Source organism: Gymnoscopelus braueri (assembly GCF_963280865.1).
Source record: "Gymnoscopelus braueri genome assembly, chromosome: 2".
Classification (NCBI taxonomy): Eukaryota; Metazoa; Chordata; class Actinopteri; order Myctophiformes; family Myctophidae; genus Gymnoscopelus; species Gymnoscopelus braueri.
The window spans coordinates 34,480,667-34,551,505 of record NC_137604.1 but is presented as its reverse complement, the minus strand read 5'-3'; the positions used below and the strand labels follow the sequence as shown (position 1 = coordinate 34,551,505).

At 40.7% G+C, this 70,839-nt stretch overlaps 7 protein-coding genes across 10 annotated transcripts in view; 2 read left to right on the top strand and 5 right to left on the bottom strand.

Moving 5' to 3' along the window:
• The window catches only part of LOC308095271 (pannexin-1-like), a gene marked incomplete at both ends in the record, with an annotated part of 4,763 nt that extends 1,949 nt beyond the window's left edge, over positions 1 to 2,814 (bottom strand). Inside the window, 2 exons of the mRNA XM_080442262.1 lie at positions 638 to 759; positions 2,634 to 2,814. Coding sequence (XP_080298388.1) covers positions 638 to 759; positions 2,634 to 2,814 — 303 coding nt within the window. The remainder of the gene's footprint in view (positions 1 to 637; positions 760 to 2,633) is intronic.
• A 3,011-nt stretch (positions 2,815 to 5,825) lies between these two features.
• LOC308095264 (pannexin-1-like) lies at positions 5,826 to 10,122 on the bottom strand (the record flags this gene model as incomplete). Its single annotated transcript, XM_080442248.1, has 5 exons — positions 5,826 to 5,978; positions 6,134 to 6,638; positions 7,498 to 7,703; positions 8,632 to 8,753; positions 9,942 to 10,122. 5 exons carry the CDS (start codon positions 10,120 to 10,122, stop codon positions 5,826 to 5,828), a joined length of 1,167 nt encoding a protein of 388 aa, XP_080298374.1.
• Positions 10,123 to 11,620: 1,498 nt separating this feature from the next.
• On the top strand, positions 11,621 to 38,980 carry marf1 (meiosis regulator and mRNA stability factor 1). Of its 4 annotated transcripts, none has more exons than XM_080448309.1 (27): positions 11,621 to 11,731; positions 12,940 to 13,143; positions 16,191 to 16,376; positions 17,221 to 17,389; positions 17,730 to 17,944; positions 18,473 to 18,590; positions 19,173 to 19,345; positions 19,778 to 20,281; positions 20,935 to 21,089; positions 21,252 to 21,398; positions 21,638 to 21,815; positions 22,653 to 22,834; positions 23,481 to 23,561; positions 23,681 to 23,920; positions 24,234 to 24,353; positions 25,064 to 25,242; positions 26,362 to 26,582; positions 26,847 to 26,989; positions 27,183 to 27,316; positions 27,507 to 27,709; positions 28,482 to 28,709; positions 30,002 to 30,241; positions 30,460 to 30,711; positions 30,868 to 30,928; positions 31,244 to 31,354; positions 31,589 to 31,774; positions 36,054 to 38,980. In XM_080448309.1, exons 2-27 carry the CDS (start codon positions 12,994 to 12,996, stop codon positions 36,248 to 36,250), a joined length of 4,773 nt encoding a protein of 1,590 aa, XP_080304435.1. In that variant the 5' UTR covers positions 11,621 to 11,731; positions 12,940 to 12,993; the 3' UTR covers positions 36,251 to 38,980. The 4 variants fall into 4 exon arrangements, with proteins under 4 accessions (XP_080304435.1, XP_080304433.1, XP_080304432.1 ...); XM_080448307.1 differs by having other exon boundaries at positions 16,191 to 17,048; positions 31,646 to 31,774; XM_080448306.1 differs by having other exon boundaries at positions 16,191 to 17,048.
• A 1,454-nt stretch (positions 38,981 to 40,434) lies between these two features.
• bmerb1 (bMERB domain containing 1) lies at positions 40,435 to 50,446 on the bottom strand (the record flags this gene model as incomplete). The annotated part of the gene is made up of 6 exons (XM_080453002.1): positions 40,435 to 40,553; positions 40,679 to 40,761; positions 41,892 to 42,006; positions 42,698 to 42,771; positions 45,760 to 45,883; positions 50,356 to 50,446. 6 exons carry the CDS (start codon positions 50,444 to 50,446, stop codon positions 40,435 to 40,437), a joined length of 606 nt encoding a protein of 201 aa, XP_080309128.1.
• A 3,851-nt stretch (positions 50,447 to 54,297) lies between these two features.
• Positions 54,298 to 57,610, bottom strand: LOC308078831 (mpv17-like protein). The gene is made up of 5 exons (XM_080420177.1): positions 57,053 to 57,610; positions 55,938 to 56,008; positions 55,625 to 55,654; positions 55,154 to 55,401; positions 54,298 to 55,036 (listed from the first exon to the last, which is right to left on the bottom strand). The coding sequence occupies exons 1-5, from the start codon at positions 57,354 to 57,356 to the stop codon at positions 55,021 to 55,023; spliced, it is 669 nt and encodes a 222-aa protein (XP_080276303.1). The 5' UTR covers positions 57,357 to 57,610; the 3' UTR covers positions 54,298 to 55,020.
• Positions 57,611 to 58,437: 827 nt separating this feature from the next.
• Positions 58,438 to 64,741, bottom strand: ntan1 (N-terminal asparagine amidase). Its single transcript, XM_080454530.1, has 10 exons — positions 64,560 to 64,741; positions 63,344 to 63,449; positions 62,432 to 62,497; positions 62,184 to 62,292; positions 61,799 to 61,872; positions 61,388 to 61,441; positions 61,230 to 61,283; positions 60,993 to 61,090; positions 60,537 to 60,650; positions 58,438 to 60,328 (listed from the first exon to the last, which is right to left on the bottom strand). Exons 1-10 carry the CDS (start codon positions 64,638 to 64,640, stop codon positions 60,158 to 60,160), a joined length of 927 nt encoding a protein of 308 aa, XP_080310656.1. The 5' UTR covers positions 64,641 to 64,741; the 3' UTR covers positions 58,438 to 60,157.
• Positions 64,742 to 65,897: 1,156 nt separating this feature from the next.
• The window catches only part of LOC308075426 (putative ATP-dependent RNA helicase DDX17), an 11,674-nt gene continuing 6,732 nt past the window's right edge, over positions 65,898 to 70,839 (top strand). Inside the window, exons 1-11 of the mRNA XM_080415303.1 lie at positions 65,898 to 66,153; positions 66,898 to 67,093; positions 67,485 to 67,581; positions 67,799 to 67,932; positions 68,265 to 68,330; positions 68,434 to 68,575; positions 69,006 to 69,166; positions 69,413 to 69,585; positions 69,969 to 70,079; positions 70,235 to 70,296; positions 70,626 to 70,685. Coding sequence (XP_080271429.1) covers positions 66,098 to 66,153; positions 66,898 to 67,093; positions 67,485 to 67,581; positions 67,799 to 67,932; positions 68,265 to 68,330; positions 68,434 to 68,575; positions 69,006 to 69,166; positions 69,413 to 69,585; positions 69,969 to 70,079; positions 70,235 to 70,296; positions 70,626 to 70,685 — 1,258 coding nt within the window. The 5' untranslated portion in view covers positions 65,898 to 66,097. The remainder of the gene's footprint in view (positions 66,154 to 66,897; positions 67,094 to 67,484; positions 67,582 to 67,798; positions 67,933 to 68,264; positions 68,331 to 68,433; positions 68,576 to 69,005; positions 69,167 to 69,412; positions 69,586 to 69,968; positions 70,080 to 70,234; positions 70,297 to 70,625; positions 70,686 to 70,839) is intronic.

Genomic DNA, 70,839 nt, shown 5'->3' with positions numbered 1-70,839 from the left:
ACTGGGTGTTAGCCTTTAAAACCTGCAGCCTTTGTGATATAAAATAAACAAGACAGGGTCTAATAACCGCATGTCCTCTCTGTGAAATCTGTAGCCATGGATATCATGACATGACGTTATCCATATGACAACGGTCTTGCCCAAATATGGAGTTTGGTAGGATGGTGGATCTAAGATTATGATGTGAGATTATGATGATATTGGTCTTGCCTGATTATTATTATTCCTGCCCGGCTTTCCTCCCCCGAACACGGGCCAATTGTGTTCGTACAGACACTTGACAACGTCGGATGCACTGTGATCTTGATGGATTCGAACCCCCAGATTACGCGGTGGTGGGCAGCTACTTTACGACTGTGCCAACCGAGCACCCCTTGCCCAACTATTATAGAGTAATTTGGATATAGGGTAATACGGATGGACGGACACAGAGACTTTGGGGACATACAGTATATATCTGTATGTATACAGACAAACGCTCTTCTAGATGACACGCTTAGGCCCAATACCATAAAAAAAGTTATTTTTTTCTCCATGCAGACTGTATATTTTTTCACTTATGTTCTTTCTCCATAGTTCTGCCAGTAAATTGTGTATCGTCAAAAATGCACATGCACACACGCACGTAGACCTGTACCTTGTGCAGCCATAGAGGGGAGCTCTCGGTCTGCTGCTGTACTGCTGCCCAACAAAATGATTCTACATAGGCTGCTTGTCGCCAGGAGAAATTGGTAGGAGCAAAACAGCTGATTTGGGTACCTAGGTGAGAAGAGAAAGAACTAAAATCAGCAACAATCTGTGATGGTGATTCAAAGAGACATCAACTGGGAGCAACAACAAGTGCCAGTACTGTGTGCTCTGACCCAGTTTTTTTGGTGGGCTGCTAACATCATGTCAATTATTCTACCCACACCCCCTGGTATTGTGGGTAGTCTCATACTTTGGTCCAATAAATTGAAAGATGAAACACAGTAATACTGAGGTGAATTTGAGTTCATCATACTGCTGTTACACATTAAGGTTTTAACCAAGCTGTTGATCTTTCATGCACTGTCTATAAGATATTTTTCCATCCATGACACCATCTGTTCCAATAGCTGGTAAAAGCCAAACACGTCAATACCTGGTGTACTGAGTCAATACTAGGCAACAGACTGTCACAGAGACTAAGAGGATTTAAAGCATTGTGTTTTAGTGTGTTGATCTGCTAAGGTCAAATGATTTTCTTCACAGAGGAATACTCCTTTAAATTAAACAATAACAATGTAGAGAACAAATATGTTTTAAATGATTGAAACAGGCCTATCGTTTTTGATTGATTGACTACGATGGATGTGTTTTTATAATAATTTGTCTAGTGTGATCTCTGGCCTGCCTAAATGTCAAGTTCATATAAAATGTCTAAAATCTGCCATCATATCCTATTTTAGTGTGCCATCTTGCCTTGGCATACTGTAACTCAAGTTTGCCTACCAATCCTATGATTTTATTAAGGTTCGAGGTTGTACGGAACTAATCCTAGTATTAGTTCTCTCCTTTCCTCTAGAGACTGCATGTGTTTTGAGTTGTACAGAAGAGTACAGGCCCTCCGGGGTCACTGGTTATCTCTGGAGGAATACAATAACAGCTCATTGGAGTTAACTTGACCATCTATGACAAAGCAACAACACCTCCAGCGACGCCGGTCAGAGCCGAGGTCAACGTGTTGTTTGAGACATTTGGATGCTGTTTGTCCAAGATAAACTGTCACACCATCAGCTTGCCATCTTCTCTCTCAGCCTACGAGCAGGCTCCTCATGGCCATCGTCAGAGCTGATAACAACTCCCTTTGTGTATAACTATTGTGATCATTGACTGTTTAGTCAGAGAGATATTTTGCTGTACGGTGCCTCGTGTATTGATTCTCCCTCTTAATACAAGGGTAACTTTTTAATTTGAGAACTAGCCTGTGTCTGTCTTTGATTTCGTCTCATCCTTTTTACACTGGGTTTTCAGCTGTTTAACTACAAATAGTTTTAATTAACATAGAGCAGGATTTACGACCCTTATCAGCTCCATTATCAGCTCCATCAGACTATTTTATTGACACATTTTTAAAGTACAGTCTGCAGTCGGGTGTATGCAGATACGCTATATACATTATATATCCTTATGCCCTGTTTTGGGGTGAGTTTGGCTCAGTCTTCTAAATTGAGAAGTGAAATAAATATTATTTGGATGGGGTCACAAGCCTATGGTCTACACGCCTCCTTTTCATCCCTCCTTTCTGTATGGGCATAGAATGCCATGGAAAACCTTCAGGGTGGAGTCTCAGCATAATCCAGCAGCAGCTCCTCCTCAGCATCTTCTCTTTAACCATTCAACATACAGCCATGGCACATGTTGGGGTGGGATCTGAGTAAACCCACACCTTCAATAACATGACACTGCTCTTTGTTTTTAATACGAAAACCATGCTCTGTCGCACGGGATTGTTGAGAAGAACAAGTGTGCAAGGTCATAAACGAACAGGTCTCGCTATTTATTCATAAGAGTTTTTGCTGCATGATGATGAAATAATTAGCTATGTTTTCGAGTGGAAAATGATTATGAAATACACTTGCATTATATGTATAGGCTTAAATTCGACTTACCCACTGATACTTCTTGGGCGAATGCAAGAGAGATGAGAAACAAAGGGAGACCAACCGCTAAAATGGTCACAATTTTGTCAACTGCCAGCTCCAGACGCACTCCTTTGTACTTGGATTCTGCCGAATCCTTCATTAAAAAGTCAGAAAAAACGTATTCTGTGGCTGCATGGGCAATCGCCATGGTGAAAAATATTGGTTTTCCCAATATTATCTTAACAAGGATAAATAATCAATACCTTCAACCTTCTGTCTGTATGTATTGTCTCCTCGGCTCGCAGTGGGCTCTATCTCCCCGTCTCAAATGATAACCTACCGCCTGTAATGACTGATTGGGCCGCTTGTCTGTTTTCTTTTTCTTTTTCTAGCCTGTGGTTCCCAGATTGGTGGCAGCGTTGCCATGTCGGTTTATTATCAATCTGGGAACCCAGAACCAAATGAGAAGGAAAAACAGCGCCCTCTGCTGTTTGTACTATCTCCAACGCAGAGCAGAATCTGTTCTTGAGAGATTAGCTTATTATAAGCTTGTAAAGAAAATGGTAGTTTGGGCTTGTTTATTTAGGTGTACTTGCTTATTTTAGGCTTGCTTCCAAAAATATATATATATTTAAACCAGTGGTTCTCAAATATTTTCATGAAAATGTTTTGTGCCCAGGGAGCATTTGTTGTTAGAATGTTTCAAAAACATTCCAAATATTCCACATTTTATTGCAAGAGTTTTCGCGACGCGTTGTGAGCTTGTAGATCTGCTATTTTCAAATAGCCCACGCTGGCTCATGTGGCTCAAGCGCTCATGTGGCCTAAGTTGCTTCTTTTGGGCTTGTTTTCCTTGACCTGGTTGTTTATTTCTTTCACAAAACCTGGCAACAGATTGGTTTGACATCTGACACCAACAGCTGAGCTAAATGGGGGGCAATGTCCCAGTCTTGTCCCCATCCGCTAGAGGTCGCTCTTGACAATCAGAAACTTTGAAACCGTTGAACAGTATGGTTGAAACTCTCTGGTTGAAACCTTTGAAAGGAATGAAAAACAACACATTGTTGGTTAATGAAAATAAGAATAATAATATTGTTATGAGTGTCATAGTGTGTTTAATATTTTGGTTAGACTGCATACCAATTGGTAAAATAATTCAACTGAAAAGATATTAAGATTCAGTCACCATGGCAATTACAGTAGTCATGAAAACGCGTCTTTTGCTAAATGTGATGAAGCTAGTTTGTGGTATTAATGCTGATGGATAAATAAAACAGTAAACCTTTAAATTCATGAGCGAACAGGGAGCGCACCAGCGCACAGGCCGATTTAAAGCAGCACTATGTAACTTTTTAACAATTATGTAGCATATGTCCCACAAAATTATAAAGTTACATGTTTACGCAATAACAATCATCCTTCCATAAATGTATAGACTCAGGGGGGTCACTGCTAGGGGCTTGACTGTATTAGTATTACTATGTAATAGCAATGAGTTTCATCCTGGCATTTGTCAAGGCACCAAGGCAGAAATGCCAGTCAAAGCAACGACTGGCCAATCACAGCGCATCCTTCTCGGACATGCTTGCAGAGACTCTTGAAGTCAAAGATGTTGGCTGCCATGTTATTTGTGTCCAAAGTGGCCACTGATACCCCAAACTACATAGTGCTGCTTTAACACAAGGCTGTACAATATGACTGTTTATTCTCATCCAAATATATTTCTCAAAAGTATATAACTTTTAAAATGCCTGTATGACTTTATTAAAGTAAAATGCAGCAATCAAAACTACATAATGGTATAGAACAAAATGAGACATTTATTGCTAGAGTGTACTCAAAATCAATCTTTATTTGAAAAGTAGGCAACAGGTTGCATAGTGCAATTACAACACGCGTTGTGGAGACTTGTATCACCCAGGTGAGGGATGTAATAATTCCACAACAACACTGTTTTGCTTCACTTAAACTCCATCGCCCATCGGAGTCATGCACCGAAAATAGCACATCTTTAAGCTCACTACATGTCCTGATGCAACGCATTGCGAGCTTGTAGATCACCTATTTTTTAGGGCTCTGTCTTATGTCAAACTAGCTATACATCAGGCCTTTGGCTGTCTGCATGACGCAATAGAGGTGGGTAAATGTCACAATATTGGTCTGACTCACTATAACACCCAGGTTTTTTATTCATATTTCAAGCATTTTGTAAAATAGAATGAAAATTCTGTAATACATTAGGCTATATCAATCAACTTCCTTACTTAAAAATACATAAAAACGTGTCACAGAATATTAAAAATACAATTATTATTGTATTATAGCTCAAACATTGTGATATTTTATCACAAGCATATTCTCATATTCTCAGATACTGTTGTCAAGCATCATAATTCCATTATTCATTAACTAACCAGTGTCAAGTGTCAACATATTGATTGATTGATTTGATACTCACAGGTTGTTTTGGGTCTTATACACTTCCTAAAGAGGATTTATTCTTAAGAAAAAGAAAAAATAAACAGACCTAGCATCAAGCTGGTCAAATTAAAATTTGGGTTGGAAATCCTAGGTCATGGGTTACTTTGGTAACATTCACATAACACATGATAAGGACACAATATTCACATGCTTTATAGATCAATTGCTACTAGCTAGAAAGAGCAGCTTCGATCATTTAAAAATAATATTAAATTATTGCTGATGGCTTAGTTGATGTTTGAATCATGCTCCAAGTCTAACCTTCATATAGCTATATATAGATAAGATATATGTCCATTATTCTCTTTTACTGACATGCTGAAACACGTTATTGTTAGTAAAAAGTTAGTTTAAAGGTTAGCCCACAAACTAATTTATTTCACAGTGTAACTTAGGATAGGCACTGGCAGTTTAGTGTATTCAGTATAATTAGTATAATGGCTCATTCAGTTTAGAAAGAATACTATTGATCAGCAATAATTTAGATCACCTTGGATCTTGGGACATATAGCATTTAAAACATTATTTTCAAGTACATCACCTTGTGTAATTTCCATTTTCTGCCCAATCATAAGCAGCAAGGGCAAGACTTAATAACCTTGGAGAAAAGGTTAAATGCCACACAACATCAATAATAACAATAGCATGTAGAATACTACTACTGTGCATTCATTTAAACAAAACAGCCTCAGTAAGTAAGACTTTATCATCGTCTTTACCTCACACCTCACAGAAAAATCACTCTTCAGGTTTACTGGTTTCATTGCTGTTCTTGTTAGGCTGGAGCTTTTTACTGTCCATAACATCAGTCTTCACTTGGCCCAGGGTTTGTAGTAGGCACATGGTGTCAAATCCCTCATCATCACCAACTTCTTGCAGCAGCTCAAGCACCTAGATTACAATGATTGTCAATGGCACATTGTTTTTTTGTCACAATGATTAAATTACTTTCTTCTTCCTTTTTTTTAACAATCGTGAGTGACACCTTTAGATCATCATTCAAAGAAACGACAAAAAAACAACTGCTTATTATGCTGCAAACTCACCTGTAGACATTTAAAGGATTTGAGTTCACTCAGGTTCTCCTCAAGAAACAACAGGTAGATACTGAGGTCGTTATAGAAGGGCCTGACCAGGCCCAGAGAACCAAAACCTGGCAGCATCTCATAAGGCCGGAGGAAGCTGGATGTCTGCCACGCTGGTCCCAGTGCAGCATACACCACCAAGGGAGCGAGTAGAACATAAACCACAAAGTTGATGTAGCTGAGCAGCCAGAAGATGCCTACTGCCACCAGTTTGCACTGTACAGCCGATGGAATTATACTGTCATTCTTTAACACCCCTGTCCGAATATCACAGGGGAACTCATCAGTGAGCGAGGCCAGCCAAATGTAGTAGCCCAGGTAGAGGCAAGCCAGCAGCAGTGTGACCAGCGTTAAGCCCCGACACACCAGGTACTTTACCACCAGGCAGCGAGAGAAGCGCTTGGTCTTCAGATATTGCTCCACTAGAGGGTATTTGAAACAGCCTTCAGTCAGGTCCAGAGCAGCGCTGGAGAATAAGACAGTCAGTATGATGTCAGAAGGGAAATACAATAGATACTGTATATATGTCTTGATATTAATTTCCCAAAACATCATCTTCCTTGTGCTCAATCAGTGATGATAAATGAAAGGGAATGATAAAAACAATTACAGTATGTAACCACATCATGTTTAGAATACCACACCAGACACTAACTTCTTCCAGCCTGTGTCTGTAAAGGGGAATCATGGGCATGTGAAATATCGCTGTTTTATGTTTTAGAGCAGCAAAGAAAATTGGACCTCTAAAAATACATAAATAGCACAATATCATGTACAGTAATACAATAAATCCTGGAAATCAGGAGTGCAAGTATAACCACCCGGATTTGAGGCAAAGCCTTGTGTGTGGAAAATAAAGCAATTAGCCATGAAAGGCTGTGGTTTACAGTGATTTTAGGACAGCTAAAGAGCGTGGTTGACATGACATGAAGCAGAGCTATATCTGCCTCGATTTTAAGGTGATTTAAAAAGTGATGCATGTCCTTATAAGAAAAATTGTAATACATCCATGAATGAACGGTGAATATTGTAAACAAGATGTTGGCACAGTGATTCTGATACATGCGTACAGGTGTGTGTTTATTGAGTATATTACAATCAGACTCAGCCAATCAGTATCAAGCAACAGGACTATATGTTCTTTAATCAAATCTACAACTCAGTCAAAGAAGAATGTTCTCTGCTACACAGGGGAAAATCGGACTTCAAGTGACTTGATTGACTTGAAATCTACAGCTAATATTATCTTCAATATCTGAAAATCCTGATAACTTTGTTTAATCATGCTAAATGTGTAAACAAATATTGCATAGAATTGTGCTTACTTTGGAGTATTGGTTGGTGTTGGTGTGTCTTTTCTATCAAAGGATGCCAGATTCTTGGCTAGTTTGATGGAGCGATTATAAAAGCGGTCCAACTCCTCCATAATAAAGTTGAGGTCAGAAGAAAGGTGAGGAGCCGCTGTGTAACGCCAGAACAGGACAGGGATGTACATGAGGATGGCCAGCAACAGTAAAATGTATGGGAAGAACTAAGAAAATCAGAGGAACAGAGAAAGAATGAAATAGGAATGTTAAATGCACATTATTTATTAGTCATTTTCTTTATCTTTGAAAGTATGATCATTTTCTGAGTTTCATAGGAGAAACCCTCCAAATGATCAATATTGCAGTTAGTGTGACTGCTCACAGTGCGCACTGGGTGTTTTTTAAATACACGTAACATAACTCATGCAATACAATATACATAGTAGAAATCAGCAGCACAGGTTAAGATCTGACTTGAAATGACTAAACTGATTTAACATAGATTTGAGCTACCAAAAACAAACAACAAAATATAAGCCTTGCTACTTCAGGACAGTGCTGATATTAGTGATGCCTTTAAACCCTGAATGAAGCCTTTGTGATACAAAATAAACAAGACCTGTGCAATCTGTAGCCATGGATATCATGACATGACGTCATCTATATGACAACGGTCTTGCCCAAATATGGAGCTTGGTAGGATGGTGGATCTAAGATTATGATGTGAGATTATGATGATGTTGGTCTTGCCCGATTATTGTTATTCCAGCTCGGCTTCCCTCCCCGAACACAGGCCAATTGTGTTCGTACAGACACTCAACAAAGCGGGATGCACTGTGATGAATTTGAACCCTCAGATTACGTGGTGGTGGGCACTGGGCAGCTACTTTACTTTTCACTGCGCCAACCCCTTGCACAATTATTATACAGTAATGCCTATGGACAGACACAGAAACTTTGGGGACATACAGTATATATAATCTGTATGTATACAGATGAAAGCTCTTGTAGATGGCATGCTTAGACCCAATGCCATAAAAAAGTTACTTTTTTCTCCAGACAGTATATGTTCTTTCTCCATAGTTCTGCCAGTAAATTGTGTATCATCAAAAATGCACATGCACACACGCACAATGCGCAGACAGCCTGTACCTTGTGCAGCCATAGAGGGGAGCTCTCAGTCTGTTGCTGTACTGCTGCCCAACAAAATGAATCTACATATACTGCTTGTTGCCTGGAGAATTTGGTAGGAGCAAAACAGCTGATTTGGGTACCTGGGTGAGAAGAGAAAGAACTAAAATCAGCAACAATCTGTGACCATTTGTGTTCATTCTAAGAGACATCAACTGGGAGCTACAACAAGTGCCAGTACTGTGTGCTCTGACCCAGTTTTTTGGGTGGGCTGCTAACATCATGTCAATTATTCTACAACCCCCCCCCCCCCCCCATTGGCATTGTGGGTAGTCTGGGTACAGGGCACAAATAGTCTTATGTCATACTTTGGTCCAATAAATTGAACGATGAAACACACTAATACTGAGGTGAATTTGTGTTCATCCATACTGCTGTTACACATTAAGGTTTTAACCAAGCTGAAACTATTGATCTTTCATGCACTGACTGTCTATAAGATATTTTATTTTTACATCCATGACACCATCTGTTCCAATAGCTGGTAATAGCCTAACACGTCAATACCTGGGTTACTGGGTCAATACTAGACTGTCACAGAGACTAAGAGGATTTAAAGCATTGTGTTTTGTTGTGTTGATCTTCTAATGTCACATGATTTTCTTAATACTGAGGAATACTCCTTTAAAGTAAACAATAACAATGCAGAGAACAAATATGTTTTAAATAATTGAAACAGGCCTATCCTTTTTGATTGATTGACTATTTTATTGACACATTTTTAAAGTACAGTCAGTAGTACATCTGCAGTCGGGTGTATGCAGATACGCAATAGCCTACATTATATATCCTTATGCCCTGTTTTGGGGTGAGTTTGGCTCAGTCTTCTAACTTGAGATGTGAAATAAATAATATTAGGATGGGGTCACAAGTCTACTATGGCCTACACGCCTCCTTTGCATCCCTCCTTTCTGTATGGGCATAGAATGCCATGGAAACCCTTCAGGGTGGAGTCTCAGCATAATCCAGCAGCAGCTCCTCCTCAGCATCTTCTCTTTGACCATTCAACATACAGCCATGGCACATGTTGGGGTGGGGTCTGAGTAAACCCACACCTTCAATAACATGACACTGCTCTTTGTTTTTAATACGAAAACCATGCTCTATCGCACGGGATTGTTGAGAAGAACAGAACAAGTGGTCATAAACGAACAGGTTTCGCTATTTATTCATAAGAGTTTTTGCTGCATGATGATGAAATAATTAGCTATGTTTTCGAGTGGGAAATGAAATACACTTGCATTATATGTATAGGCTTAATTTCGACTTACCCACTGATACTTCTTGGGCGAATGCAAGAGAGATGAGAAACAAAGGGAGACCAACCGCTAAAATGGTCACAATTTTGTCAACTGCCAGCTCCAGACGCACTCCTTTGTACTTAGATTCTGCCGAATCCTTCATTAAAAAGTCAGAAAAAACGTATTCTGTGGCTGCGTGGGCAATCGCCATGGTGAAAAAAAAATGTTTTCCCAATGTTTTCAAAACAAGGATAAATAATCAATACCTTCAACCTTCTGTCTGTCTGTATGCATTGTCTCGACTCTCCCCGGCTCTCAGTGGGCTCTCTCTCTCCCCGTCTCAAATGATAACCTACCGCCTGTAATGACTGATTGGGCCGCTTGTCTGTTTTCTTTTTCTTTTTTTAGCCTGTCGTTCCCAGATCGGTGGCAGCGTTGCCATATCGGCTTATTATAAGCGACTTTGGGCTTCTGTTTCTGTAAAGTTGCTTGTAAAAAAAAATGTAGTTCCGGGTTGCAATTTTTTGGGCTTGTTTAGGTGTACTTGCTTATTTTAGGCTTGCTTCCAAAAAATATTTATATTTAAACCAGTGGTTCTCAAATATTTTCATGAAAATGTTTTGTGCCCAGGGAGCATTTGTGTTGTTAGAATGTTTCAAAAACATTCCAAATATTCCACATTTTATTGCAAGAGTTTTCGCGACGCGTTGTTGTGAGCTTGTAGATCTGCTATTTTCAAATAGCCCACGCTGGCTCATGTGGCTCAAGCGCTCATGTGGCCTTCTTTTGGGCTTGTTTTCCTTGACCTGGTTGTTTATTTCTTTCACAAAACCTGGCAACACTGATTGGTTTGACATCTGACACCAACAGCTGAGCTAAATGGGGGGCAATGTCCCAGTCTAGTCCCCATCCGCTAGAGGTCGCTCTTGTCAATCAGAAACTTTGAAACCGTTGAACAGTCTATGGTTGAAACTCTCTGGTTGAAACCATTGAAAGGAATGAAAAACAACACATTGTTGGTTAATGAAAATAAGAATAATAATATTGTTATGAGTGTCATAGTGTGTTTAATATTTTGGTTAGACTGCATACCAATTGGTAAAATAATTATTTTCCTTTTAATATTTTATTTTCACAATTCAACTGAAAAGATATTAAGATTCAGTCGCCATGGCAATTACAGTAGTCATGAAAACGCTTCTTTTGCTAAATGTGATGAAGCTAGTTTGGGGTATTAATGCTGCTGGATAAATAAAACAGTAAACCTTTAAATTCATGAGCGCACAGGGAGCGCACCAGCGCACAGGCCGACGAATGGCCGATTGGCCAATCGCAGAGCTATCATCAGCGTTGCCAGGTCTGCTTATTATAAGCGACTTTGGGCTTGTTTTTCTCCAAAGTTGCTTGTAAATATTGGTAGCGGGTTGCGGTTTTCTGGCCTTGTTTCTAAAGTCTAGTTGCTTATTTGGGCTTGTTTCCTAATGTTGTTTAAACCAGTGGTTCTCAAACATTTACAAATCAAGGACCCCAAATTAATATGTATTTGTCCACGGACAAAGTTTTTTTTTTTAAATAGCTGATGCCATATGTTTCAAGTGCTCATGTGTCGCTTGCTTCTTTTGGGCTTGTTTTCCTAGACCTGGTTGCTTGTTTCTCTCGCAAAACATGGCAATACTGGGTTCCATTTACGACAGCTGCGTCTTGTTTCTGGTCGATTGTAGCCTATGTTACAAAAGGCTGCTGGTTTCCAGGGAACCTGGAAGGGGGGAAGAATCAGTCCTTGGAGGAAGAAGAAGATGTGAACGCAGTGAGGGTTTAAAGTAAGACATCTACTGGGAAGTTAAATGTGTCCATGATAACATCTTCTCAGTACAAAGAACACTGTTGAATTTCTCGAGTGTGAGCAGCAGTGTTGCCATGTCGGCTGATTATAAGCGACGTTGGGCTTGTTTTTCTGTAAAGTTGCTTGTTTTTTGGGTTCGTTTCTAACGTGTAGTTGCTTATTTGGGCTTGCTTCCTTTTTTTAAATTATTTAAACTAGTGGTTCTCAAATATTTCCATGTCATGGACCCCCAAATTAGTATGTTTTTGTTCGTTGTTGTCCCTAAACGCCATCTGAAAATGTTCTTGTGCCAGGGGAGCCGCACATACCAGATTTGTGTTGTTGGAATGATTCAAAAATATTTAAAATATATTTTTTTAAATAGCAGATCTATAAGCTCACTGTGAGCTTGTAGATCGGCTATTTTCAATGGTTTGAAGTATTCATGTGGCCTATTTAGTCGCTTCTTTTGGGCTTGTTTTCCTAGACCTCGTCGCTCTCTCACAGAATCTGGCAACACTGCTAGCTGTGTGTTGTTGTAAACAAGCTAGCTAGAACAGCTAGCTCCCTCATTTTGCGTCGCTGAGGTGAGATGAAACAACGTATTAATGTATTATTGTATTGTTGTTATTACAACACTGGCTAATTGATTGATCTATTACCGCCGACTGTTGTGTGATCGCGTTAAAGAAGACCGACCATCTTTGACGAACTTTGCGCTAACTTGGCTAACATGAAATTAATCGATGAATGGCAGGGATACTTTGCTTGCCTGATGAAAGATAAGCGCAACAGTGTAACTAAGTACATTTACTCAAGTACTGTACTAAAGTACAATTTGAGGTATATGAAGAGGCAAATGTTGTTTGAATTCTACAATTATTTGAGAACTTTAGTTACTTTGTAGATTGTGATTATTATTACAAAACATCATCGTGACGCATTGTGAGCTCCTAGATTTTCAAAAATAATTTTATACATTTGAAAACTTAAAATGGGACTTTTGGTACTTTAAGTACATTTTGATTTAAAAAAATACTTTTGTACTATTACACAAGTAAAACTTGCGAGTACTTCTTCCACGGTTCCACCACTGGTACGTGTTAATAAGGAGCAGTAAAAAAAAAAAAGTACGAATGAACGGGTCACCACCAGTAGTGACGTATGCACTAAGCAGTGTATTTTTGTTTCGTTTTCGTCCTTCAGGAAAGCATGAGAGAGAGAAAAGAGAGAGTATGGTGACAGACCCTGCATGGTTGTATGATGGAAGGACTGGGAAAGGAGCACTCTGTGTGCAGTTCTAGACCATGGCTCAGTCACCCACAACCAGAAGGCTCAACTCTGCTTTGGAAACTCCCAGACTGCCTCTCCACCTTCGAGAACACCACCTCCACCTTTACAAGCAAACAAGTATGTACTGTATGTCAGTGGTTCTCAAACTTTTGTGCCACGTACCTCCAGAAACAAAGATTTTATTTAAAAATGTTCGCTTTAAAAAAATATATATATTTAAAGATTGGCACAAATGTTCAAGATTTTTCAAAAAAGGCGCATGACGTGCTATGAGCTTGTATATCTGCCATTTTTGAATAGCCAAACTACAAAATATGGTTAAAGTGGTTAAAATGATTGTGAAGCTATATTAACTTATTTAGCTAGGGACCCCCTGGTACCCCACCAAAGACCCCTGGGGGTCCCCGGACCCCACTTTGACAACCAATGCTGTATGTGGCTATATGCTCCTACCAGCCCGTCACCCTTCCACTCTAACAAATGACATTTCAGGAAGAGCAGGGTAAATGGAGCAATCTTTCTGTGGAGAAAAGAACAATGCTGTCTCCGGCACAGTGACCTAGTTAGTTAAAAATAGTAATGTTCTTCTTTTTTAAGTAATGCCACCTGTTATCCACAGGGCAAAAACAAGATTGTTAGGGTTGAGTCGGTACAAGGGGGAAAGTGCGATGGCTGCTTTTCATATATTTATCAATATTATATCTATCATGACATGAGACTAGATATCGTCCGAGATTTTGGATATATCGTGATATGGCATTATTTACGTGTATTTTTGATGCGTTGTGAGGTTGTTGATCAGATATTTTGCCGTTTTTGAAAATCTTGAACATGGAAATACTAACTAAATCACAATAGGTTTTCAATTAATTGAAGATTGATTGAATACTTATTAACACAATTATTAACAGCACAGAAAGTGCAGTCAAAGGCAATGCTATAAGGATAACACAAAAAGCCCCACAGGCTTGTTTCCATTGTGGTCTATTGTACTCAATTAATCATACAATACCAATACAAAACATATTGGAATAAAGCTCAGAGTAGAATCATAAAGTGTATTTACAGAGAAGGAGGGGTGTGGGCGTTGGGCAGACAAGAGGATTTCTACCATCAAGAGTTAATCTATGTTCACTTGTATTTTGAGGACAGGAGTTCTTTTAGGTTAGTTTGGATTGCAAATTGAGAACCTCATGTCTTTTGGTCATTCCACATTTTGGTGGCAGCATAGTAGAATGCATACCCATGTTTGAGACAAATTTTAGAGAAACTAGGTTGGATGATCTCCTTCTGGTGTTATGCCCATGGGAATCACTCACTCTAGAGAAGTAGTTTGACAGGTTTGACAGGACACTGATCCTGAGTATTTTAAAGACCTGGTAATGACATAACATCAACAACGTATCAGCTAGTAGATAGTTTATTTCTAAGGGAATACCTAACTTGGTAAGCTAAGTCTTTAAACTGTTTAATATGTAGCTCAAACAATACTACATTTTTGCCTTCATCTCCCATCACTCCACTGCAGAAATTGTGGGTGCACTGTACTCATTGAAATTGCAACACCAACGTCAATGCATGTCATTATTTATTCACAGCATCATCATTGTAACAGAAATACAATTTATATTCCTATTCGATTATTGATTTATTATTCATTTAGTGTTCATCTTATTTCAGTAATTCAGTTCTATTCTTATGACTGTATTCTGTTCTGAGTAGTTACATGTTATGTCTGAATGTAGTGTACTAGCAAAGCAAGTAAACAAGACTGATAATGGGCCACCTGCATATTACGTAGGCTTGAAAGAACTGCTTAGCCAATTTCTTTATCAGCCTGTCTGTTGGGATTCTATTTGTATCCTTGCGGGTTAGATTGTGTCGAGGTCGAGGACATGTATGCAAACAGGAGATGCATTTTGTATCTTGATTCGCAGTGTGTCTCCCTATTACACAGCTGAGAGTGAAACACCATGTTTTTCAGAGTCCAGCAGACAAACGTCAGTCCTCTAAAATGGGACAATTTGCATCCTCTTAAAAATCGTTATTTAAGCTTCACCAACTTTCAGATCAGGGGGCAACCCTGGCAACGGACGCTTTTCACATTTAATGTTTTTATTTTCTTTCATTTCATCATTTATTGTCATCTGTCAAATAATTTACCTAGACATTTAGTAGCAATTCAGCAGTCTTTTCTCCACTAACCGTTTTCCTTTTACCTTTTCAAATCAGTAATAATGATCAAAGAAAGAGAACTCTGGAAAAGAGGTTAAATGATAAGCACTGTCTGTTCTAACAGACTAATGTGATTTCCCTTAAGCTTTTATCGGAATTCTCCAATGAACTTAAAAAACGTCAGCTTTTGGACATGTCAAAAGTGCAACAAATCTGTAGCAATTTTCTCCGGTATGTGCAATATAGATCTCATCTGCTTGTATTTTTTACCAGCTTGTAAAGCAAGCTGATCTAAAAACACACCGCGAAAAAGGGGAGCACCTGTGATGTTTGGAATAAAAAGGGTGCCCGTCACTTTTTGACGATAAGTGCGAATGGTTGAATGTTGAGTTCGGGCTACGGGATCTGTCGCTATGATTACAGCCCTGCAAGCTATGGGATCATCCCTAGCTGCTGGCTACACACTACCACACATGGAGAACACAGACGCTGCAAACTTATAAAGGACTTTCATTTAGGGTCTGAAAATGTAACTGTTTTTGTCCCACATGAAGTGAACAGATCTTGCTTAGAAAGCAGTGCACATTGCTCTCTCTGTTATAATATGAATTGCTTTCTTACAATTTCAATATGAAAGGTATTACTTTGTTCTGGGATGTTCAGCAATAAAAATGACATGCAGTCCATGCACATGACAGTGGCAGCCTCCTCCCAAAGTTAAACTAAGCATATACCGTATACACAGCACATAACTCAAAGTCTGCAATACTTTGAGTGCGCACATCCCCGGGTATGGACTAGTTTTTTATATACACAGATTTACAAATAAAAGGGCGTCCCAGTCGGTATCCCAGTCAATGACATTTATGTCATTTGTTTTTGTTTGGTAATGTTTAGTAAGATGCAAGAGTTATAGGAGTATACTTTTCAAGGGGTATAGCTTGCCACAAGCTGGTCTTAATATGACTGTCATATCTCGTTTCCCCCAGAACGATTACATGGACAACAGAAAACCCATGCTGGAGCTGAAAGATGTCCCCCCTCCTCCACACCATACCTCATCCTCTTCATCCCACCCCTTCCCTCTTGCCTCTCTCCCCCTGCCCCCTCCTTGCTTGCCAGCTCCTCAGCTTCCACAAGATTCCTACCAGCAGCAACAAGGGGGTAGCCCCAAAGTAAGCATTTGCACTCATTGTGAGCACTGCAGCACAGGCGAATATGGGGTTTCGGGTGTCGTAGGAGTTGGTAATAATATAGCACATGGCGGTGTTGTCTCACTCTATATGGCCCCTAGCTCTGTGGAACCATCTATCAGCACTAGTAATACCAGCTCTATAGCCTCATCTCTCAATGCATATCCGCACAACCCTTGCCATGGAAGTGGGGGTGATACCTTTGACTCTATACACAGTCCTGGCCGTTACGAGCTGCATCTGCCCCCCTCTGTAGCCACCCGCAAGCCCCCGTCTGCTCACTGCTACCTCCCCTGCTGTACAGGGCTTCTCCACACCTATCCAGCTGTCCCATGCAGTCAATCCTGCCTCTTCCCAGTTCCTTCTTCAGCCCCCCTCGCTGCCCCTCTCTCTTCTCTACCTTCCCTGCCCTCTGTTCCAACCTCTATGCATGGCTCTTGTCTGCTCTCGTCTGCCTGCTACCCCTGCGGTGTGGACTACAGCTCCACTGCTGTGGGAAGCCAGAGAATCACAGCACATGGTGACCACTCTACCACCACCGCCATCACCACCACCTCCTCCTCAGCACACTTCTACTCTAATCCCATGCACCTAAATGTAGAACGCACAGTTTGTCTGAAGGGGGCACACTACTGCCAGGGATGCATGTTGAAGGTTGGTAGAATTCCCTAGTTTTTATACTTGAGTATACAAAGCACTGGTGACTTAAGTGTGGAAATGGAGGTGTACAAATGTAAATCGATTTTTATATCTGTTGGTTTAATATTTATTATTCATGTTTCTTTAGATTTTTCACACAAACTATTCAATCTGTGACCATTTACAGCCTGTGAATAGTCTGCTGCCTGAGTCAGACAAGGGGTGGCCGAACGTTCCCCTCCCCTCACACCAGACTGCTCCTATCCCAATCCCCATGTGTAACGGCTGTGGCACATCCTCTGACGGCATGCTGCTGCTGCCACCCTCTAGCCTGGGCAAAGGTGGCCAGAAGTATGGTCAGTGGAATCAGTAATTTAAATTTGCATTAACACAATGTACATAAATATATGTGTATTAATTATTACAAGCAGTTCAATCACACACTTGGGGAGAAAACGGCCTGTGTGAGTACAGTGCACATTGTCAGAAATGCCCTGACTACAAATAAACGTGTCAAATGTATTTATATTTTTTGGTAGAAGGGACATCACAGAACGCAAAACAAACCTAACCAAGAAAAAGTGAAATTTCATGATATAGGCCCTTTAAGTTTGATGAACAACTGGGGAAAAAGGAGAAGGTGCTCATAAAGGACTTCTGACTTAAATTAATGTCTTCTGTATTGTGTTTTAAAAGGCTCTCCAGAGAGTGGTGGCCCAGAGAACATCCCGCCAGTAGGTGTATTTTGGGACATTGAGAATTGCCATGTGCCCAGTGGGCGCTCAGCTGGTGCTGTAGTCCAACGTATTCGCAGTCGCTTTTTCCAGGGACACCGTGAGGCAGAGTTCATCAGTGTATGTGACATCAGCAAGGAGTGCAAGGCTGTCATCCAGGAGCTGAACAACTGCCAGGTAACACTAACTGCAATTAATCCATAAAACGTATTGTATTATTTAACCTTTTATACTTTACACACACTACGCTGCAGTTCTTGCATGATTTCCAGGCGTCCTGGTGGTGCAGGAGGAAGGTTCCTGCCCACCACCAAAGGGACTAGGGGTTTTCCAACGGTCGCAATTGGCTGTGTTTTGAGCGTGGGAAGCCGGGCGGGGAGGGTAATCTGTTGCTGCGCTAGTGACTCCTACAGGTTGGTCAGGGAACCTGTTCAGCATGGAGAAGCACTAGGTAGGATGGTGCTTTTCTCCACATGTGTTACCCCCTCCCGTTGTAACTTACTGCCAGGTGGAAAGAAGTGTCTGGTGACTAGCCACTTCATGTGTATTGGAGGAGACTCGTGCTTCTGTAGGGGTTGGCTGTGAAAATTGTTAGAAAAAGGTTGGGGGGGGGGGGATGCATGATTTCCTACAAGATCAAGGCAGTGCATGGAAAATAAAGGTGAAAACAAGATGCCAATCTCACATGAATGTTTACTTCACCAGGTGACTGTTGCGCACATCAACGCCACAGCCAAGAATGCTGCTGATGATAAACTTCGGCAGAGCCTACGGCGCTTTGCAGAAACCCATACTGCGCCTGCCACTGTTGTCCTAGTATCCTGTGAGTTCCCCTCAGCTCAGACTCATCATCTGGCTTATTTTAAGCCTTTGAAGGTCGTCTTATTTTTTTTACAGTGCATCACCGAAGGGGTCAGCCGTCTAGAACAGGCTTTATCTGTATCTGAGTTTGTAGCTCTGTCCCCATAAAGGTCCAGAGATACAATCGCAAACCGCACAAGCATAGATTGGCTGCTATGCCAATCGTAGCTTCATGTTGGCACATGATGGGTGATGTCTGGGCATTGTTTTCAGATAATATGCAAATCACTACAGCTCAATGTCAAATAATGAAGGAAAGCAATTGTCCATTCAGTAAGACTAAAGAGACTGTTTTCATGATTTAGACTAGGGGGATTTAAGACATTTCATGATGTAGACTAGGGGATTGAAGACATTTCATGACGTAGACTAGGGGATTTAAGGGATTGAAGACATTTCATGATTTAGTCTAGGGGGATTGAAGGCAGTTGGCCACAAAACTGCTAATTAATTTGGCCAACTGTTTGAAAGCCTCTTCAATTGTACCTGGGAGCACGCAATCTTATTTTATTAGTAGTAGTCTTACACATTTTCCCATTTGCAGCGGATGTGAACTTTGCCAGTGAGCTGAGTGATCTGCGCCATCGCCATGGTTTCCAGGTGATCCTGGTTCATGGTAGCCACACCTCCCCAGCTCTGCTGCAGCATGCCCATCGCCACGTAGCCTTTGCAGAGATCACCGCTGATCTTCCACCACGTATGGCCATCAATGCACAGGTAGGCCACACAATTTGGTAGTATTTGTCCAACCCTTGATTTGATCTGGGTCTTTTCAGTGGATTAGCATAAATGACCACTCATTAAAATCCTCAGTATTGGTTTAACTAAAATGGAACCATTCCATAGACCCGTAAGGGTCTATTTGGTTCCATTTGTGCACTTGGAGTTAAATTAACACTCAGGATTTTACAGTGCAGCGATCATCTTCAGTTTGAGTTTATCAAGGGGGGGTCTGAGTAATGCAGTTCGAATGTTGAAAGGAATGCCACCTTGACAGCAACCTCATAATCTTCCTCAGATTTGCTGGGCATTGCATGTGAACTGATGCTTGTGTTGTTAAAAGGGGGATACTACATTCATGTCTTTCAAAAAATAAAAGAATCCAAACCCAGAGTGCGGCGCTGTTTCTTCCTCCTCCCTCCCCCCCAGCCTAGTTTCAACCTCCTCTATGTGCACAACCTTCCTGTCAACTGTGACAAGAGCTTCCGGAATGCTGTGAAGGTCAGGCTTCGCCGCCTGTCCGACAACTGCGGTGGCAAGGTGTTGGGCGTGTCCCAAGGCACAGCAGTCCTTCGCTTTGGTAGCCAAGAGGCTGCCGAGCGTGCTCGCAAGCGCATGGAGAATGAAGACGTTTTTGGCCACAGCATCAGCCTTTCATTTTCCCCCCGGCCCAACGGCGATACAATTCCTGAGTCCGAGCCTCAACTCCATCCCACGCCCCAGTCCTATCCGTTCCAGGATACTCTGCCTATCCATCCCCTATCCCTATCCTCGTCCTTCTCCTTTCTACCCTTGGAGAAGCCCAGGTCCCCCAGGAGGCGACGGCGAGCAGCCCGCCTTTACCAGACCCCCAGCCTCATGCCCGAAAGGCCCTACAGCCCCAGGAGGGGTTGCAGTGGGCCTCCCGGTGGTGTCCCAGCCAAGCCCCATCAGGTCAGCAGCCATGACAGTGCCTGCACCCCCCCCACCCTCAAACCCCAATCGCCTATAAATCCCTGCCTGAGCTTCTGCATGACGCTTCTTCCTGATGTGCCATCATATCGCTTGTTGCGCTTGCTATGTGTGATTCATCTGCCTAACCCCTGTCTGTGCTGGCAAGCAGCTTCTCAGTCTTAAATTAGTGCTTTTTCTGTCACCTTCGTTGTGTGATATGTCCCTTCTTTCATTCTCAATGTTTCTGTCTGGTTTTAGTGTTTATGTTCAATTTGTCGTCTTTTGTGTGTTTATGTTCAATTTGTCGTCTTTTGTGTCAAACATCTGTTCATCTAATATAGCTTCATCTGATTAACAAATTTGGTTCATCCCTCTTTATCAGCCTGCAATGCCTTATGGTTGATCTTAGTCAAGTAGTTCTGTAAAGAAAACCGACCTGACCATTGCTTCTTGGTTTTTCTCTATGTATTCTTTCTAATCAAACAAAGCTCAGGTGGAGAGCCATGCATGACTGAATATTGTGCCATTTTCATGCCATTTCCTGTGTTCGCTCCCCTTGCCTTGTTTTCATTTGTGCTTACAAACTGATTTGTTACATTCCCTTCTTGTGATGTTCTAACCTCTAATTTCTGCCTTGCGTCTTTGTGGTTCAGGAGCTAGGTGGTGTGGAGATCAAGCCCAAGCTGGGCTTCCACCACCTGGATAAAGACCGCACTGGCTCCTCTTCCCCCCAAAGCAATGGGGAGACGGTAACCACAGAACAGCTGCCCAAGGCTGGCCTTATTGGAGAGTCCATGTACAGGAGAAGGTACTTGAATGAATAGTAATGACATTGAAGAGAAATATGATTTCATCTTTTGATAAGCTCATCTTCTGCTTTACATTTAGCAAGTTGACATTTAACAAGTGGGTAAGTGCAAAATTGTGGCTTAATTCTTAACAGGCCTGTCTCTTCTGTCCTCCAATGTAGAAGGGAGTGCTCTAGTCCTCGCAGTGCGACAGACTCCTCAGTGGAGCGAGGAGAGTTCCATGTCAGCACACCCTCGGCCTTCAGCAAGTTGAACCTCCACAGGAGTTTCAGCCCCCTTGTTCACACCCAGGGCTCCTGGTCCCCCAGGTGACATATTAGCTGTTCAAAACTGCATGGTGGGAAAAGTAATTAAAACAAAAAAAAATATTAACTGAACCTAATCCACTCATCGTTATGCTACCTTTCCCACTTCACTGCCTTATCTGTCTCTCGCTTTATTATGTTTAATAGCATGTATCATTACATGGTCCTGTATATAATTTGGGGATTTTTGCTGTTCTGTGGTTAACAAGTTATGTATTACTTTCTCCATTTCCCAACTCAAGGAGCGCATCTCCCTGCCTGTCCAGCCGCTCCTCACCCCTCCTGGCTGCCGCCCGTAGTCCTTGCCCTGATGAGCCCTTCTCTGAAGGGGCAGATGTCCAAGTGACCAACCTGGACTACAGGATGTCCCGCAAGGATCTGCAGCAGGCACTGCACGACACCTTCTCCCGATATGGCAAGGTGGGTTATGAGAAAGCGACGAGCCTTAAGAGGCTGTGGTTTGCTGTGGATTTTAGAAAGGCTAAAGGCCTCTACACACCAAGGGGAATGGAAATGCATCCATGGAACGTTCAGTAAATATTGTAAACGAGGTGTGATACTGATGCATGCAGACCAGTAGGGGTGGTAAATATAATCGATTCAGCAATTAATCGCGATTCGGACATGGACGATTATGAATCGATTAACAAATGTCAAAAATCAATTATTTAAAAAAACGAATGTTTTTTTTTTCATCATATCGCTAATAGCACAGAGCAGCAGCCATATTTTGGTTAGTTATCAGAATATTGAGAAGCCTCTGTTATAAGTCAGTATTATTTTACAAAAAAGGACTATTTTACAAAAAAGGATATAACCTTCCAGCTGACAGTGACACATCTCTTCCATTAGTTTTTATTATCAATAAAAGATAATGGAAGTAAATTAATCGCAATTGAATCGTAGCCCTCTGAATCAAATTGAATCGTCAGGTACCTACTGTACCAATTTCCGCCCCTACAGTCCAGGTATGTGTTTGTTGAGTATTTTACGAGGGGACTCAGCCAATACAATCATAAAGGACTGCTACTATCTCTTTAGAATGAGTGATATCCTAGCTAATTGTTTTTCTTGATATTCTCATTGTGATTGTTAATCACAATTATGAGACTTGACTATTTTGATTACGTGAGTCACTTTTCCTTATAGATAAGATTCTTCTCCGTGAGGGGACCTGAATTATTGTCCATGTGAATCAAAATGGTTTTTTGTAACTATGTTGGGGTTGTACTTCACATTTGGTGTGTGTTTGTGTAGGTGAAGGGTGTGGAGCTGAGCCCTCACACAGACTACCAGTTGAAAGCCACAGTCCAGATGTTCTCCCTCCAGCATGCTATAAGTGCTGTCAGTGGCCTTCACCGTTACAAGATAGGAGGAAAGCGCATGCAGGTCTCTCTCATCACTGGAGGCAGCAACAACAAGTCCCTTGCCCTGCTCAGGTACATTGTATAATACAAATAGTGTGCCATGTTTGATTACGTCTTGTATTAATTCACTGGATGATTTTTGCTTAATGATATTTATGGATAGTCACATCTAACAAGGCGCTGGATGAAAAACTAGTACTGAATGCACAAATAGCATTTTATTGTGGACCATTTTAGATCAAAATGTTGCAAATACTAGGGAGCTTTTATTCCGATGTGCAGACACGTTTCCCATCTTTCATGTTTTTTTAGATGCAATCCACAACTTGGTAGTGAATAAAATGACGTTATTTTAAATTGTATGTTAATAGAAAATAGCTAACAGAGCTGTGGTGGTTGGAGGTCTCTGATCTTCTACTGAGAAATGTAGAGCCTGTGGTCATGTACAGTATGACCACTAGTAGTTGGCAAGGGGTATTGAGAAATTGTGGTGAGGTACTGTAGGACCACTACTGATTGACAAGAGTTACTGTATGAAGCTGAAAGCGTATCTTGGCTCAATAGTTGAAATTCTGGCGCTTATGTGGGTTTGGCTCCTAGCTAGGAAATATATCTTACAGATTGCAGCTTAAATTCTCTCTTGGAGCGCTGTTTGATTGTTGAACAAGCCATTTTTCTTGTTTGGAATTCTAATTGAGTTTCTGCTTTGTTTCTATAGCACTGAGATTATCAGCATCCTTCAAGATGCACCTGCCCACTGCCTCCCTCTTTTCAAATTCACTGAGATCTACGAGAAAAAGTAAGCAATGGTCTAATTTTTCAACCGCAGCTCTCCATTTTTCATGTTTTTGAAATGTATATTTTAAACGTACACTCAAATTAATTTTCACGTCCACTGTCCCCGTTGCCACACTCCAGGTGTTCCCGCAAATTAGTAGTGGGAGATCTCTACAGACTGCCAGAAGTGGTGGCGTTGCGGGACCAGGGAGGTTCCAGACTGCTGTGTCTTCTTCCCAGCAGCCAGATGCGGCAGAGTCCACTAGGTTCTTCCCAGTCCCAGGAGGGCTCTTCTTCAGCTAGCGGGAGCCCTGTGGTGTTTGAAGAGCTGGAGTATCACGAGCCCATCTGCCGTCACCACTTCACCCAGCAAGACTTCAGGTATGGAACAGAACATGCATGCGCAAGGAGCGTGTGTCCTGTTTTGTCTGTCACTTCAGTAATCGTATACTTTGTTTGGTCACTCTGTCGCTTCTGCAAAGACCTACTTCATATTCAAATGGTTAAACTATTCTGTGGAGGTCTGCTTGAGCAGCTGAAGGTTAAATTATTGTAAAGTTCCTTGTTGGGGCATTATTTATTCAATGTTCCTCAGCCCACTTTTCAGAGTTCTGCAACTGAGTGACTTTCACGACTTTCACATCATTACTGCTACTGATTTCCCCCCGTTTTGTTTTCACAATTTACTATGCAGCGAGGCCGACTTTGACCCGGACTCCTATAAAATCCCATTTGTAGTGATGTCTCTGAGTGCCTTGGCCTCTCAGGTCCACAGTCTGCTGCAGTCACATGAGGGCACCCTTCCTCTGCTTAGGTAAGAGCTGGATGTTAAATTAATACACAGCCCAAGTTTACATATAGTCCCTGTCGGGCAAAACATTTGTATGTCCAAAACCGTTACTTTTCAGGATATTGGAAATGGAAAAACAAACTGTGTTCCAATGAATGCAGTGTAGTTATTATTAGTCACAAGCTCTTCTTAATACTTAACCAGCTTTCACTTTTAAATGTTTTTAGAAAATAGCTAATCAAAAGCTCACAATGCATTGCAATGTGACGGGTTGTGAGTTTGTAGAACGGTTATTTTTTATACCGTCATACAACAAAATTGAAATATGAAAGAAAATGTATTGGATCGTTTTGAACCGTATAAAGTAGGGCATTCACAGAATAGTCCAATATTCGAATATTCGAATATCAAACCGACTATTCGACTATCAAACCACTATTCGACTATTCGGAAAAAATAAAAAGGCATTTTTTTTTTTTTTTTCTAAAGATTTTTTTTTTTTGTGGCTTTTCTAGAGCAGACATGCAGCTGTGAGCTCTGGTGTGACGTCAACTCGCATTCCTTGAGTCAAGTCATCAATGCAATTGGAAAAAAAAAAAAAAAAAAAAAAAGTTTTTTAAATTTTTTATTATCTAATCGAATATTCGAATACTTTTGGGTCGAATAATTCGAATACCATAAATCACTATTCGTTAATGCCCTAGTATAAAGTGAATGTGTTGTATTTTACTCAGCTTTCCTGAGTGCTATGCAGCAAAGTTCAGCCCACTCCAGCTGGGTGATGAGACGGTGGAGGGTGGTGTTCCCCTGGAGCACCTCATCACCTGCATCCCCAGCATCACAATTGTCACTGCCCAGAATGGCTTCAAGGTCATCAAATGGATGCACAGCAAACCGCCAGCTCTTAACCCAGGTAAGGAAACTCTTGAGCACCCAAAGTAACCGGTCCAGAAAGTGAAGGATCAATTTCCTTTCATGCGTGTGGTGGTACAGTATTACACTTGTAGTATTATGTGTCTCCCATAAAGGACAATGAACACTTAAAAAACACACCCAGTGTTAGTAAGCAGTGCTTACTCTGTTTGATGAGTGTGTGTGTGCTGGTTTTCAGGGCAGGCGGTACTGCTCTATTTGATGTGTGGGTGCTGATATTCAGGCGGTACTACACCATGATGTGTGGGCGTTGGTATTCAGGTGGTAGTGGTACTATAGTTGATGTGTGGGCGCTGATATTAAGGCGGTACTACACCATGATGTGTGGGCGTTGGTATTCAGGTGGTAGTGGTATTACTCTAGTTGATGTGTGAGCACTGGTATTCAGGCTGGGGGCTTACAGCATTGATACTGTACATGACATGAATTCAAATCTTTTGAGAAATCATGGCAACAAAGATGACCACTGCACAGCGGGGGGCTTACATCACATAGACTCGAGCTATACTTGACTAAACACTATCTAGACTATTTTAGTTTGTGTATTTATCATATCAGTCTTATCTGTTGTTAAAATGATGGGCTGCACTAGCCCTCCTGTTTTCGTGCCTAGAGGGGCGGGTTTTAACATCTCCGGCGAGAGAATGCGTGTGATCCCATTGGTTCACCGATCTGTCCGTCAGCCCCCGCCCCGTCAACGCAACATCACGAGCGACGCCCACTGCACTCTGGTTGGTTGGGGAAATGAAACACTTCCTATACCGGGCACACCGACGCGCTGGTCTAGGCTTTTATTTTTTAGCAAAACGAAACAATAAAAGCCTGGAGATCGAGGCTATTAAAATGATAAACGGTGCATGCCTGCAGCGCAGTGTGCAGACAGCCATCTAATTTAGCTTTGCGCTAGTCCTACTTTAGTAAGTAATCCTACTTTATTATAATCATTATCATCGTCCTATTATAAATGTGCGAACTGTTCGTTAATTCTGAATATATTCCTGGAATCACAACATAGCTGAGGGACACATGTTTACAATTTGCTTGTAGAGTTGTGAGTTAAAAAAAAGAAATGTTTACCAACTTTATCTCTATCCTCCAGAGCCATGGATACAGCGCTGCAAGAGCCCAGTGGGGAACCCTCAGCTCATTCAGTTCAGTCGGGAGATTATTGATCTGTTGAAGAGTCGGCCATCATGTATTATGCCCATCAACAAGTTCATACCCTCTTACCATCACCACTTTGCCAAGCAGTGCCGTGTCTCTGACTATGGCTACTCCAAGCTGATAGAGCTTCTAGAGGCTGTGCCACATGTTTTGCAGGTACTTATTTTTTTATACGTTATGTAAATACGTCTGTCCATTGCTAATGTTTAATCATGCACCATATGTCTGCTGTACTTTGCAGTTATAGGAGAGTTAAGAAAATTGAAAAGAACACAAGGCACAGTCAACCTATACACAATGTCTGGGAGCTTGCACAAAAAGAATTTCACCCACTCTTTTACACCTGTAATCGTGTAATATTACCACGGTTATTGAAGTTCTGATTTTATTTAACACTGACCCCACTTTTGTGTCATACAGATCCTAGGCATGGGCACCAAGCGCCTTTTGACCCTAACTCATCGTGCCCAGGTGAAGCGTTTCACTCAGGATCTCCTCAAACTGCTCAAGTTCCAAGCCAGCAAGCAAGTGGCCATTAAGGACTTCATGCAGGCGTACCATTGGTCAGTACACCTAGTACTGTTCAGTTTGGCATTTCTTTGTGTCCTTTTTTTATGTAGATGTTTTTCTGCATCCTTTTTTTTGTTTTTAAAGCTCCAATTTATTAACAAATTTTCATTTTATGTTGGATGATCTTGAGTATTGGACTGCTTAAGCATTGTGGGTTTTCTATTTTTTTTTAATATTCTATACCAGGTGCTTCTCCAGGGACTGGCGGGTTATAGATTATGGCATATGTGACCTGCTGGATCTCCTGGCTGAGATCCCTGACACCACCATCACTATAACGTACCAGGACACAGACATGGTCATCTCTGTCCCCAAGAGAGGTCAGAAGAACAGTTTATCCTCATTAGGAAACAGTAGGGCAACACTGATGAAGGAGTACTTTTGTACTAAATAACTGAATAAACAACGTGTTGGTAGTTTGATTTTAAGAAGCGTAATTGATATGGCACAAAGAATATCAGACTGGATTAATACAATTAAACTCATCTGTTCCTCTGCATCCACCCTCAGAGCGTACAGTAGATGAGATGGAGCGTACCAAGCAGTTTGGCAAGGAGGTGGTGGACCTGCTGCGTCACCAGCCCCACTGCCGCATGCCCTTCAGCAAGTTGATCCCCACCTACCATCACCACTTTGGTCGTCAGTGCAAGCTCTCCTACTACGGCTTCAATAAGCTCATAGAGCTTTTTGAAGCCATCCCTGATGTACTGCTGGTGAGATGGAAAGGGCTCAAATATCTTGCAGTGTTGTACAAACATTTGACTGGTGGCACTCTCAAATCCCGATTCCTCGTCAGCTATCGTGCCACAGGTTGAGGACATGCAGTATGTCTCTCGCAGTAGGTGTCTGCTAAATTAATCTTCAATTATGGCATCAAATCTGAGCAGGGACACAGATACTTTTCCGGATTGAGTGTGCTAGATAAGCGCTTCTGCTAAATGCCTGAATTGTAAATTAGTCGGATGTGTTACTAATATCCAGTGGTGGAAAGTAACTAAGTACATTTACTTAAGTACTGTACTTAAGTACAATTTTGAGGTATTGGTACTTTACTTGAGTATTTCCAATTTTCAATACTTTTACTTCTATTCCACTACATCTCAGAGGCAAACTACAATTATTTGAAAACTTTAGTTACTTTTCAGATATAAATTATGATATAACGAAACATACATTAACCATTTTAGCCCTATTTTATACCTAGGCTATTTGAAAATAGCCGATCTACAAGCTCACAACGCGTCGCATAGCGACGTGTTGTGAGCTTGTAGATCTGCTATTTTCAAATATTTAGTACTTTTACTTTTGGTACTTTAAGTACATTTTGATGCCAATACTTTTGTACTTTTACTCAAGTAAACTTTTAATTCTGGACTTTAAATTGTAACAGAGTATTTTTATATTGCAGTATTGGTACTTTTACTTAAGTAAATAATTTGAGTACTTTTTCCACCACTGCTAATATCTAATGCTCCAAACCCTCAGGTGTTGGAGTGCGGTGAGGAGAAGGTTCTGACCCTAACAGAGGTGGAGCGCATTAAAGCACTGGCGGCCCAGCTGGTCAAGCTGTTGCGAGCCCAGAGAAACTCCAGCCTCCCTGTCACCCAGCTGCTCAGCGAGTACAGCAAGACCTTTGGCTATGGCATGCGCCTGCAGGACTATGACGCCAGCTCTCTGCCCGCTTTGTTGGCCAAACTTTGCCATGTTGTCAAGGTAAGGCCTGCCCGATTGAGAGTTAAGGGACATTTCTGCATTTCCACTTCAGATATTCTTTTAACTGCTTTTAAAAAGCATGTGTCAAACAACAGTTGGGAAGATATTCACAATGCATTTCTAAATGCCCCCTAGTGGCTTCTCAAAGCATAACATGGAAGTCGCTATTTTGAATCGGCAATGGGTCATCTGTGTGATTTGTGCAGATCTGTTGAGAAAATGTTTGGGGGGTGACGACTGAGAGCCAGACTAAAAACACCCCAAGGAGTGGGGCCTATATTAAATGAAAGGGGATACATGTTTGGAGGATGCAAATCAATCGACTGTCAAGCAGACCTGTCAACAAAAGTCAGCACATGCCCGAAGAGCCGGAGCCTGTCAATTTCAGTGCATTCGTAAATATGCTCTGAGCTCTCTGGTCGTTCTAAAATTCAGCGCGTTGTGATCAGGGGAGCACTCAAAGCGCAAATATTTATAACGATGGTGGAGGAAGTCATGCAAAATGCAATGTTTGCAGCTTGTTTGATACTCTACTGATTCTTTGATATATTTTTTAAGCGGTGCAGCGGGCGTGTGTGTACGTGCATTCATGTCCATGTGTCTGTTAGGAGCATGAGATGCGTGCACCTTGGGACCATCAAAGTGTGCAAAGCATGTCGAAGAATAATTTTCATTTGTGTCAGCGCATGTTATCGTAATAAGGTGTCTTTGTGTGCAAAACAAATAGTTGGGTCTTTATTTTTTACACACCTGGCTGGCTACCATTTTATCCAGCTGGACATTTTGGATTAGAACATGATGGTACTGGAAATTTACATTGCTTTTACTGTCTGTGCCAGCTATATACTGCCTTTAGATTTTAACTTTAACAGTTTATTTTATTCTGTGTATGTTTTGAAACATGCATGTTCTGTTTTTGTTAAAAAATAGATACTATATCTCAATGAGATCTACCTGATTAAATATAGATTTATCACAAAAATAATACACATAATATGACTTGAGTATACAATGTCCACTCAAACATACCTCCGGAAACCGGACCCCTCTCATGAGTCTGTCTTTTGCCTGCTAATTCATCCTTCTCACGTTTTCCCCCCCTAACCAGTAGGTAAAATGCACCAGGAAAGCGAACTAGGCACAGTTTTCTGGCAAAAATATATGTATAGATTTGTCACCTTTTTTGGGCCCTCACCAGTTAGCATCCCTGTGAGTTTCTGATGGGGTTGCATTTAAAACGAAGCCATCTAATGAGAGGAACAATTTTTTCAAATATCTCCATATCTCCTAAGGTGGTGGATGGTCTGGAGGGTCGAGAAGTACAGTTGATAAACAGAAAGTCTCTGCGCTCGCTAACCTGCCAACTACTGGCCCTGCTTATGTCCCTGGAGGATGAGCAGTCAGCCATTGGTCTGAAAGTGGAGGAGCTGAGCCAGCGCTACCTGGCTGTCCACAAGACGCCACTTAATCCCTGTGAATATGGCTTCCTCTCCCTCAGTGAATTGCTGAAGAGCTTGCCCTACCTTGTAGAGGTGAATTTAACAAATTGTTTCTCTTCCGTTCTACAAAACCTGTTTCTAGCTTGCTGCTTGTTCTAAAGTTTCTCATGTTCTCAGTTTCTGGCTTGCTTGTTCTAAAGTTTCTCCTGTTCTCTTCTCATATATTCTCTTTTCTGTTGTACCCCTACCAACTGCTTCCTATGTGCATATAGTTAACCATTTTTACAATGGTCCTCTTTCATCCCCCTCAGTTGTACTATGAAGATGCCAGTCAAGACGCAACTTTATATAGCCGCAGTGCCAGCGGTCGGGAGGAGTGGGTTAGACTCACCAAGCTTTACCAGTTTGCCCGTAACGTGCGTTCCCTACTCCACACCTACCACTACAACCAGATCTTCCTCACAGAGTTCCCCGGAGCCTATGGCAAGTTCACAGGCTGCAGCCTTCAGCCACGAGCTTTCGGCTACACCAGCACTGATGAGCTACTAAGTGCTATTCCACAGGTTTGAGACGCCTCAGTTTACTTCAAAATGAATATTGAATTATTTATTTTGGTTAATTGAAATTATGAGATTGTACAACAAGCGTATGCTAAAATGTTACACATCAAGCTTAAATGTTTGTTTCTGAAGGTTGACTTGTGTATTCTCATCAATCAGGTGGTCTGGATCAAAGGGCACAGCCACAAGAGGATTATCGTTTTGAAGAACGATATGAAAGGTAAACGAGACACACTATATATTTAAATTATACTTAAGTAATAATCATAATCCTGGGTAGTATCCGTTTTGTTTTTTTACATAGTTTCATTTACACTCAGGATTTTGCAGTGTACTTTTAAGTCCCCATTACCAATATGCAATTAGCAGATGGATATCATGTCATTTTGAGGTAAAAATATGGTCTTTTGGGGCTTTCTTCCTGGGACTTAGTGGGAGGTACAGCCTTATGCTTATCATCTGGCAAGTAAGATGCGATTTTTCTAGTGTCTCATCTGCCCTTCGTGTGTGTTTATGTGCACTGTTTGGTGTCCAGCTAATAAGGCAAGCTCTGCAGCATTTGACAGCCCCCTGCCAGAGGAGGAGAACAGGGAGAGCCGCAGAGACAGCCTCTCTAGTGATGCCACCTCAAGAACTCACAGTCCAGGTAAAATAACAAGAAACAAAAGTCGACATTCTTGAGAAACTACGAAGAGGTTTGTAAAGTCTCGATACAAAACGCAAATCAAGATGGAAATTGGGGAAACAAACATTTAATATCAAAAGTAAAACAAAACGAAATAAAATATTTTTTTTGTGCTATTTTTATACACTCTAGTCTAGTGGTACTAACGCTCTTTTAGATGAAGGAAATGTCACATGCTTCTTCTTAACGCTGTAGGGATGCTAGATGATGGTGGAACAGGAGATGGAGAACTTCTGTTCTTGACCTCCCCAGTAGATCTGCTGTGTGGTCCTGTGCCGTCCTGCCTGCCCTCCCCTGAGCTCCACCCAGACCCAGTTCTTCTGCCGGCTGACCTCATTCACTTTGAGGGAAAGACCCCACCACCTCCAGCAACCTCCATAGGTTAGTGCTTATATGCCCCACATGAATGCTTGCCTTTTAGTGTTTAAGCCAGATTCAACTAGGAGAGGTCCTAAAAAGCAACGTCCTTTGACCAATTCTGACAAGCCTATACCATTACCAGTATTATTTGGGGCAATTTAGTTAACTCATTCACTGCCAGAACAATTACATAAATAAATCATCCACTGCCAGCGATTTTCTTACCTTTTCAAGTAGTCACAGAATATTTATCTCCAGTATGATCGATCCCCTGATCATTGCTACTCACGGGGGGGGGGGGTTTCACTGTGCTTCTGCAAAAAAAAGAATGGCACGTCTGGTCAAAAATGCATGGTAAAACACAAAGTCGTCCTTGGCAGTGAATTAATTAATTTTGGTTAGTTATGGAATTCATCCATTAAAGATGTTGGCACATGCGCTGAATGACCCATAACATTCCTTAATTCCACCAGTCCAGTCTGCACTCGTTGCTCTGTTATCTGATGGCTGATAGATCAAAACAAGATGGAAAGGGAACCTGTGCATGGCCCTATCTAGACTGGGGGGAGGGACCGCAAAAAGGCTGCACAATTTACAAGCTGCAACCATTGCATTTTAATCATTTGACAGTGTATATAATTATATATAATATGTATATAAAGATTGCCCACAAAAAGTTCGTAAACTTAACTTGGGTTGATTATTTCTCCCCTTAACTCTATAAACGCCATTGACTCAAAAACGCGTCAATTACTACTTAATCCACCCACGCCATCGACGCGTTTGACGCGTTGGATGCGCGTTCATTGTTTAATCTCTGATTGCGCTATGCTGCTTAATAATCAATGTTATTTTCGAGTTCGACTTACTTCACCCACATCTGCATCCGGTTTCATGACCTGGGTTCCGTTTCCGGTTTTTGATTTCCCCCCCCCGGTCATTTTCGTCCAGAATAAGTAAACAAACGGTTTTTCACACGGTATATCAAATGAACGGACAGGTTCTCTTCTATAATCTATGGTCTGGGTGACGATCAGTCATCACCGTCGTGTATCACATCGTAATTTTGGCCGATCGGACAATCTGAGCCAACGTCACATCCGTTTTGATGTATATCACTGTCTAATCTCTCAAGAAGGGTGTCAGTGAACCAACGACCTGATCAAGCTGTCATGTGCTGCTCTCTAGTGGCGGATTTGTGCTGCGTCTTTAAAATTCACTCTGATAAATTATTTTCATGAAAATTTTCAAAATAAAAAAACACGAAAATTGCTGGCACTGGGGGAGTACTTTATGAAAATACTCTGGCAGTCAAAGAGTTAATACCAATAGTAGGGGGTACTAAGTGAAAAATCGTTACGCGGCGGATAAAAGCATGAAATTTGATACAGATGTCCCTTGGGTCATCCTAAAACATCCTAGAAGGGGTGCCCAAAAAAATCTTAAACAGGAAGTGAGTTATGTACAAAATCCAAAATGGCCACCTAAACTGTTGACCGTTGACTCAAAAGACACCAAAATAATCTCCAAAAAGCATAAAATGTGGCACACATGTCCTTTGGGTCATCCTAAGACATCCTAGAAGGGGAGCCCAAAAAAATCTGAAACAGGAAGTGAGTTATTGACCAAATTGAAAATGGCCGCCTAGTGTTGTCGATTGACTCAAAAGACAACTAAAGAATCTCCAAAAAGTATAAAATGTGTCACACATGTCCCTTGGGTCATCCTAAGACATCCTAGAAGGGGTGCCCAAAAAAGTCTTCAACAGGAAGTGAGTTATTGACTAAATTGAAAATGGCCGCCTACAGTGTTGGCGATTGACTCAAAAAGCCTATAGAATCTCCAAAAAGTATACAATTTGGCACATATGTCCCTTGGGTCATCCTAACACATCCTAGAAGGGGTGCCAAAAATAATCTGAAACAGGAAGTGAGTTATTGACTAAATTGAAAATGGCCGCCTACAGTGTTGAAAGATGATGCAAGATACCTACAGAATCTCATAAAAGCATGAAATGTGGTACAAATGTCCCTTGGGTGATCTGAACGCATCCTACAAGGGGTGCACAAAAAGGTTTTAAACAGGAAGTGACCGCCTAAAAGCAGTTGACACAAAAGAAAACATAAGGGGACGTCATAAAAGTGTATAATTTGGTACGTACATTGAGTGCTTCTTAATATATTCTAGAAGGGGTTATTTATTTGTTTGCTTGTTTATTAAAATTTTTAGGAAGGGACCATGTTGAAGAAATTCTAAATGGCTGTTTAAACAGTTGACCATGGCAGTCTGAATATTATGCAGACTCAATACGACAGGTTATGCAGTGCATAACTTGCCGTATTTTGTGGTCTACCTTCTGTTTTCATTTCTACATCACTTATTTATTTTACTTTCTGCATAATTTTTTTATTGTACTCTTTGAATCTTCTTTATTTATCTAACTCTCTGCATATTCTCATTTATTTTACTCTGCATCTTATCTTACTCTGCATATTCTTATTTTACTCTCTGCATCTTATTTATTTTGCACTCTACATCTTCTTGCTTGTTTTACACTCTATCTTCTCATGTATTTTCTTCTTGATCATTACTGTTTTTTTGTGATTAGTGTTTAGTAACTACATGTATTCATGTGTGCCATTTCGCAATTACCAGCACATTGGCATAATGCTCTGCAAGGTAACCCAGCATCCCGGCATCTACACTTTCTCGAACAGAAGGGCTCAGCTTCGCAGCCACACTTGAGTTCTCTACAAACTTAAGCAGCCTCTGGCAAGAGTGTCCATAAAGGTGTCCACGAATCAGCGACTTTAATTTATTTGTCAGGAGATGGTAGAGATTGCATAGCTTTCAGGCTTCTGGACCAAATGCTAGATTGGCTGCTCGATTTGAATATTGTAGCAGTGCAGCCCGTGTGGGAGGAGTGTTTTCCATTGAGAGACTATTCAAACTTTTTTTGGCACCCCTTAGGATGCATTCAGATCACCCAAGGGACATTTGTACCAAATGTCATGCTTTTATGAGATTATTTTTTATGAGTGTCTTTTGCATCATCTGTCAAGACTGTACACAGCCATTTTCAATTTAGTCTTTTGAGTCAATAGATAACACTGTAGGCGGCCATTTTCAATTTTGTCAATAACTCAGTTCCTGCTTAAGATTTCTTTGGGCACCCCTTCTAGGATGTCTTAGGATGACCAAAAAGACATGTGTGCCAAATTGTATGCTTTTATGAGATTCTTTAGTTGTCTTTTCAGTCAATCGACAACACTAGGCGGCCATTTTCAATTTAGTCAATAACTCACTTCCTGTTTCAGATTCCTTTGGGCACCCCTTCTAGGATGTCTTAGGATGACCCAAGGGACATATGTGCCAAATTTTATGCTTTTTGGAGATTCTTTTGGTGTCTTTTGAGTCAACGGTCAACAGTTTAGGTGGCCATTTTGAATTTTGTCCATAAGTCACTTCCTGTTTAAGATTTTTTTGGGCACCCCTTCTAGGATGTTTTAGGATGACCCAAGGGACATCTGTATCAAATTTCATGCTTTTATCCGCCGCGTAACGATTTGGCCATTTTTTGTGCTTAGTACCCCCTACTACAAATGGTATTGTATTTTTTTTGTTATTAGTCATCTTTACAACGAGGTATAACTTTTAACTGTAAGGATCGTGGACTGAGTAACAAAGCCAAACGTGTGGGTAACGCCTCCAAATACTTTGCCCCAATAAGGTTCTGTTGGTAATTGCTCTTGTTTTGAGCGGCCTGCCAGCACACACCTGAGAGGTGTGTACTCTGGTACCATTTGCTGAGCATGGGTCCTGCAACTTTGACATCAGTCTTGGTACTGCTGTGAAAATCCGTTTCCACTTGCCATATTGCTCGGGCCTTATCCTGAAGGGACAAACGTGGCATCTTTCCATGGGGGCAGTGTTGCTGCTTGGAGCATACACAAACTCAACAAAGTTGCCAGGCCCATGCTCAGGTGCCAGTCACATGCCTGTGGGTAAATGACAAAACATTTACCTACAAATTTTGCTGCGTTTCTCATTCCACGAATGCTCAATCCTTACAAGCTGTACCTCGTTGTAAAGATGACTAATCAACGATAAAAAATGATACAATACCAATTGGTATAAGTTTCCATTTTTTTTGTTGGCAGTTTATATCGTGATGCATAGTATATACACACAGACTGCATATTGTGTGTGTGTGTGTGTGTGTGTGTGTGTGTGTAAAGCCATAGCGTTTTGTCTGGGAACTCTTATTTGCTGTTAGCTTATCTTGTACTTCTGTTTTCAGAAAGCGATAAACCTGCGGTGTCAGTCAGTCCCACATCTGATGACATGCAGCCTGGTGCTACAGCAGAGTCTGCTGTTGCCCCACCCCGACAGTTTCCAACCAGCAAGGCCACAACCTCAATTGGCAGTCCCAGCAGAAAGGCCCCACGTAGCAAAATTAAGCTAGCTGTTAATTTCTCATTTGCAGCTGGCCCCTGATCGCTCTAGCTCTCTCTGAGATGCACACATCTAGATAGCAGGTGACACATGCAACTCTTAAAGAGAAGAGTTATCTGGTTCCACTTAAGAAATGGTCCTGAAGGACATTGCTCTTGTACCCACTACTTGCCAACAGACTGTTACGTTCTTCTGTCTTCTCAGTTCTGTATTAATAACCATTCATTTTCCCATGTCTTGTTCTTTTCACAATGTGTCCTTGTGAGATTTCTCCCCAAGCTGTGATTTTCCTCTTGCAGATTTTCTGCAACTTTTTGTTTTATTTGTCAGAACCTTCCAACTTCTGTTGGGGTTTCTAGCCAGGGAAGTTGAGATCCATACTGGGTGATGGATCACCTTGTGACTCACAGCGGACAATGAATGAACCGGAAAAATGAGTTAGTTGGCACTGTATGCTGAATATTCACATTAGGAGTGCTGCTAAGACTATTAACAAAGTTGCCTTGCTAAAATCCCAGATATTTAGCTACCAACAATCTCTGTTTATAGAGAATTATTGAGAATTTTATGTTCATAAGTATTGTTAAAGTGAGGAACCGTGATGTTTAGTTGGTGCTTGGCTGTGTCTCAGAAAAGACCTTTCATTTATAAATTTGTACAAAAGCACATTTCACAGTTTTACCTTTTCAGACAGCCACAGAAACTAGTGAATTCTATAATAACTGCCCACTTCATTGTTTCAGGCTTCTCTTAGGGAGTGATTAACATGAAGTGTTTCCTCTGTAGAGATGTTGAGGTAATTTGTCTTTCAGATATTCTCTTGTCCTGTCTCTTTCATGAAATGGACCAGAATTGTTCTTTTTATTAACACTATAGTATTTATAATATTTTGCAGTCTGTAAAGTAGGGCTGAAGTTAATGGAGTAATCTGGTGGAAAGTCGCTGACTGGACTGAACAGGATTCATATTCAGGGAACTGTTAAATGCCGTGTTTTCATGGCCTATAAACGGTTCCAGCTCGGATCTGAAGGTCTTTGTGAGTTATTGCAGCCAGCACTACTCTCAAGAATATAGTTGGACTGGCCAGGCATTTTCTTACACAGTGAAATCCAACCAAATGGACCTGGTTCAATTTAACACTGAGGATTGTACTGTGTAGGCGGCATTAGCAGAGACGTCACTGTGTGTGTCAGCCAGCTGCCAACCCATTTGTTGTTTTAGCTGTACTTAGTCAGTGGTGTGGTTTACACTTGAGAAGGTGGTGTGAAATATGTTTGGTGTGCATAAATAATTGTTATGCATGGTGTAAACCAAGGGGAGCACATGAGAACGGAGACTTTTCTAAGATCCATTCAGTCTTATCATTTCCACAACATTATAGGGATTGTAGACTTGACATCACCCTTGCACTTGCCACTTAAAAGCTCAAGGTTGTTTGAGTAAACCCTGTTGCTGCTAAGCATTGCGTCTGTGGTGATGTCTATGCTAGGTTGATGACTTGGAGGTGAGCTGAGCGCTCCTTAGTTTTGCTTTGTAATGACAAGGTAAATGGGTCTGTGTTTTTAGTGAGATGGGAGGTGGAAGGCTTTATGGGGAACAGAACAGGAAGTCCCCTGAAATATAGTATGACACACAGAGGACCCCCCTGTGGCTCTCTGGAATCTGCCTGGCTTTTACAATGGCTTGTATCTGCCATGGCACTGAAGGAATAGCTTTTGGATGCCTTGCCACACCCATCTCAATCTCATGGAGTTTTTACTTATTGTATGTTTTCTTTGTTTTCTTGTCTCAAGTGCTGATGAGGGTGCTGGTTGTTTGATTCCCCACTAAATGCCTGCTTCCCACAAATGGGTTTAGCAAGACCAATTCACCACTGAAGTTAAGAGGGCTGCTACTGTTTGTTAATAGAACGTGTTTGTAGAATGGGCAGGTGCCCATTTTATCCTTTTCTGTCAGATTTGTTTTTCTATCTAATGTTGGCATTTTCATCATGACTTTCCTCATTGTAAGACTAAATTTAGATTTGAAGTTTAAAGAAGAAAAACAAAACGTGTTGCATGCTGAGTCTCATGCCCTATTCATATCATTATAACCACTCTCCCTATTTCCCAGATTGCCATTTGATATGCTTTTAATTGGGGATGTTGATGGGTTTCCCCCTTAATCTTTTAGTAATTGTCTGAAAACCTCATAAGAGATTTACTTTGGCAATAAACAAATGTGTTTTTGTGTATTTGGCGCAAAACCAAACTCTCACAAGTGCTACAGTGACTACTAACTCAAGAAGGTTAACGCATATTTTCTTTTTGGCTTTCTCCTTGGTTTGGTTACATCAGTGAGAAGCTGTCACACTGGTCAGAATATGCACCTTTGCATAGTTTTGGTTCATTAGAGATATGCTGTGAATTAGGTTGTTAACGGGGGGGGAAATAAATGTTTGAATTCTGGTTCTGTGAAATCTAATTGCATTTATCCATTAGATTTCACAGTGGTACTTTTTGTCATGCCCCCTTGATGTTTAAGTTGCATGTCTCAACTGCTCTAGACTCGTATATGTTCTACTGTTGTAGAATTGTGTATTATGGAACTTCTTTCAGTGACCTAGTCAGATGTGTTTTTCCCTCTTCTCTCACTGATGTATCCCCCCCACCCCACATTCACCTCCCCTTGGTGAATCCTCTGCCTCACAGAAGTTGCTGTAACAGTCTAACATTGTTGATGGGACCAAATTGATTTCTGTTATGAATAAGTAATAAAATTCACAAGCATTAACTCTGGTTGGTAGAGTTTTCTTTTCTGTGATACTCGTATTCAGGTGTTTTTTTACACAACAAAATAACCCACCATATTCCTGAAAGATGCTTTTTATTTAAACATATGTACAGGTAGCTCCAGCTCATCGTCTGCATATGTATTTAACATTATTACTACTACAGAATGCCAAGTTAGCAGGAAGAGGATAAAGTCTGACAAAGATCAACACTTGGCTTTACATAGTCACTAATGCTCTAAATACACTTCATTCAAACACTAAGATTTATGGCATTTACAAGAACTGCATTCATTTCCTGGTTTTATTAAAAGAAGGAAAAAAGCAAGACTAAATTCACTGGATGCAAGTTGCTACTTCTGTTGGCATTATCCATTGTAACAATGAATCTTGTTGCTCTAGCATAGTCCTTTTGTTTGTTTTTTATTTCCTGGCTGATGTCTAAAGGTGAGGTTACTGTGGCCAGCGACGCATTGGCACTGAATGAGAAAATGCATCATAGATACACATAAAAATACAATCGAACAATCACATCTCATGTTTTATAATATTACCTGAAAGGAGTGTAGACAAATGAGTCAATATACTGTAGTTTATCCTTATTTCGGCTTGGAATTATGCCGTTATAGTCAAAGCACACTGTCTGAACTATTGTCTTAACTCAACACGGTACAAAATATCTACAGGCTGGCACCTTGTTCTAATCATGCACTTCAGTTTTCATTAGTCCCTACTTGATCCGTTTTAGATGGTAACCATGATGAGCAGACATAGGACCATTGAACCTGATGTGTACTGAAGCATAGAGAGGTGCACAGGTTGGTGTAAAATGGTTTGATGTTGAACAGAAGCATGAATAACCATTATCCACTTTTCTTTCCATTTGCAAGAGAACCCTGGGATATGTAGTGAACTTGGGGGACATTGTGCTTATAGTTTTGCTGAAATTTGTATTCTGTTCAGGGGCAACACCTTCACACCATACTGCCATCTTTACAAATGTTTCTGAATAAACATACCAGATTAATCTTGATGTTCTTTTCACTTCATGTCTTTATTATTTTTCTTATATTCCTGCACATTTAAATTTGATAAGCAATTTCAAGTTAAGTAGTTGCCCCTGAGTGCTGAGGGATACGGCTCCACACCCCCTGTCTTACTTCCTTGACAAAAATGACACAAAAAAGCTGAGCCCCCGATCAGCTTCCAAAGTTAACTCCCCTCTTATTTATGGGACCAGGGTTCTCTGCATCACAGGAAGTGATGGAAAATAGAGCAGGTTTGGTGATGTTTCTGAGACAGGGAAATTAACAGCGTTGCTTGAATGAAGCCTAATATACTTTGTCGTAGGACTTGTCACTCACCGAATATAACTGATATTCAACTAAAAACATGATGCACTGAAATCTTGACAGTCATCTCATCGAAGTATAAACTAGGCAGAGTGTGTTAATGTTTACATGACAGCACACTGGGTAGCCCCACAGCAGTCTTTAATGATAGCTGCTCCCGATTTGGTTATGAACGGCTTGTTGGGGGGCGGCTCAGGGAGGTGTTTCTTGGACTTCGGAGGGTCTTGGAGTAGAGAATGAAGGGGGAAACAGAAAAAGATCACACTAGGAAATGTGGCAGGCCATGGTTAAAACATTTTGCCTGTGTTTGTGCATGCAAGAAACCATGTAATGTAAAATCACACTCACTCTGTGTGACTTTAGCCAACTTCTCCAAAGGCATCAGCTTCAGTCTGAGGTACTCAGCCATTTCCTTGTCCTCCTCTTGTTCCCTGGGGCAAATAGTCACACATTACTCAGGCACTCAAATGCAATCTCACCATGTCACATGGTTATTCTTCTTCTAACATTCTAACAAGTTAAGGCCTAAAAAGGTCCAAAATCAATCAGTAATTGTTCTACAACTGTAAGGCCTATAGATGCACGATCAATCAACAGTGTCTGTCTATGGATAACACCTTGTAGAATGCCAAACAACAAAACTTACAGTAATTTGGTGACATAGAAGTGAAGCACAACAATTCTACAGTCATTTTAGGCAGAGTAATACTAGACATTGTAATAGAAGATTTTCTCTCTCCATATGGAGAGTACCGAAATTGTGCCAGATGGACACCCCCCCCCCCCCCCCCCCTGGAGCCAAGGAATCTGAATGTAAAGTACTATTTGGCAGGCTTGTTAATCATGTACCGCCTGAAGGAAATTCTTGCTCTGCTATTCACCACCCTTTAAACAATACTCATTTCTCTACCTACTACATATGAACCCTCCTCCTGGGCTACAAAACTGCTCGTTCACAACCATATTTCTCAGGTCAACCAATGGATTATTATATGGTAGCAAACCCCGGTGTAACAATCACAACATTTGGCCCTTGTCCACTGTTGAATGAGGTTGGTGTCTATAGATGAGACAAGGTAGTAGACCATTAAAACCTGTCATGGCATCAAAAGGATTCTAAAGACAAATATTCTTCACTGTGTATTTTTTTACATACTTATTTTATTTTGCCATCTACAGAATGCTTTTCTCATTCGTTTTGTGTCTCACTATGGGTCCCCTGCGTGACCTTGACAGTAACCTTGCCTCACCAGGCTTTTCATAATACCTGTAGAAAGCCTGGTTTTCAATACAAATTAACTAGTGTGATCTAATTTAGGGCCCCCCTTCCGTATCCGGTAACTTGCACACATGCAAGCACCATTTCCATATCTGCTCTAGACTCAGACCGGATCAGCATCCTGCAAAGCGACTTGATCCCAGCCTACCTCGATAAAAGCTTGAATTACATTGCACCATCCCTTGCATTAATAATGTGAGTCAGGGGGGGAGGGACAGACCCTCCTTCCAATATATTCCACCACGCATCAGCCATCCATGATAGATATGAGTGAAGATGTACCTCAATCTCTCCACCTCAGCATCCTCAACCAGGAAGTCCCTCTTCTGCACCAACTTGTGGATCTTCAGAATGAGCTCCTCTTCTCGCTGCTTATGCTTTTTGGTCTTCTGTTTTTCTGGGGAGAGATGGAGTACGGGCAAAAGAAAGAAAGAGGTCCATAGACTTGACAACAATTTTAAGTTGAAAAGACCATGGCGTGTTAGAAAAGCTTGCAGGAGTACAACATCAGCTCTTTCTTCCAGCAGAAAATAAACTGGATCCAGGCAGCAATTCCCTAAGTGCAGGACATTCTGCAGGGTGCATGGCACATTAAACTCCATTATGTCCTTGAGCAAGACAACTGAATGTCAGCTAAATGCCTGAAATGTTCAAATGTAAAGCACTGAGCTGAACAGTACAGTAGACGACTACAATGCACACACTTTGGCATCATGAGTTATCTATGTATGGCTTGTCTGATGTCAGTGAACAATATATTTTGTTACACAAATTGCTCTTCCATGTAAGTCACTTCCTGAAACAAATAATGTCTCTCGCTCTCTCTCTCTCTCGCATAACTCTATGTCCCTGGCACTTGCCATCAATCCTACACATGTCAGTTGCACAAATCATAACGATGCTCACAGAGGTTACAGGACTCAGCTGAACTGCATACAGAAGCAGTTTCTACTCTGTGCTGTATTTAAGCAGTCCAGCCAACTGTACATGGGGAATTCATTCTGATCGATGTATTTTTTAAATGCAATTGTGTGTATGTGTATGACTGTGTGTGTGTGCATGCATGCGTGCGTGTGCGCTAACTGTACCTGGTACTGCAACAATCTGTCTCAGCTCCTGCTTTAAAGTCATAACGTCTTTGCAGAGCTGAATGTCATCCATCCTGAAAAAAGGACAAAATTATTAAAATCTTCCATTAGGTCAAAACCATAGAAACTGCAGTGTTTGATTCCGTTTTGCAGTATGCCACCTGGCTGCAGTGAAACTAATATAATAGTGAATTAAAAAAATAAAAATAAATAGATATAGGAAGGATTAATTTGAGCATAAATGAACCATCAGAAGAGCTCACTAAAAATAATTGAATATAGTTTCAAGTGTGTTTGCAGATAGGGTCATTGTGTTTGCAAATGGACATACAGTACTGTAAGAAGATTCACTTGGGTATGTAAGTGTCTCAAAATCTCGCTCATATAACCGAAAAGCAGATCATTCAGAGAAGTGAGAAGTAAACTCTTGCTCCCATGTAACAGCACAGTGTTAGGCATCTGCCTCACTTAACAACTTAAGCCCTATGTTTTGCTGTATGACGAATAGCAAACATAAAGCGTACAATTCAAATCAGCCCAGTCATTCCAACCCTGTGGCCCTGCTACCCTTAAGGTGATTTATACATAGTTGTACACCGGAGTCGCACCCAGAAAATAGCAGATCTACAAGCACCACAACACAATCATCAGCGCAACGCGTTGTGAGCTTGTAGACACCGGCACACAAATAAGTATAACAAAGACTTTAGGGCCTCCCTCAACAGGTACCGTTTTGTCATCCCTCACCACTGCTCGCCGCCTCCTCTCTGCAGAGCAGTGACAGCTTCCAGGACTTTAATCCTCCATGTGATAAATCAGATGACTCATACACAGCGTCCGTGCCTCCTCCTCGCCTCTCCCTTCATCGCTCTGCTTCTACAGTATGTCCCTGTCGCAGTTTCATACACACTCTGTTTCTCTTAGCCTTGATCCTGTGGCTCACACACTCACTCACCCAGCCTGTTACCCGTAACATCTTATTCAGCACCGCATCTTGAGAGATATCCATTTGCTAACTGTGTGTGTGTGCGCGCATGCGTGTGTGCGCGCCTGCACAAATATCTGTGTGCCTGAAGTATACAGTATGTAATGTACAGTATGCATTACAAATGTGTGTGGGTGGGTCGTGGGTGTGATCGATTGCATAATTGTGAATGTGTGTGTACGTATGTGTGACTGCATAAAGTTGTTTGTGCGCTGTTGTGTGACCCTCTGAGTCACAGGGTGCCGGGGGAGCACAGAGACGTGGGCGGCAAGGCGCTGTAGAAGGCTAATGAAGACATCATTAAGTTGTGCGTGAAATAGCACTGTCAACTCACATGATGCTACACACGGCATTGATCTGTCTCTATCTACGGGATTGATCTCTCACCTCACGTCACGCTACAAATCCAAATACAGATGCTGCTACAGAAATAATGTCTGAGCTAGGGCTGGGCAATTAACCAAAGATTGATCGAAACCAATTTTTTTTTTTTTTTTTTACTTTAATCGAGAAAGTATAGGTACTTTTTTTTAATATTTTTATTTTATTTCTTATATGTCAACAAATCGATACAATTCTACATATTCTAATAGATTAGTCTGATTGACCACTTAACCCTGTATTTTATAGGCTACTTACTTCATTGTACAATGGTGGCATACGAAAATAGCTGATCTGCAAGCTCACAATGCATCACACCACCTAACCCTAACGCGTTGTGAGCTTGTAGTAGATCTGATCTCATCTCGCCCAGCACTAGTCTAATCATTTAAGCCCTGTTTAAAACAGTGGTGGAAGCACTTTTTGGGCGGTGAAACCGCCCCTATAAGTGAGGTTTGGATATTTGTACAACAAATCCTGCGCTGTGATTGGCCAAAAATGTACCCCGCCTAACCCTGCACCGTGATTGGCCAATCACAGTCTATTCAGGACTGTGATTGGCCAGTGTCACATGACACATGTGCATAGCCCTATATAAGAAACCATAACTTTAAAAAAAACATAAATTTGTTTTTTTAAAGTTATGGTTTCTTCCATCATAAAGAGTGTTTCAATAAATGTATTTATTTTTTGTACATGATTGGTTGACTCCATTCAGTATTGTGATTAGCTAGCAAGACACCGCCCACTTCACACAGGGTGTGATTTTTACTGAAAAGTAGCAATACAACAATGTACAAATACTCTGCTACAGGTAAAAATCCTGTATTCAAAATTATACTTAAAAGAACAAAAGTATTGATGTCAAAATGACCAAATGTACTCATTATGCAAAATGGCCCATTTCACAAGCATATTATTCGATTGTTTTTAGTAATGCATATATCAATGTTTTCATCGACATAGTATAGAGGCTGGTAAAGGTGTGGCTGATTAAAATATATATATGTACGGCTGGGTAGTTTTATCTAAAATAATAGATAACAATTGATCAATTAATGTATATCTATCGATGTTACGTGGCAAAAATAGCTGCGTGGTGGATAGATGGACAAGCTCACAAAACATTTTTAAAATATTTACATTTAAACTTCTGCTTATGATAACATGCCCAAAACAGAGACACCAAATTAAATGCCGGTCTGGAGTTAGTTCAGCAGCAGTGTGAAGTGATGCCACACAGAATAATACCCATACACAACATTCAAGTTGGAAATGATAACCAATAGAGGGAATGAGCCTGGAAGGGGGGGCTTATAAACCATGTCTTCCCAAATATTGATCCACAGCTAACGTTATGCTGATAAGCAGACCATGAGTTCATCATGGTGACTCATTGAGCCTTTCAGTAATCAATAGACAAATGGGGTCATCATGCAACCCAGAGAACTGCCCAGTAGTGAAGATGTTATGTTTTGTATGGAACGTGTCTCTATAATCGAACAAAAGGTTTATGACTGACCACTTCAGCTTAATTTACGGATACGTTCCCATGATTGAATGGGTTAATTTTCTCCATCCATCCCTTGACGGTATTGCTTGAAGACGAGAACGGATTTTCAAACTCAAGCAACACTGTCATAGTACAGAGTATAAATTAGGGTTAAAAATCACTGCGTGAGTGTAGGCTACTCACATGAAGCGCAGTTCAGACTCCCGACGCACCAGGACCTCTCTCAGGCGCTGAATACGAACCATCTCCACCTCCATCTCGTCAGGTGACATGGTGCTCTCCGCCATGGACACATCATCGGAATGGCCTGGAGGGATGAACGGGAAAAAAAACAAATCGGTGCAATTTCCAAATCAACCGTTTTAGCGATACATTATTGAATATTGATTATATGAATATTCAACAAAAGTCTGTTGACTGTCAATTGTTGAGCTCATAACCAAGGCCACGTTTTAATAGTGATTGTCCATGAAAATAAAGTGCTCATGTTTTGTGCTTGATTTGAAAGGGGCACTAAAGTCAACCATCTTAATCACTATACCCTTAGAGAGGGAATCCTCCTTGGTGGGGGAGATATTACATTTTGGTCTTCAGGCAGAGGGCTCTGAGCCACTGCTATATCATTTATAAATTACTCCTAACATTATTTCAGCCAGAAGGGTCTAACCTCGTAGTTTTATCATCAAGACTTGACTGGTATATTCAGGAAAGGTGTTAAAAAGAGCATATTGTACAGTATTTATTGCCACTATGGACAGAAGCATAAATATTTCACCATCCAATATGCTGTACCGCAAAAAAATCATTACAAGCAAATACAAATTCCCATCTGGCTTGGGGTAGTGTTGCGTCAGCTGCATATCCAGTATGTCAAAGGTCTGAGTTTTAGAGCTGTAACTGATAGCTGAGGTGAATGAATTATGTACGGATAATTATGTACGGATAATTGGAAACACATTGAACTATTGAAAAGTATTTGAAAAAGGCAGATGATTAAAGGGACTTCACACACCAGTGTGTATGGGCATTTTGAAGGTAAAGTACCAAACAGAAGACACAGCAAATGCTTTATGCAATCCCTGAAATAATGTTTTGGAATCTTAAACTGGGTTTTGCTCTTTTTCTCGAGAGTAGACTCTTCCAGTGTTTTTTTCCTGGACAAAATGCTTACACAGTAGAATCCTCAGTGTTAATGTATCCATTTGTAACTGAGAAAACATACACATTTGTGCACTCATTTGTAAACTCTAAATTAACACTCAGGATTGGACAATGTACAGTAGCCTACAATGTAATGCAGCTGGCTCGCCATGTGACAGCTCATTACTGGACTTGTGTCTCATCATCACCCGTTCATGTCTGCTGACAACAGATGGTGAGGTAAAATAAAAGTTCTCTTTGGCCCAGGTGTCGTAACTGCAGTGAGATCCAGGAGACTAAAATAGCTGAGGTCAATAACACCATGTGATAAACCATGATTTAAACCCTCTCTTTCTCTCTCTCTCTCTCACAAACTTGCGCACGCACGCACGCACGCGGCGCACACACACACAACACACACACACACACACACACACACACACACACACACACACACACACACACACACACACACACACACACTCAACATCAGCATTACTGTAGGGTGCGAAAGCAATAGCTCACAGAATAATGCACTGCTGAGTAAAAGTTGCACATTCACTAGGAACAGATTCATTAGTGTTGCAGTTCCCATTAGCCTATAGGCAAATTAGAATAATTTGAAGCTTGCAGCATTAAAATCAGTTAATGTCTCAACATGAGCAATACACAGAATTGTTCCTCAGTAGAATGTCTCTAGAATCCCTGGCAAATGTAGAATACACAACACTCACACTAATTAAAACGATAGAATTACCATAATAACTGTATTATACCACATCCAGATGTCATACTTTCATGCGACATACTTCAGCTGTACATTAATCAATCACTAATTAATATACAGGGTGGCACATGCTGCAGAGACCAGGTATGAAGATAATACTAGATGTGATTAGATAGCCTACTGTATTATAACGCAGACATCATGGGTAGGCTAAGTCTAAAACTTAAGAATTCCACTTAGCACTTATTAATATAGACCAGTGAGATTTGCCTCCGGGCTGTAACCACGAAACATATGGTGAACGCAAATTAGAAATAATGAATAGTAAAAACTTTCAGCATCCAGCCTTGAACTGTATTAAAATGAAAATGGGGCTAAGCGACCTAATTTCTGTGTATATACTGTATGTGTGGGTGCTGTGTGTTTGCAGGTGTTGGTAGACTATTTTTTTTAATGGGACAGGATCTCTGTGAGCGCAAGACAGTGTGTGTGAGCGAGACAGAGGGTGTCTAAAAATAGCCTGCAGTCATATTTTCTCTTCATATAGTTGAATTAATCTCAGTTTCTCTCCTCCACCCTGCTCCAGTCAACTGAAATAACCTCAGTTTTTATCAACCCAGACACGTTTCCACTGAAGTTGTGGAGTAGACTATGCAAACAATAGTGTGTTATCACCCTTTTCAGCACTATAGGCTGTTTGAAAACACTGTTCTGCTTTTGCCACAAGCATTGTTTTCGTAATTTGGAAATGCAGTTGCTGTTCAGGTGTTTATTGCCTGTTTGCCTGTGTAGGCTATTAACTCAACGCACAACAGGGGTCCAGGGGGACACACTGCCTCACCTTATGCAACAGCTCACATTCGGGTTCAGATCCAACTAGAAAAAGTGCTCCTTGGAGCACTTTTCTCCGCCAGGTCAGGTAGGTTATTGTGGGCCAGCAATGTTTGGAATTCGTCAATCAGGAAATTAATGAAAAATCGGACGGATCTCTCTTGGTCACTTGACTATAGAGATAATGTGTACAGATTTGCGTGATGTTTGGTCAAACTTTGTAGGAGTAATATATATTTTTTTTTTGTGCAAAAGTCAGTCTCCTGGTGCTGCTATTATAGAGCATCGCAGTTCCCGCCCACTTCCTGGTTTTTCGTGGTGCCGGAAGGAACAACTCAATGCATTTTTCCCATTGACATTTCCAAAAATATTTATATCTATTAATTTAAGCCTCGAATCAAGCCATCATGACATGACATGAATCATGACCATAAAACGTTTTTTTCTGTGATTTATTTTATTTTATATTTAATTATATGATATACTATATTTAATAAATACCCTTTGTTTTGCCGTTTAAAAATAAATAAATCACAGAATCAAACGTTTTATGGTCATGATTCATGTCATGTCATGATGGCTTGATTCGAGGCTTAAATTAATAGATATAAATATTTTTGGAAATGTCAATGGGAAAAATGCATTGAGTTGTTCCTTCCGGCACCACGAAAAACCAGGAAGTGGGCGGGAACTGCGATGCTCTATAGGGCAACGTTAAAAGGGTGGTATTTGTTCCTCAACGTAGTGCGAATGTGCGTGCAAAGTTTCACCGCAATATGGCGCTGCATGATTTGCGGAATTTTGTTCAAAACGGGCCACTCCTGCAAACTTTAGATGTCAATCTTAGCCAATCAGGATGGAATATGAAAAATCCAACAGATCAGTCTTGATCACATGACTAAAGAGATCATCTGTACCGATTTGCGTGAAATTTGGATACAATCTGAAGGAGTAGGCTAATATCAAAAGAATATGCTTTACATAAGTGGTGCTATAAAAGGCAGATGTGAAAAATGCAGGGCAAAGGTCTGTCCTTGGCATCCATAGGGAGTGCGCATACAAAGTTTTACACAGATGCAGTTATAGGTAAAAACACGAATCGGCCTGTTATAGCGCCACCATGAGGCTGATTTGAACATTTTCATTTGGCATTTCTTCCTGCCTAGTGGGAATGTGCGTCCAAAATTTAATGGAAATCGCATGCCATGTTCATGATTTGAGGCATTTTGTTAGGAAGCCAATCTTAGCCAATCAGGATGGAATATGAAAAATCTGAGAGACTCATTTTGTTTAATGACTATAGAGATATTGTATAGCGATTTGCATGATGTTTGGACAAAATCTATAAAATGTGTTTAGCAAAAATTGGCCTCCTGGTGGCGCTATAACAGGCTCATGTGAAAGATTTGGGGCAGAGGTTCGGCTCTGGCATCCAGGGAGTGTGTGTGCACAGTTTCGCGTTGAATGGGCAAACAGTAACGGAGATTAGCTGATCATCACACACACACACACACACACACACACACACACACACACACACACACACACACACACACACACACACACACACACACACACACACACGGACAGTGCTGTGCAAAACATAGTCTCGGCCATGCCTTCGGCCTGGCGGAGACGACAACCCACAGACCAACGACCAGGCAGGCAAGTTTAACATTGCTGCTTGCTTTGCAGACAGTAGGCTAAATTAAAGTAAATTGACCCCGCGCAGATTCAAGGCTTTTTCTATGCTGCAATTCAGCACTAAAAAACACAAGGCATAGGCCTATACCTGCGATATTTATGTCACCCTGCCTGTTCTTCAAAATAGCTAGTAAGCCTATATACAGAATAAAATTCCACGGTTTTGATAGGCATTTGGGCTACTAAATAGTACCAAACCATGCATTGGTTTGGTACGGTAAATTCGATATGGTAAATTGGCTTACCACTGTTGTTTTCTAATTAGGTGTAGTGTTGGATTTATTTATTTTTTGCATAATGTTAAAGTCTCAAACAGCGGCCATTTCAGGTACCGGTAAGTAGGCTAGATAATAAAACATATCGTCATGTAGGCGCACCTTTGTCTGCTGTCCATGCAGTTTGTGACACGGCTCCGTAGCTCTTCAATGCGCGCTGCTCGGTGTCCGAAATTGATTTCTTCAATTCCATCGCTGGAATTAATTTCTATTAAACCAAACTACTATTTGCGGTTGTCTTTGTGCTGTCAAAAGATTCTTATATATCGGATTCCAGATCATTCAGTTTTTTTGCCCGATTTGAAGGCTCCAGTGAGCCGAGACGTTCAGCATCTTTCTTTATTCGAGCATTCAAACCCCTCGACGTATGGCGGAGAGAAGGATACAGGGAACATGCGCAGTGCGTGCAAGGGATGGCGAGGGGAGTCTCCCAGGTCCACCTACGTCCAATAACAATTATAGACCTAATAATAATAATAATAATAATAAAATAACAAAACAGGCATCACGCTGAATGAGTTAATTTTAGATTATTTCTAAACATTGAAACTCTGCCATAACAATTCCCTTTGTTATTATTATGCAGTGCAAGCTCCTTTTAAGCATTAAGGCTGAGAATTGCTGCCAAGGGTATGGCAGGTGTATCGACCTGTTTCACCCTCCTGTTTATCCTGTAAAACATGTGATTTTTAATATATTTATTTACATGATATACTATATTTAATAAATACCCTTTGTCTTGCGGTTTTCTTTTCTTTTTTTCACAGATTAAAATGTTTTATGGTCATGATTCACCAGGAGCCATGGCTTGATACTAGGCTTAAAATAATTGATATAAATATTTTTTGGAAATCTCTGGGATCTCTGGGATCTCTGGGAATCTATGGGAACAATGAATGGGCTTTTTGGCCACCACTGCTATATGCCCTGAGTTGATTTTCTCTTTTTGTCTGCGATTATTTATCTTCTATTTGCTGTCTTTATTTTTTCTTTCTTATTTGGTTAAATTATGTTTTTTTTGCCTAGGCCTGCAGTGTAAATAGCCTTTAAATAAAAATAAGACCATTACTGTGTCAAAAGTAATCAACAAACTATACTATAAAAACTGGTCAAACATTGGCCAAATTGTCAAATAATATAAGATAAAGGCAAAAAAATATGAAAATATCTGATCTACAACTCACAACGGCAGTTATTTTCGCAATATTTATCTGTGGAACCGAGTCAAACATGCCTCAACTCGTACAATTCCAAGTGCTTGTCAGGGTGGGGGATCCCAAGTTCAAATATGATTATTTTGGGGGGTCACGGTCTGAAAAGGTTGAGAACCACTGCTCTATAACATTGTTTTGTATGCAATACATTGTTTACTTGGGTACAAACATACATTTAGAAGCGTGGAGTGGAATTTCTATGACAGGTCACATACAGACACTGCTTTCTCTTAGGAGATAAGACTTGATTGCTTCACAATGCTCCTGTCGTGTTGTAGGCTACCAGGCCACCAGGATCTTACACGAAGCACATATTATGCCTATACTATCTCCCCTAGAGGTGGTAACAGAGCTAAGTTCCTCTTACATTTCTGGGGGGTAAAATACTGAAATGTACTGTACAAAATGCAGTAGGCTACATTACAGTTTCAACACATTTTAGGGAGAAATACATATGTACTGCTGTGTGTATTGTTGCATGTGTGCTTTAGCAATGTGAGAAATTCTAAAACACATCACAACTGAGCAGGGCAATGGGAGACAGGCATAGAGACAGGCCAATGGACACAATCAGTGGAATTTTTGTTTTTATTCAACAATTTATCTATTAGGGACAGACTTGCAACAATTTAGTGCACATATATTAATAAAAGTTAGTCAACAAATAGTCCTCCATTATAATCAGTCATGACAGTATAAAGTGCTCCTGAACAGAACTTGAATAATTATGTGCAGGAATATGTACTGTACTTGTACTGTACATTATCCACTTTTTAGCTCATGTGTCCTGCAATGCACTTATGAAAAAAGTATTCAAGTGAAGTACGGCAGCATATAGCCTCAGAGGTACAGCAGTACGATCCAGTTTGAAGTTTCCCATATACAAATTAACTGAGACGTGTCACATTGGTAAGACAATATACTAGCCTAACTTGTTAATGGACAATATTTACACTTCACTTCTCAGTACAACGACAAAACATATTTGCAAAAAGATGAGAATAGATAGCACCTATAATGCTGAGATCTGTCTCTGCACAAATAGAATTCAAACATTGAAATATAATGTAAAATGACAGGTCCTTTAACAGCATACATACATTTGTTTCAGTGGAACCAATGATACAAAATTTAAAAAAAAACATTACTGTATTATACATTTTAAAATTTAATATATCAAACTTGATTTAGGAATTTAAAGGAGTGGCTATAAATAGACAATAAGAAAATAAGAATAACACAAGTATCTGTGATCACTGGGATTTACTAAGCTAAAGGAGAACATTACTGACTGTTAGCCGATCACATCAGTGAATATGGCATTTAACCTCAAATGCCATGAACAGCGAATCACTTGGGAGAGAGAGGTGGTTTGAAAATGAATTAAAAGAATCATTGTAGAGAGGTATTAAATCATTTTAGTCAACACTTTCACTAATAGGGATGAAACTAAATGGCCCACAATATGCTTTGATGTGAATGGAGTTTCATGAAAACTGACAAAGCAGTAAAAGTGAAAAAGAAAAGTAGAGAGAAAGAAAAAGAGATAAAGCATTCCACATGCCACAACATTTAGAGACTGCTAAGTCACCAGTCATTATCAATTAAACACAATAACACATTCATCTTCAGTAGTACCACACCATTACAAGATTGCAATATATGAGAAGTAAGATAAGAACATTTATTAATGGTTGTGCTGGTTTTGCTGAATTCACATTAATGTCACTTAAAGCTGCACTCTAACTTTCACATTCTACCCAAGATTTGAACCCAGGTCCCCCGCTAAAGTGCTGAACCTTTTAGCACTGAGCTAATAGCACACCTCCTTACTCAGGGGAGAAATAGAATTTTGACCTTCAGGCAGCAACCTGTAAGTGGCCAGACCCTACCACAGGATCTACAAGTCTCAACAGAAGAGCAGGGAGACCAAATACAACCACCACAATTGTGTTAGTTATTCTATTAATATATTCTACCATACAGATTGGTCAAAATAAAATGTTATTCACAAAAAAGTGATGCACACAAACATAATGCACACATAAATGTATCTCAGTATCTGTATGTACAGTATACAGTGCATACATACGTGTGTGTGTGTGTGTGTGTGTGTGTGTGTGTGTGTGTGTGTGTGTGTGTGTGTGTGTGTGTGTGTGTGTGTGTGTGTGTGTATATATATATATTTATATACATACATACATACATACATACATACATATACATACATATGGACCCATGCACAAGCGCCTCAAAGTGTGCTGGCAGGGAACGCCCTCATGTGGTGAAGTAAGGGAAGGTGAGAAAGGGAACTCTGGGGTTCTCTGCTGAATGGATGGATGTTATCTTGAATCTCCCTGCACTCCTGTTTTTATTTTTGACATGCTGTATATTCATGTATGCACAATCTATGCATTTTATTTTTCTTTTTTAGGACAGTAGACTGACAGGAAATGGGGAGAGAGATGGGGAGTGACACGCAGCAAAGGTCGTCGGGATCAGGACTCGAACCCGCAACACACTGTCAGGCTGGCATTGCAGCTTAACTCATTCAGTGCCATGCTTATTTATGGAATTTTGGCTCTGAGTGCCACAGCCAAAATTCATTGTAAAAAAAAAGTGCTTAGGAGCCGAGATACAGCCTTTTTCAGTAAGAAGTTAAACAAAGAGTGAATGGAGCAGCAAATCTTCAAATCATCATATCTTGGGTTCTGAACATGTTTTTCCAAAAAAAAAAAAAAAATTCATTGGACGTCTTAGACGTTCTGTGGCACTCAGGGCTTATATTGGCGGACGTCTTAGACGTCCAGTGGCACTGAATGAGTTAAGGTGCCTGGGCCACCACGCACAGGCACGGGCCCAGGCCCGATCTATGCATTCTTTCACATATTTTGCATTAATGTTACCTAAGCCTTTTATTTGGCCATGATATGTTTACTTACTTGAGCTGTCTTCGGCCTACAACTGAATCACAACTGTACTGATATACGGCAGCCTATAACAGCACTGCCTCTTGTGCGCTACTCCATATTATTATCATCAGTATTTGTTCAGTCCACCACCTTTTGGTATTGCGGTTATTGCACCCAGCCCTACCTACCTTGTTTGTACCTTTGTGCAACTCCTGTGGTGTAAACTGTAAAGTACCTAAACCATCCGAAATTGCCACTTCCATTGTCCATTGATTTTGATATGCTGGAGATGAACTGGCCCCCATTTTCAGTGAGCCAACCTTTTGCAGTTTCGGAAACATACTCACATACTCTTTTCAGAGGAGGGAAGATATGCTGAGATTTCAATATTTACAACGTTAGCCATATTTGTAGAGTGATAAAAATGTAATCTACAAAGTTAGCTACCACTACATATATTATAAATAAAATCTTTGTCAAACTATAACTAGATACACTCTTTCAAGTTGAAATTGCTTGCCACTGGGTTTGCAAGTGTAACCTATCACTTATTCACCTTCTTGTCCGCCACACCATTCCTTGGTGGATCCATATTGCACTAATTGTCCTCTTAGGTATTACACTTGCTCCTCTTTAGTAGTTCAGGTTTCAGGACTCCTGTGCAGGTTAAAGCCAGATTTATACTTCGGTGTCAGTCGCTCAAAAATGTGATCCATAAATAAATAGTTTTCGGTAAGTGACACATTCGTGCTATAAAGTATACATCAGCCTTACGTCTCTGTCGTCACAGCTTTTGGTGCAGCTGCATTCTCCTTGGAGTCTGTCTGGTCACCTTTGGACCCCTCCTGCTCATCCTTGAGCTCTGTTGAGAGAGCTTCAGGGGAAAGCATCCAAGCCAGCGCAGAACCAGCGGTACCATCGCCACTCTGACGCGAGAAGCACAGGAACGTAGCCCATACAAAGGCACAGCAACCAGTGAAGGTGGTCCGCACGTATAGTGGCACAAAGGCAAAGTTCAATAACTGATGGAGACAGACAAAAATCAGCAGGGTTAATTTAACTCTTTTTCTTTGCTACAATTTTTCTGCAAATACATGTGTGAAATCTAATCAAATGACTCCATTCTATCATCACTTAAACACACTGGTAATATTGGGTCTTTCTAAGAGATGACATTTAAATCTTTTAGAAGTGATATTGAAATAAATGTCAATAAAGAGAAATTAGCTTAATTTGATTCTTTACCTGCATGAATGGCCAGAACATCAGCCCTGTCTGAACGAAGAAAACAGAATATATCATCAACATTTGCAGTGATTTATGACAACACCACAAAGTTGATATACAGTAGACACTAGAAATGAGCATTACAAATTGTTGGGAGACAAATATCTCAACCAAGAAATAAAACTACTGGGGAAAAAAAGATAAATACTATTACAAAATGTGCTAAATATAAGTTTAAATACTCTATTTGGAAAGGCATATCATCTGATTATTCCACAAGTTATACTATCTATTGCTGGTGATGTAACTCCCTACTAGGCAGCCAACTCACTTTGTATGTATTTAGGAATTTTTCTCTCCAGTCTTCTAGAATGTCATCTTTGCCCTCCAAGAAACTAACACCTATGGGAGACAAAAGCAAAATAGGCCTAAATGATTGTCTCCGCCAGGCCGAAGGCATGGCAGAGACTATGTTTTGCACCCTGTCCGCCTGTCTGTGTGTGTGTCCGTCGGTCTGTGGACAGCTAATCTCCGGCACCGTTGGCCTGTTCGATGTGAAACTGTGCACACAGTGCAAACTGTGTTCACAGTGCACACTCCCTGGATGCCAGAGCAAAACCTCTGACCCAAATGTTTCACATGGGTCTGTTATAGCGCCACCAGGACAGGAGGCCAATATTTTTCATATTACAACAGATTCTGTCCAAACATCATGCAAATCTCTATAGTCATTAAACCAAACGGTCTGTCAGATTTTTTATATTCCATCCTGATTGGCTAAGATTGGCTTCCAAAGTTTGCAGGAGTGACTCCATTTTGAACAAAATGCCTCAAATCATGAACACAGCATGCAATTGCCTGAAACTTTGCACACACATTCCCACAAGGCAGAGGGAGACATCCCACTATTTTCACATTGTCCTGTTATAGTGCCAAGAGGGGAGAACATTTTGCTAAATATTTTTTTTTATATTACTCATACAGATTTTGTCCAAACATCACGCAAATCGGTACACATTATCTCTATAGTCATGTGATCAAGACGGATCAGTCCGATTTTTCATATTGGCTACATCCTGATTGGTGAATTTCGAACATTGCTGCTGGCCCACAATAACCTACCTAACCTGGCGGAGACCTGTGCTCAGAGGAGCACTTTTTCTTGTTTTATTTTTATTTTATTGCCTGGCAAGTCACACCATATGGTATTAGTCTGATCTCACGAATCAACCACTTCTCATATAATATTCTGTTGCCTTTCATGTGACCTCTCTGTGAATAATGGTGGTCTTTTCGAGTAAAGTCTTCTCTAAAAGGTTACATGTGTTACCAATTGACAGATAATCTACTCAGATTCGGTTAACAATTAACTGTCCATAAAAGATCCTATCTGGGTGAACTGTGGGGGATATCTAAAGTAGGCTATACAGCCTATTGCCTACTTACCCGTGTAGAACACAGAGACGGCTAGGGGCGCCGCGGTGGTCTGGTCCAGGAACAGTTTACGCAGGACCATCCCGGCAGAAGTCCCGGGAAATCTCCGTTCCAAAAAGCGCATCCAAAAGAAGCTGAAGTTGCCATGGAAACTGAAGGCGACAATGGCAACGTTCCGTGTGCGGCTCCAGTTGATCTCATCTCTCCTTGAGACCAACTGATAGACGACGTCCCCACTGGCATACAGGCAGCCGTACAGTGTCACGTTGGTAACCCACTGATATCGTCTAACGTATCTTAAAAATACATTTCTCATGTTGATCTAAAACGATCGTCTTTCGGAATATAGCCTACTCGAAACAGAAAGCAAGGCAAATCACTCTTTAGAATATAGTCCTCTCTGACTCTGAGTCGGTCTCCGTGACATAAAAAACATATAATACAGTTTCAAGCACGAATACAATATGAAATAGCCTACAATAAGAATATAGTTACGATGGAATCCTGAATATAATGTATTGTATTATCCCATAAAGAATCTGTGTCCAGCAGGTTACTGACGCCGGACGAATTCTCCGAATATGGTTCAGTGGGTTCAGTCCTGCTGGTGCGTAAAATTGGTATGACGCTCGGCTCGTGACGTAGCATGTGAAAAGAGTTGTGGGTGGAGCAGTAGTCTACTGAGTAGACCACTGACCAGTGGTTATCAACCTGTGGGTCGGGGTCCCCACATGATTTTTTGGGGGGTCCCCAGATGACAGTAAAGTGACAATTTAAGGACTTTTAAGACCTTTTTAATACCTAGAAGAGAAAAAATGAAATGAAAAATATTGACAATAGTCATCTGTGGGAACTGAGTCAAACAAAATGTAATGCCTCAACTCCTACAATTCCAAGTGCTTGTCAGGGTGGTGGTGGTGGTGCTGGTTAAAAAAATGCCCAGTTCAAATATGATTCTTTTGGGGAGTCACTGCCTGAAAAGGGTTCCCAAGGCTACTGCCTGAAAAGGTTGAGAACCACTGAGTGTAGACTACCACCATAGGGATTTATTGAAATAGATTAGACAAGCTACCAGCAAAGGAAAATGGTTAATGTGTAGGCTATAAAATGTCCATTCACAGAAGGCATCTTCATTTCATGTAAATGTAAAATTACAGTAAAAATATATAAGCACACTCACAAGCTGTTTTGATGGGAATTTTACCATATGAAATAGAAGCATGATGTTGAAAAAGACAAAACTACAATAGACTGCTTTGGTTGCTATGCTCTTGGTCTGGCTTTATAAAATTATCTTTGCCTGAAACACTACTCAAACGTTACACACCTGAACATCACTGCCTAAATTAAGGGAATGGCCCAAAAAAAAGAAGCATTTCAAACTAGATTTGGCCACATTTGCATTTATTCATGTATAATATATGTACATTCCACGGCCTTACATGTGCTTAATTTAGAATTGTATAATGCCCCAACGGTTAGTCTAACTAACCATATTAATATTACAGCTATTATGTATCTCAACTTACAGGTGAAACAGCAACATCAGACATTTACCCGCACACAAGAGCACCATACACACCCATGAAGCATGTAATACATACAATACACAACATACATCTATATATAATAAAGTTGAAGCTGTCTGTCTTTTATGGACACCCATATCTCAGGTTGGACTAGGCTGAAACTTTCCATAGCGATGTTATGACCCGGGGAAGGGAAAGGGAAAGGTCAAATGTTTTGTTTTTTAAATACGTTTTTTTAAATTTTATTTAAACTTTATATTGTAGTCAAGTTGGGTTTATTCTCTCAAGACCGATTCTGGGTAGCCTTTTAGCAATATACTGTATATTTACATTTACCAGTATTTATGTGATGAAATACTGAATTAAAGCTGATATTTTGCACCCAGGCTAGACCGTTGAGAGACAGCCTCAGAATACATGAAATGTTGTTTGAATGTAAATATTCCTAAGACGGTCAACTTGAACAGCAATTCAATATAAGGCAGATAACCACAGTAAGACTAATCAATGCGTATTATGATCGGATACAAGAGTGGCCACTAAGGAAGAGTGGGCACCTCGATGCAAATTTGCCCATTTTGTCCAAAAAATATATATATATTTGAAAAATTGTCTTAAGTAATGTAAAGTATACATGATGTGAACATGCACAGTACATCAATATCAGACTTAAATGTACCCTTCAGCTTCTTGTTTAAGCCCAAAATGACTGGATATACAGGTTTTGTAGCAATTGTAGAAATATTTGGCCGTAATTGTCAAATGTTTAATCATGTTCTAATCATGTATACTTCACATTACTCAAGGCCGTTTTCAAAATATAGTATTTTTTTAAAACATTTTTCACAAAATATCCAAATTTACATGGAGGCGGCCACTCTTTTTTAGTGCCCACTCTTTCCGTTACCATGCATGTGATCCAGCATGTGGTAGAAGGTGCACACATTAGGCGTCTTCTTATTAATCACAGAAGTGAGAATCCAGGCACTGCAACCAAAGAGAGGGCTGTCGTTCATTCACTTGGTACTGGGACCCGCCAGTTGAGACAGTGAATACTTCCCCTGTTAATCAGTGCATAGTCAAACGGCCCAATATTAAGCCACAATGAACAAAAAATAACATGCATATGGCCATAATTGGCATAGGGGCTGGAGGAGGTCACACTTAAGGAGGAGGTCACAGTGTCTCAGTATTAAGAGACAATTAACCACTTAAGCCCTATTTTATACTTACTTGCAAGACAGTGTCACGCGAGAATGATATTTTTACAAGTAGTATATATTCTATGTTTTCAAATGTTCACAAATCTTCATCTATAATGACATGCCCAAAATAAGGATTACAGGTCGAAAGCAGTTAACCACATGAACCTTAGCATCCCTATTCTGGGACAAGCATTTGGCGAAGACAGCAGATCTACAAGCTCACAACACGTTGCAACGCGGTGAACAGATTTGGCGTAGAGGGGGAAAAGGAGCAGACCAATTACAGAGCCCTGGTCAGTCAACTAAGTATATACAGTAGGGTTTAAGCGGTTAAGTCACGTTGCTTTATAAAGGTGCAGTGGAGGGTGGGGAGGAATGGGGCTCTAGGGCTCATGGACCCTCTCCCAGTCCCCCTGTTCTGTTCTGTGGTACAGCTGGGGCTGGTCCCCAGGGAACAGACTGTCAGCGCTGGGGTTCTCTAAGAGGAACTGAATGGTAGACTTGATGTGCTGGACAAAGTGGGGTGGCTCTGCCATAGGAGAGGTGGATAGGAACTGGGTGAAGAGAAAAGCGTGAGAGTGAGACAGTGGAATGCTTAATACACAAACAAATTTCACCAACTTGTTTTACACCCATAAACCTGTGATGTGACAATAAAGGTGATTCTGATTCTAAGGTAATTAAACAAGATATTTACTTAATCAAACACTGAAGTTAGGCATGCAAAAAATAAACAACCTTTATAACAACCATCTCCTTTACCTTTAAAATTACATCATCACTTTGCGATAGCCAGAAGCCCATGTCTAGATTTTGAGACCATTGGCAGGGTCCAATTTTAATATATCCAAGACTTGAGTCATATATATCAGCCATCTGCAAAGTAAAAAGTAAAATGTTTTAGAACGTGTGAAGTGTGAGAAACTAAGGTGCTGCCTCCTGAACTAACGGCCCCTTGAGTCCATGCTACTCCTTACAACCAAATGGAAATTGGATGAAGGGGTGGCGCAAGAGGAAAAGCCATAGGGTCACCAAAATCAGTAGGGGTTGCCATCTGTTCTCTAGATATCTTGTTTGTCTGCTGCTAGCGGGGCTAATAATAACTTTCTAGTGTCACAGTTGACCATTATCCCTGGTGCACACTTTCTTCCCATTTCAGGTCACAAACAATACGGCTCATCAGAAATGTACAAACACCATGCAGCATCACATCACTACCTGTCCTCCAGTGAAAGTCCGTGCTGAACGCAGCTTCACTGCTGGACCTTTATGACTGAATGAGGCCGGGAAAACCTCCCCTGTTTTAACATTTACACCTGTACGTACACACACACACACACACACACACACACACACACACACGCACACACAGTTAGCACCAATATATCTAAGCTCACAACCAATGTGAGCATGACATCCTGTTAGCAGCTACTGTGTAGAATGTTCATCTCTTACCTATTCCATATATCACAGGTCTGTGATTCCCATCTACAACAGAGTCATTTACTTCTACAATAGAGGGAGAATGGTTAGGTGAGATGAATATTGTTCAGACACAGTTAAGAAAGTGAACAAACAAATTAGATGAATTAAATGAAGCTATGCCCACATACCAGTGATGCAGCATGTTTCTAGGTGAATATTCTCTTTCTGTTTCTGGAATGCAGCTGCAAAATGGAAGAATATAACATGACATGATATGACATGACATAATGTAAAACCAAAATAGCTTTGACCACTTGTCTTAAACTCTATATAATTCATTGGCCGGGGTCACCCAGCTGTCTACTTGCCCCCCTACTTTTTCCCAGACACCACGTTTCTTTGCCTAAAACAGCCTATCTGCAAGCTTACAACGTGTCATGTTGCAACACTTTGTGAGCTTGTAGATGTGCTATTTTTGCCAAATGTTCGCCTATTTTAGCTGAACGTTCACCTATTATGATACGCCCAGAATAGAGATGCAAGGGTTCGAGTGGTTAAAAATCAAAATGAAGAAGGGAAGCTACAAAAAAAGACCATACCCAATAAGCTAAGGCTGAGTTGATGAGATGTCCTTGACTCATCATCAAATCCTCCTACAAGATGGAGTTCAAGTCTGCAAAATAAAGCAAATGGAAAATATGTGAACAGTATAATACAATGTTCAATAATGTTTATGTTTACAAAACTATGAGAGCCAAGCAGTCATTCCCAACCCTAGTTCTCCATGGGGGGATCAATCCCTGGAACTGCTAGATGCAGGGAACTAGTTAGCCATATCCCAGAGCCTATATGAAAACACTTTCACTACTATTTATGTGTGTGTGATATATATATATATATATATATATGTGTGTGTGTGTGTGTGTGTGTGTGTGTGTGTGTGTGTGTGTGTGTGTGTGTGTGTGTGTGTGTGTCATACTGTACCTGCCTTCCTTTGTATGGCTACTCAGCGATGTGACAGCTTTCACGATAAGTGGGACTTCACTCCAGGTGCTGGAGCCATCACAATGAGCAAGGCAAGCAGCTCCACTTCCTGAAAAATAACAATAGCCGGTCAGGACATATAGTACACTTACTGTACAACCTCGTTTGAAAGGTTAAGGTATTTCTTAATAAAGTTGGTTGATAATTACAGTAGAAAAACAACATAGCACATGTGCAGGACTATTTACCTGTGTGTCGCAACAGAACTAAATGGCAGGTGGTGGCATCATCAGATCCCATGACAGAAACAGAATCTGACGACACAGATAAGAGAAGGTAGCACATATAACCATTATCAGCTAGGACTCAATTACAGTGAACCCTGTTCGAAGGTATAGCCTGTGCTTTTGTGGATGTGAATTTGTGAACGGAACAATTTCATGAAATTGATAATAATAGATAAATCCTATGATACTTAGGATCAGAATCAGAATCAACATTATTGTCACATCACAGTCTATTGGTGTAAAAGGTGGGTGAGATTTGTTTTTGTGCAAGCTTGTTTTTGTCACTTTCAGAGAGGATAAAAAGGCAAAAATCAATACTGTATATACATACACATAGCATAGACCAGCAGGTACAGTATGTACATGAGGTTAGACATACTGTAAGGTGCCAGGTGGTGACACATTCAGTAGGTCCACATTAGCAGCAGGTATGTACATGAGATTTAGACACAAGGTGCAAAAAGAGTATCAATGCATTGTCAGGTTCACATAGGATGGTAGGATAAGGATATCTTTACAAAGAATAATTATCTTGCAGTGTAGGCTCCCATATTTGCAGTGTACTGTATAATTGAATTATAGAATGTTCTAGTGCAGAGAGGATGTTGTGTATTGGCCAATAGCTGGAGGTCACTGTTAAGTAACTAACATACACAGTAAAGGACCATTATGTCTGTAGAAGACTGGACTTCTGGCTTGGCTGTGATTAATACTTTTTCATGCCATTGCCTTAATGTGAAAAGCGTTTATAAGACATGCCCAGAAATTCTGCATGGTATGCTATGTAGTGCATTTGTAGTAACACGGACCAGGGGGATGTAATACATGTATATGACTAACATTACAATGTTAGGCTTCTTGATTACTACTTACTGTCAGCTGGTGTTGTAGCAGCAAACTCTCTTTGTTGGACATACAGGAGGCACTTTGGGTCAACATCATCCACATGTGGCTTGGAAATAAATTCCCTTGCATTTTCCTGTTACACCAAAGGTACAACTTTATTATTACTTACAATAATAATAATAATAATATCATATTCAATATGAAAACACAAAATAATACATAAACTGAATGTGTTCATAATGTCTGTCTGTCTGTCTGTCTGTCTGTCTGTCTGTCTGTCTGTCTGTCTGTCTGTCTGTCTGACTGACTGACTGACTGACTCAGTTAAATATACTACTATGGGTTGTTAAGTATTGCAAAACAACGTAAATCCATGTTAGCTTGTGCTTAGGATCAAAAGTAGCCCTGAAACATGACTGTCATACCATGACAGTCATGGTGCCGAGTCCCCCTGGTCTAAAGTTGTGTTCGATTTTTTCACATTGCCATCTCTCACATAAACATAAACGTTCAGATTTCAAATATAAAGTGCTTACCACCGAGCCACGGATGTTACAAGGCGATGCGGACCGCGATGAGTACCCGTATCTCCCGTATTGTTCAATAAAAAGCATTTTAATCCCATCGCCGGCCATTTTCTTTTTTTTTTAATTTTGGTTTTGTAATGTATCAGAGTGCAATACACCTCGCAACCATTAGTGTCGCATGGTTGAAAGTATCGGAGACAATTTGGAAAAAATGGCCGGCGATGGGATTAAAATGCTTTTTATTTAACAATACGGGAGATACGAGTACTCATCGTGGTCCGCATCGCCTTGTAACATCCGTGGCTCGGTGGTAAGCACTTTACATTTGAAATCTGAACGTTTATGTTTATGTGAGAGATGGCAATGTGAAAAAATCGAACACAACTTTAGACCAGGGGGACTCGGCACCATGACGCTTGTATACAAGCGTCATGTGAACCATGGCTAGATCAAAAGGTCAAATATGTGATTATGTTAATCCCTGTATGTTTGTATGCAGCCATGCAGAGTCATATGCACCCATATTACATTACAATATCATCAATGTCAATTAGTGACAAGGATTTTTTTTTTTTTGTACAAACACCTATTATGTACACATAATGTGCATGTGTACAATAATTTAAGGACAACTTCTCAGCAAGAACACTGTAACATTAGCTATAGCTCTCTGCCGAACAGGAAGAACAACCAGCCTGCAAATAATAACAACCAACCTGCAAATGTGGATATGTGTCGAACAGCTCCACTGTGGAGCTCGGTCTCTCTAGCTCTCTACTTTGTATTAACAGAGGCATATCTTCCAGAGGCACTCAATTCACTAAACTACTCTATTCTACTGTCATTCAGACCAGACCAGTCATAGGTTGCTAAAAGCCATTGGTTGTGTTTTACTTCCTCAATGGACGCCTTCATCTACCATTTCAATGCAAATGTTTTTACACATAGCACCACCCAGCGTCAAAAAAGTGCCATTGCATGTTACCCACCCCCTAGTTCTGGTCCATGGCGTTAGAGGGAGTTCTCCTTATATGTGACTTTTCAGGCATTGCCCGCATACCCCCCGGTAGCGCACTGCGCAGCCTCTCGGCTGTAGTGAAAATAAAAAAAACACTTTCACTACTCACCAAATCAAAGAAGGTTTTAATATGTTGAAAGCCTACTCTACTTAGTGGGAACACTCGGATCCCCCCCCCCCCCGCTTAAAATACATTTTTTGGCCAGAAAATAAATATTCCACCGGATGGGAAAATAGTTACTCCACTGCGCCCTCTACACATCTGGTCAATGGAATGTTTCTATTGACAATATCTGTAGCACGCGCACACGCGCGCGCACGCACATACACACACACACACGCACACGCACACGCACGCGCGCACGCGCACGCGCACACACGTATTCACCAACGCTCGGCGGCTGTTTAACTTGCGTAACGTGGTTGTATCCAGCAGAAGCTACGCCAGCGTCCATGCTGAAAGTACGTAGAAAACAGCGTTGCCATGTCCGCGTATTATAAGCCACTTTGGTCTTATATTTCTGTGAAGTTGCTTGTAAATATTAGTAGTTTTGGGTTGCGTTTTTTTTGGGGCTTGTTTCTAAAGTGTAGTTGCTTATCTGGGCTTGCTTCACAATTTTCTAATTATTTTAACCAGTAGTTCTCAAATATTTCCCCAAATTAATGTATTTGTCCCTAACCCGGGTAACCCCTTTCTGAAAATGTTTTGTGCCAGCCAGGTAGCCCCCATATATATATATATTATATATATATATATATTTGTGTTGTTAGAATGTTTCAGAAATCTTCCAAATATTCCACATTTTATTTCAAGATGTTTTGAAAATAACAGATCTACAAGCTCACAACGTGTCACACGCGTTGTGAACTTGTGAGCTTGTAGATCTGCTATTTTAATTTATACAATTTATACAGGAGGATATACAGTAGGACGTTAAAGTTGCTTATTTTGGGCGTGTTTTCCTAGACCGGTTGCTTATTTCTCTCACTTCTCTGGCAACACTGCTAGAAAACTTGCGCTCCTTCAGCTGACGACGTGACGCAGTCAGTCTGAACTGCATAAACAAAACCCTTTCACAGGCCGCATATCTTGAAGTTTATCGACGATCAGAAGTAAACGTTTTCGTGTTGCAAACGCTTGGGCTGTGCTTTATTTTTGTTTTTACCACAGTACATTTCTGATATACTGTATAATAATATACATATATTGGAAGAAGCTACATTATTTGCACCAATATGAGAGGGAGTTCATATGGGGACAGAGATAGGGACCGTGGCGGCGGGCGAGACAGGTATGCATTGATAACTGTTCACAGTTATTTACTTAGAAATATTCACTTTGACTTACAATGTTATTATGTGAAATGAGCATGTATTGCGTCGTGTAAACGATTTTTTTAACAAGATAAAGGCCAGACCGCACCAATGCAACTAGTCGCAACTCCTTGCAACAAAACAGTTTTAAGTTTTGCACTCCTTGCAACTGCCATTGGGGATAATGACTGGTTGCAAGTAGTTGCATGTTGCAAGGAGTTGCATTGGTGTGGACTGGCCTTTTAGGCACACCCTTTTTCAAAAAGTGGAAAAAGTACTCACATTTTTTACAAAAGTATCTATATTGCAATTACATATATATAATATTTTCAAATGGCCGAAATGTATATAGGGCTGAAGTGGGTAATGTATGTTTTGTAATGATAATCAAAATCTACAAAGTGCTGTAACTAGTAACTTAAGTTTTCAAATAATTGTAGTGGAGTAAAAGTTCAATATTTACCTTTGAGATGTAGTGGAGTAGAAGTCAAATTACTGAAAATTTGAAATACTGATATACTAAGAATACCTCAAAAGTGTACTGAAGAAAAAAGAAAACTGAAATACAGTACTTGAGTAAATGTAATTAGTTTCTTTACACCACTGTTTTTCATGCCTGTGCAAAGCTGCACGATCAAACAAATAGAACTGAGAAATTGTGACAAGACTCAATTGCTTAAGTATAATAACCAAAAAAATGCATTGATATCTGACCCCATCAGGCCAAGGTTTGGGGCCATGGGTGGTGGTCGGGGTGGTGGTGGTCGGGGTGGTGGTGCCGGCCGTGGTGGCCCTCCACCCATGAAGTTTGGGAATCCAGGGGACCGTCTCCGTAAGAAGAAGTGGAACATGGACGAGCTGCCAAAATTTGAGAAGAACTTCTATAATGAACACCCTGAAGTCCAACGCTTGAGTCAGGTATTCCACACATCTTTGACACTCCAAGAATTAACTGAGTCACTCTTGTTCCACAGACTGTGCTAACTATATAGCAATAATAACTGTATAACAAGACAATACTACTATATATATTAAATACAAATGTGTAAAACCTTTTAGCAGCATTGGGGTTTAATAAAAGACAAGTAAAGGTACTTGCTTCATGGTGCAGGTCAAACCGCCAGGATCATTTGTTTATTTTTGGAACACAGTTCTTGCGAATAAGCAATATTAAACACGTCTATGGGGGGGGGGAAATGTGACCCAGGTATGATGCGAAATTACGTCAGACTTCGGTGCTCTATATAGATTGTGCAGTAAAAAGTATTATATAGTGCAAGTATGATATGTTCTCTTGATCTGTGTCCAGTATGAAGTGGAAGAGTATCGCAGGAAGAAAGAGATCACAATCAGAGGCTCTGGCTGTCCAAAGGCTGTGATCGGTTTTCATCAAGCACAATTTCCTCGTGAGTAGTAACTCCTGTGGATTTCAACACTATTGTCCACTCATGTTAGCTACCTACAACTCCAATAGCCTTTAAGGACAAATAATGTATTATGATGGAGGTGTTTCTGGTGAAAGTACCAAAACAAAGGTAAATAAATGCATAAGGGGTTGGTGTAAAGCAAAACCATGTTTATCTCTTTAACGGTCTTGTTCTTTCTTAATCCGTCTTCTAACAGAGTATGTGATAGATACACTGATGCATCAGAAGTTCAAGGAGCCGACAGCCATTCAGGCTCAGGGATTCCCTTTGGCTCTAAGTGGCAGAGATATGGTGGGAATAGCTCAGACTGGCTCTGGAAAGACCTTGGCAGTAAGGATGTTATATTCTCTGTGTGGATGTTATATTCTCTGTGTGTGTGTGTGTGTGTGTGTGTGTGTGTGTGTGTGTGTGTGTGTGTGTGTGTGTGTGTGTGTGTGTGTGTGTGTGTGTGTGTGTGTGTGTGTGTGTGTGTGTGTGTGTGTGTGTGTGTGTGTGTGTGTTTTTATTTAAATACAGATTTGACACCTTTAGTTCTTTAGTCTTTAAAAAAAAAAAAATTAACATTCTCTATCATACATATTGGTTAAAATAATGTTGTATGCATTAAAACCTTTGATTATTAGTGAATACGCATTTTAATTATGTTTCTCTGTTGATTGCAGTATCTTCTTCCTGCTATTGTCCACATCAATCATCAGCCCTATCTAGAGAGGGGAGATGGGCCCATTGTGAGTATAGATACCACAGCACATGAGGCTGTGGCACATATCATGCCCCTTTTGATCAAGCTCATCTATACAGTCTGTTAAAGGTGGCTCTTTTTCTCTGCAGTGTCTGGTCCTGGCCCCAACCAGAGAGCTTGCTCAGCAGGTACAACACGTGGCATTTGAATATGGGAAGTCCTCCCGCATTAAGAGTACCTGTGTCTATGGTGGAGCACCCAAAGGGCCACAGATTAGAGACCTGGAAAGGGGTGAGAAAAGCATCATTTATACCCCTTCGCACGATGGTGTCGCTTGCTGACAAGAACTGATCTGCAAGATAACGCATTGCATCACAAGGGGTTGTTAGCTTTAAACTTCATCATCATGTGATGGAGTATAAATTCAGCTTATGATTTTAAGTGAAGATTGGAGTAAATAATATGTATTTTAAAGTTCTGGAATGCCATGTGTTCTATAACGTCGACAGTGTTTATCAAATACCTTGATAATGAGGACTTTTCTTTTAATATTCCAAAAGTGGGTGTTTAATACAGTAAAGTTCAGTAAAGCTTCAGTATTATAAGTCACACATCTTCCACTCTGAGCAAACAGAATGTATATAACTGACAGTATTTATTACCATATAATAACAATGTTTGTAGGCTATTGTATTGAGACTGGCTTCTTCTATACATCCAGGTGTTGAGATCGTCATTGCTACTCCTGGCCGCCTCATTGACTTTCTGGAGGCGGGGAAGACCAACATGCGGCGCTGCACCTACCTGGTGCTGGATGAGGCAGATCGCATGCTAGATATGGGCTTTGAGCCGCAGATTCGCAAGATACTAGACCAAATAAGGGTAAGACCGAGGGAGACATCACAGTTGTATTGTATACAACTGATTTTAGTTTTTTTTTAGATCAGATGTAAATTGTTTGTACCACATCTGGAAAACATTTTAAACAAGAGAAAGGTGCGTCCCACTTGACCCAAGTGTTGTAATTTACCATACAACCAATCAGAATCTGAAGCACACTCAAAATGTAATCTTTTTTTGGATTTGGTCCAACTGTGCTTTTCTTTCTCTCTCCTCTTCTTCTCTCAGCCTGACAGACAGACCCTAATGTGGAGTGCCACCTGGCCTAAGGACGTTCGCCAGTTAGCCGAGGACTTCCTGAGGGAATATGTCCAGATTAACGTTGGTGCCCTGGAGCTCAGCGCCAACCACAACATTCTACAGATAGTTGATGTCTGTATGGAGAATGAAAAGGACAACAAGTAAGGAAAGCTAGTAGGGAGCATTAATAATGACACACAGCTTGAGTCTGATTTATACTTTGTCGTACGTGTCCTTGATGAAAAATACTATACTGATACTCTAGATCCGTAGCTCTAGATCCGTAGCTTGTCGTGCTCTACCTAGGGAGTATTTTCTGGTACCTGGAAGGGGGAGAATTGATTTTAATGCTTTACCTAGCAGGTGGCTGCTCAGCTGGCTCAGATGAGCGCACATGCACAGGGGGAGCTGTTAGGGTTAAGAGTCTTGCACAGGGACACCTGAGCCTTCAGATTTCCAGACAGCCTAATAGGATGGAACAAATACACATGGCTTCATACTTTCACTCTTACCCTGTATCTCTTCTCTCACTTTTTACATCAAGACTTCTTCAGTTGATGGAAGAGATCATGGCAGAGAAGGAGAACAAGACCATAATCTTTGTGGAAACCAAGAAGCGTTGTGATGAGCTAACCAGGAGGATGAGGCGAGACGGGTGAGAGACGAAGAGATTCTCCAGATATAAAGACACAACCCTAATAAATGAGAACGTAAATGTTTGTGAAAGTTTCATGTTTGTGAAATATTGAAATTTGTAACACAAGGTCTCCTTACCGCCATGTCCAATTCTGGTATGGTTTTGTATTGTAGATGGCCAGCCATGTGTATCCATGGAGACAAGACCCAGCCAGAAAGAGACTGGGTACTTACAGGTGAGAGTTGATGGTTAAATATAAATAATGTTTCACTGCATTAACATTATTTTCCTTGTTTGCAGCTTTGTTTTTTGTGTGCCTTTTTCTTCACTTTTTCTCAGTCCACTGTCAACACAGTCAGAATTAATATCTCAGGAACAGCTGAAGAGCATAAACATTTACCAGAGACCTCTGACATAGTGTCCCAAAGTTACTGTTCCGTTTTGGAGTCATGTGACTTGTCGCTTAGCTACTAATTGTTTATATTTTACACTTATGTCATAAGTCATCTTTTAGTTCAAATTCATTTTCTAGTGGCCCTCCTAATGTTCTGTTTAATTCCACAGAATTCCGGAGTGGCAAAGCTCCCATACTCATCGCCACTGATGTGGCCTCTCGTGGTCTGGGTATGTCACATAAACACATAAAATACACACACACACACACACACACACACACAAACACACACACACACACACACACACACACACACACACACACACAGAGACACACAGAGACACACAGACGCGCACGCACACACACACACACACACACACACAC

Coding starts and splice junctions, on each gene's coding strand:
- marf1 (XM_080448306.1), top strand. CDS start 12,994: ATGATGGAAGGACTGGGAAAGGAGCACTCTGTGTGCAGTTCTAGACCA. Junction 13,144..16,190: donor CCACCTTTACAAGCAAACAA/GTATGTACTGTA, acceptor CGTTTCCCCCAG/AACGATTACATGGACAACAG. Junction 21,090..21,251: donor GAGTCCATGTACAGGAGAAG/GTACTTGAATGA, acceptor CCTCCAATGTAG/AAGGGAGTGCTCTAGTCCTC.
- LOC308078831 (XM_080420177.1), bottom strand. CDS start 57,356: ATGAGAAATGTATTTTTAAGATACGTTAGACGATATCAGTGGGTTACC. Junction 56,009..57,052: donor CGTCTCTGTGTTCTACACGG/GTAAGTAGGCAA, acceptor TGTCTCCCATAG/GTGTTAGTTTCTTGGAGGGC. Junction 55,655..55,937: donor AATTCCTAAATACATACAAA/GTGAGTTGGCTG, acceptor TTCTTCGTTCAG/ACAGGGCTGATGTTCTGGCC.
- ntan1 (XM_080454530.1), bottom strand. CDS start 64,640: ATGCCTCTGTTAATACAAAGTAGAGAGCTAGAGAGACCGAGCTCCACA. Junction 61,442..61,798: donor ACTCAGCCTTAGCTTATTGG/GTATGGTCTTTT, acceptor TCCATTTTGCAG/CTGCATTCCAGAAACAGAAA. Junction 61,091..61,229: donor ACCTGTGATATATGGAATAG/GTAAGAGATGAA, acceptor GTGTACGTACAG/GTGTAAATGTTAAAACAGGG.